The sequence below is a fragment of the Echiichthys vipera genome (genome assembly GCF_963691815.1).
Source record: "Echiichthys vipera genome assembly, chromosome: 3".
NCBI classification, from domain to species: Eukaryota; Metazoa; Chordata; class Actinopteri; order Perciformes; family Trachinidae; genus Echiichthys; species Echiichthys vipera.
The window spans coordinates 6,546,674-6,618,762 of NC_139828.1; the positions used below are offsets into that span (position 1 = coordinate 6,546,674).

General features: G+C 39.7%; 1 protein-coding gene across 2 annotated transcripts; it reads left to right on the forward strand.

Annotated features, from left to right (window-relative positions):
- The first annotated feature begins 2,625 nt into the window (after nucleotides 1–2,625).
- On the forward strand, nucleotides 2,626–59,628 carry atp11b (ATPase phospholipid transporting 11B). Of its 2 annotated transcripts, XM_083911248.1 has the most exons (30): nucleotides 2,626–2,885; nucleotides 10,673–10,789; nucleotides 11,642–11,731; nucleotides 12,861–12,941; nucleotides 13,363–13,470; nucleotides 15,346–15,474; nucleotides 16,332–16,435; nucleotides 18,031–18,078; nucleotides 18,771–18,835; nucleotides 19,634–19,715; nucleotides 19,808–19,958; nucleotides 21,889–22,086; nucleotides 22,376–22,534; nucleotides 22,824–23,011; nucleotides 26,014–26,082; nucleotides 26,216–26,289; nucleotides 26,516–26,619; nucleotides 27,593–27,774; nucleotides 29,705–29,908; nucleotides 31,200–31,353; nucleotides 31,519–31,621; nucleotides 31,748–31,893; nucleotides 32,121–32,180; nucleotides 32,691–32,818; nucleotides 33,822–33,960; nucleotides 35,665–35,730; nucleotides 36,518–36,621; nucleotides 38,172–38,337; nucleotides 48,607–48,770; nucleotides 54,164–59,628. In XM_083911248.1, exons 1-30 carry the CDS (start codon nucleotides 2,859–2,861, stop codon nucleotides 54,243–54,245), a joined length of 3,492 nt encoding a protein of 1,163 aa, XP_083767374.1. In that variant the 5' UTR covers nucleotides 2,626–2,858; the 3' UTR covers nucleotides 54,246–59,628. The 2 variants fall into 2 exon arrangements, with proteins under 2 accessions (XP_083767374.1, XP_083767373.1); XM_083911247.1 differs by lacking the exon at nucleotides 54,164–59,628 and having other exon boundaries at nucleotides 48,607–49,124.
- The last annotated feature ends 12,461 nt before the right edge of the window (nucleotides 59,629–72,089 follow it).

Genomic DNA, 72,089 nt, shown 5'->3' on the forward strand with positions numbered 1-72,089 from the left:
GGCCTGAAGCACTCTTAATCATGAGATAAATGTGTGTTGATGGCATTTGGCTCAGCAGAAGTGTTTTTGTCCGGTTGTTAATTATGTTATCATGATGGAGAGGCCAGTAGAAGTTGAGACACACAAGCACCTTAAGGACCAAAGTGAGTATTGGGAACGATGCAAAAACATGCAAATACATGTCTATGTTTCACTTTTTCCTTCAGGAGCCCAGAGAAGGAGATAAACACTTGACTGCTTGGCAGCTGTGGTTGTTAGCTCCTAATACAGTTGCTGGAATACACTGCTTGCACAGGATCATTACCATTGGCTTCTCTTGCCATCGACAACTTTAACATCACTTGAGTATTTTTCAGTAATTTACAGCGTATTGAATCCATTCAGAAAGCACAGAGTACAGCCAAACCTTCCATATACTTATTTACACATTCAAAAAGCTGAGTACTTCTCATCTTCCCAGCGTGGTATCATCCATATACATTATTGACTGATCGGGATGCACTGCAGCCAAGTCTCAGAGGCGGGAGGGGACAAGAATGGATTGATCACTGGGAGAGAGAAATACAAGGATGACCTCACTTTATGTGAGATGCTTTACAAGAGAGATTCTGGGACAACAGGGGAACTGGAAAGGGATAAAAGCGATGCTTTATCCACCTAAAAATGAAAGACTACCATTCTATTTGTAGTCTGCTTGGTTATGTTTATGATTTTTCATTCTGAAATAGGAGCCACATAATCAATCAAAGAAGATGAGAGAACTTGATTTAGCAAAGGGGCGATGAATTCATGTGAAGAGGAGTTTTTCGGCTCAGGTTCAGTTAGGACTCACTACGGGAGATGAGAAACAAATTCCCTCCGGCTTAAGATATCAGACACATTTGGAGTAAGTAAATCCACTTAATGTCTTCACTCGGTTGGCTTTATGTCAGAGAATACTCAACTACTTTAAAAGTGCCTACTAAGCAATCGAGATATGACTCAGAGCCCTGCTCTATCACCATTTGGTGTAGGCTACAGTACGGAAGTTTGCAATGCAGTGAATACTGCAGTTCAGGAGTGACGCTGCAATATACACCACATCTATAAATGGTGTATGGACAGGGTCATTCAGCGCAGTATGAGGAAGACACACTTTCATATAAAAAAGTGTAATAAAAGTGTATTTTTTGCTCCACAACTATTTCTCATCTTTAGATAGTGGTTAGCACTGTCCCCTCACAGCGAGAAGGTTTCAGGTTTGGATCCCGGCCTTGGCCCTTCTGTGTGGAGTTTCCATGTTCTCCGTGTCTGCGTGGGTTTTCTCCGGGTTGTCCGGTTTCCTCCCACAGTCCAAAGACGTGCAGGTGTTGGGTTCATTGATGACTCTAAATCACCCGTAGGTGTGAATGGTTGTCTGTCTCTGTTCGTCTTTATGTGCCCTGTGATAGACTGGCGTCCTGTCCAGGGTGTACCCCGCCTCACGCCCAATGTCAGCTGGGATCAGCTCCAGCCCCCCAGCGACCCCGACCCCGGGATAAGCGGTTGAAGATGAATGAATGAATGAATGAAAGATGTTCTTATTGTAGCCATGGTCTGATTAACTTGCCAGGAAACCGGTGGCTCCTGGGTCTCCATTAGACATATTATTGGGAATAGTATATATCATCTTAAGTAACTGAGGTCCTGACACAGGGCCCTTCTTCACGACAGGACCTTGAGATACCTCCAGCTCACTGAAGACATTTCCACAGGTGTTATAATGGCGTTAACCATGGCCCTGCTTTTATCCACGTGTCCCAGTAAGTCATGACAATGTGACAGTGAACCAGCCTGAACAATACAAGGACCCTGAAACTGAAGCAGCTACACGGGGCAGGATAAGGTGACAGAACAACATGTGGCCCTTCAGCAAGGCTCTGAACGCCTAACTGCTCAGGACCACCCTCACCAATGCTTGTGAAATTGTTTGTATTTCCTCTGTGTGTGTGTGTGTGTGTGTGTGTGTGTGTGCGTGTGCATGTGTGCGTTTGTGCGTGTGCGTGTGTGTGTGTGTGTGTGATAACAAACAGTGAAAAGCAGTATTCATAGTGTATACATTTATTGTTTACACCTGTGCTTTTCCTCCTGTGTAATGTCACCGTGCCACATCTGTGACAGAAGTGTATAATTATGACTGTGTGTAACTCAAAACACAGGACAAGTTGTCACTTGTTATTCCACAGAGCATGCAAAAAACAAAATGAGCCTGCAAGCTTTGGGCATTTGAATGCTTTGCTCATGTTTATTTTTACTGTTTTAACAATTTTTTTCCTGCTGATTTGTTTTATTTTTACTGTGCACAAAGGCTACTGTTATATTTTGTATTTTGCATCTGTTAGTGGTGCTTTATTATTTATTTATATATATTTTTTGGCTGCTGTAACACATTTTTAATAATAACACTTATTTTGACGTGTCCGTGTATTAAAGTTATAACATTATTCTTATCCATCCACCCATCATTGGTGTGAATGCAGACAGACAGAGGCGTTGAGAGGCCGCTAGAGAGCGACCAGTGTCTGCACAGGGCTGTGTGCAGGCAGCCGGGGGGAGAAGTGATCGTGGCAGAGCAGAGATGTAGTGCAGCTCACTGGGACTCCGTGGCCAGCCGTCTGTCACTTTTACCGGGGATCATTTGTCTGACATCCCCGCGGAATGGGGAAGACCGGATTTATTGTTTTGCACAGTTACACTGAATGAATGTGTCGCGTAATGCGACCGAGAAGAGCTGCCTTTCGGGGGGAATATTTATGTTTCGGGACGTGTTTTGTTGGAGTAGCTAGTCGCTAGCGCCGGGGCTAAAGCGACTGAGCTGGTTCACTTCGTATTTGTTAAGGATGCTCCGGTGGATCCGACAGCAGCTGGTAAACCTGCTCTCCTACCTTTTCTCTCAATGCTAACACTCATTAGCTCACAACAGTAGTCGCCTAATACAACCCGTAGCTCATGGAAAGATGTCTAAACTTTATTTGGATAACATACCTTAGCCATTTAGCTGTCCAAAACATTGCTGTGTCTCGCGGTGATGACGTTAACCAGTTAGCTAACGTTAATTAGCAGATAAGCTAAGTTCAAACATAAACTTCAAACAGCCCGGGGGTTGAGTTTAAATTAAAGTACATTTTTTAAGTTAAATTGAATTTTTCAACCGCAAATGAATCGTTTGCGCTTATAAACAAAACATAACTTCGAGTTAACATTAGCTTAGGTGGCTAACGGTGTAAAACTTGGTCAAAGTTGCTAAGTTACAACGTTGCTACAGTAACCCCGGTTCCATCGAACGTTAACTCTTAACGTTAGCTCTAAACTCACAGTGACTTAATGCACTTGTGTCAACAGAGCAACTTTTAACAGCTGGTTAGACATTAAGTCTCAACTCTCGAGCATAATAACTTACTCTAGCTCACTCTACTCTACTTTAACTGTAATAATGACTTGGAATGTGTTGTTTTTTACTCATTAGTATGAATGAATACGCCGGGTTTTGAGTGATTAGATGTGTTTAGAGAGCATCCTGTATTTGCTGTAATCACCTGTTGTTTGCCTACAAACATGGCGGTGCGGTTACGCCTTCATAGGCAAAGGCATGGCCTCAAGAGTACAGCAGTTAAACGACAATAATGCTCCAAATGCAAATGAGCCCCGCCTGAATCTGATTTGAACCAGAACAGTGAGTGAGTTACAGGGCCATAGTAGATACATTGAGTTTTGAATTATGCTGAAAGAAATAAGGAACGATTTGTGTTTCAGTCATGCTGCAACATGATGGTTATATGATGTGATTTTTGCAGTTATATCTGTTTGCAAAAGTTGAGATAAGAACCTGCAGCATAAATGAGAGTTGTGTGCATAGTATAGACATATATAAGAACTGTTTCTGTGGCCGTGGGATTGGTGGTTGGGTTGCATGTAATGAGATTAGTCACATCGATCGTACTGTTGATGTCACCACAGCCAGTGAGTCTAATCAGTGTCTGGGTGCTGCTGAGCTCCCACGTCTTAGTCCCTGAGCACACCCTGCACGTTGAGTTTGGTTAGAGGGACTCTGGTTCAGCTGCAAGTGTGTCAGGCTGTGCAAAAAAGGGTTAAGAGGTTCATTTTGGCCTCCACTTTTTTAAAGAGCACCACAGTTAGACTCCTAATCTGAGATAGCTCCATCCGTTTGACCCATTCCGTATAATTGACCTGCCTAATTAAAAGTGTAATTAAAATGCAACTAGTCTAATGAAAAAGTTTGTCGGGGCCATTCGTCTGACCTTTATATCAGCTGGAAGGTACCGCAGTGATGTTTATTCCCTCACATATTACTTATCCCTTTCTTTCTGGTGTCAGTGGTCAGGAAGAGGAGGAGGAGGAGGAGGAGAAGGTGGGATAGTCCTAATTGGCAGTGGGTCAGACTTTTAATGTCCGTCTTCTTCCACCAGCACTGCTGACATCATGCTACTAATGCATTTACTTCATGAAAGACTAACTATAATTACAGTGCAGGCAACAGTGGAGAAAACCTGGGAAAAGCCTTTGACATCCTGTTCTGCAACTATGACATGAGGACTTATTGTGCTCTAGTAATTCTCATGGGAAATTGCCGTGTTGACCTATTTATTCCTTATCGTTTTCCAAAGCATGTAAGATCTTATATGGATATACCTCCTAGGCAGCGTTCGGTCCATGCCCACATGATGCGTGTTTCAATGCAAGAAACATCCAAATGGACATTTTCCTTTTCAAAACTTTAGTGATACATTATTATTCTTTGTGCTTTGAGTTTCCCTAAGGCATACAAAGCTTATCTGCAGTATGGTGTGATTCAGCTAATATAGGATCTTGGATATTGCCTCATTGCACTAAGAGAGATGAATTTTCAAAAACAGCCATTGCTTGGTAATGCAGCTGCAAGCAATGACTACTTTCATGAAGTAATTTTGAAAAACATATAAAATGCTCACTTTGACGAATTACCTCAATCAGTTTCTCGTCTGCAATTTTTTTATGCCAGAGTGAAATGAAAAGAAACCTATAGCTGTGTGATGATATAAGCAGTGTAGTTATTTGGATGAATGTTAGTTAGTATTTATTTATAACATTACATATGCTTTGCATCTTAACCAGTTGAGCTCACAGAATGTCTTACACTTCAGCAGGATCATTCAGGATCATTCTCAAACAGCAACCCTGATAATCCACTGTAACAAAGCAGAAAACATTTGGTAATTAACTAGCCTGCTCTTGATACAATGCTTAAGTCCTGTATCATCTGTAGCTCTACTTCAGGCTACCTTTGTGCCACATGTTCGATATCTTTTAGACATGGCTGTCGTGTGCTCTCTTCCTCTTTGTGTTACAGCTCTTTGTGTCTTTACCACTCGCTCTTTATGTGACTCCTTGTCTTCCTCTTTCCATCTCTGATTAGGCATCTGATTAAATGCCTTTTAGTCTATGATACGACTCAGCGCGTCACCTTGGTCGTGATGCATTGGTCTGTCTCCCAGCTATTGTCGGGGGCAATGATTCCCCCAAGGCACTGTGGGACTTGTAGACTGTATGCAGGGAGTAATTACCTGTCGGGCAAAAGTGATTTTACAAGAAAGCCACATTGTTAAAAATGTTGCTGTACTGTCATTCATATTTAACTAATTATTTTTGATTGCTTTCCTGCCAGAAAAAAAATAGAATGACGCCTGTTAGTGGACACACACATTTCAGTTGGTAATGTGTTATATACCATCCATCTTACATTAAACACTTTGGATTTCTTCTTCATATTCAATATCCGCCTCTTTGCACAACCGTATGGTCTTTAACACATCCTCTACTCTGTTACCTCTGTTATTGCCATCTTCTCTTCTGTGATTGATATCCATTTAATTGGGGAAATAAAAAATGTGAAGTGGCTTCTACTTGGATTCACCTTGGTGAAACTGTTGAGCGCCCCTAATGTGTGCCTGTCATACCTATCCATCAGCCAAGTATGACATCAGCTCTGTGCCATTTTCAGGCATTTCTGCTCAATCTGTTATTTCCAATCAGAGGTAGTTCAAAATAATTAAATTGGTTGCCAATTTCACAAAATGGTTGCCTTCGGAAACCTGGCAACTAACACTGGCGAGCCCTACGTGGGAATCAGAATTTGGCTCAAGCTATGGACTGTCTGTTTTTCACTATTTAAAGTCCTTTATTTTGGTTATTTCAATATTTTATACATTCAAGGCATATATTATAAAGCAAACAGTTTCCCTCTTGAGGCTGAATGCAGCATGACTCTTACGGGAAACATACCCATGTAAGGCTCCTTTGCTTGACATAGCTGAGATATTATGGACCATTATTGTCATTTGGTTTGTATGTCATATGCTGCATGTAGAATAACTTAAAGGTCAGGCAGGTGATTCAGGATAGGCCAAAACACGGACAATAAATGGTCCTAAATCTAGATTTCAAAGTATCCATGACTTTACCTGCCTTTAGAAAAGGGACATTTAAAACGTCTGTCTTAGTATAAAAGGTCATTTTGGAGTGAAATAGCTTTACTTGTATGGTTGTTTATTGTTTGGGGTAGAAAGTTGTTGTGATGGACAGATCGGTGTCAGTTGACCAGTCTCGAGTGTTGCTGTGGTTCACCCTAACTTTATCTCTACTGTTGGTGACAGAGACAATATAACATTAAAGCTGCACTGAGGCGTTTCCAGAAATCATTGCATGAGGTGCTTTCCCTAATTTCACAAGGCCACACACAGTTACTGTTGCAGTTACACACCACAGTTTTGCATGAACTCATCTAGCAATCAAGCTAACTAAGATAACAGCAAGGTTCCTTATTGTAATCATTTAATGGTGTATTAACCAATGCAATGTGTCGACTGTCCTAAACTATAAAATTACTGCACAGGTGCAATCGCATGTTGATCAATGCCAATGACTCAACTCATGCCAATGACTCAACTGTGGGGATTGGTGACTCAAAAACTCACTTCCTGGCCTACCCATGTCTGCAACTGCTGGTTCATAGTAACTGTTTATGTGTGATCAGTGTTAACACACAGTGGTACGATTGTGCAGAGTTCTGTTTCCATCATCAGTCAACTCTGGTGGTAGAAAGCAACTCTGAACATAAATGCAAAACTTTATGTGCGGCTGTGACTGATGCAGAATGTTGTAAAAGGTTTTTCATGGTTCACACTAAACTTCACACTGAAATATTACACTTTTGTTCAAAGATCAATACGAAGAAAAGTAACTGGCTGACATTCATTAAGCTTTTTTCTGAAATTTGTACCTGTGACAAGCCATAATTTAGTCACATATTTTTTTTAGGCTGCTATTTTAAGGTGAAGCCTGTGATTCCAACTCAAAACTCTTTGGCAAATTCAGTGAATATCTCATCACAGTCCGCTAGCTGTCCGCTCTGTGTGCGCTGGGGCTGTGCTCAAAACATCAGCGATATATAGTGACACTCCTTACCTTGTACGTGTATCGAGGCAGATGCGACTGTTTCGATACGGCAGCAATTGCTGTGATGGCAGCTTTGAAAAAGTTTCTCAAACAAATATTCATTTAAGCATGTTCATTTGAAAAATGTAAGAATGTGATTTTTGCATTTATTAATAACTCTTGGATTAGAAACGGAATAATTTATTTTGCCTTTAATATCTTATGGGGCTGGATTTCAACTTAAGTTATGTGATCGCTGTTATACACAATAATAAAAAGCATGTTGTAAGAAGTTCTGTTTTAAAGTCATGGCCATCTAGTAAGGATGAGCCCTGGGCGCCTCCCTAGGGAGGTGTTCCAGGCACGTCCAGCTGGGAGGAGGCCTCGGGGAAGACCCAGGACCAGGTGGAGAGATTAGATCTCCACACTGGCCTGGGAACGCCTCAGGATCCCCCAGTTAGAGCTGGTTAATGTGGCCCGGGAAAGGGAAGTTTGGGGTCCCCTGCTAAAGCTGCTGCCCCCGCGACCCGACCCCAGATAAGCGGATGAAGATGAGATGAGATGAGATGAATCTAACATCCTGAAGGAGCACTGACAGGAGGATATTTGTTTGGGTGTTGAGTTCAAATATCAAAAATCTCTCTCCAGCAACGCGGACTCCACCTTTAACACATTTCAGGCTGCTGTTTAACACTACAGGATACACTGAGACGTTTTAACCAGGGATCATTCATTTACTGAAAATTAGTGAGAACTTCAGGTATTCACAGTGAGTTGCAACATACGGCTGTTTGCCATGACTGGGCATGACCAGGCCAGTAAACTGGTTAGACTGGTGTGGTTCAAATATATGTGGTTTTGAGTCCAACTCTCAGGCTCAGTCCGTCAGTTGTTTACCATGTTGACGTAATGGAGGTGTGCTCGTCACTAACCACAGTAAGAGCCTGTTACAGCTCTTCGTCTGACAGCTCACTGTGGCTGTTTCTGTTGTATTAATCCTCCTCACAAAATTTAAAATCGATCTTTCGACCAGATACAGCAGAATATGTCCATATGTGGTTTGTGAGACACATTTGCTATTGACAGCTACTATAACCGTAAGAGGAAAGCACTGTTTTAAACACTTAACCTGTTCAGGTGTAAAAGTGATGTCAAGTGATATTGATATGATATGAAGTATTGTGTGGTCATCCATCCATCCATCCATCTTCAACCACTTGTCCCTGTCGAGGTTGCGGGGGGTGTGGTGCATTTATATATTACACATGCACTAATAATAATAAACATTAGTGTGCATTGGGGCTGTGTATTGCCTACAACTTTACGATATGTATCGCGATACAGAGGGGACGATATGTATCGCAAAACACGTTGATTATGAATAATCAACTGTTCTAGGGCTGCGTATCACCACTAATTCCTTTAATCGATTCGATCTCCGATTCAATCCAACATGATTTGATAGGGATATTTCAGTCACAAAACCTCTTTAGCTTGGATACGAAAGAGAGAATTATTGCTGTAAATTGTACAAGGAGCCCTCTAACCCAGTGTATTATTAAACATATTAAGAAATATCAAGAGTTGACCTAAGTAGTTGCTTTGATGCACTTTTTATTTCACATGAACACACAAAAGTAGTCGACACAATAAAGTGTCTCTACTCTGTAGTGACTCTACAGTCAGTGAGCATTGAGTGGCATTTTCATTCAGAAACCTTGAGCTCATGGTCGTGCCAGTTTTTCCCTCGCCAAAATTTAGCCTAACTTTGGAGACCAAGAAAACATCGATATTGTATCATTTAAATCAAGCAAATCAGAACAACCCCAGTGTGCATGCAGCCTGTTGCATTTGCTCCAGTGTATTTCATAACCAATGTCCTCCTGGGGATCAATGAAGTACTTATGTATTCTGTAAACGATAAGAAAGCAGCAGCAGTCGCAGAGCTTGAGAGAGTGAAACAGAAACGCAGTAATGGTTAACATGTGTCCCTGAACAGAGGTGAATCTGTGTGGAAGTGAGTGACGTGGCCCGGATACATTCCTCCGTGTGTGCGTGTGTGTGTGTGTAAGAGAGAGAGAGTGTGTGTGTGTTGGACCTGCGTCATAGGACATTTGCAAATGTTTGTAAGCACTTGCTTTAACCTTGTTAGAAAAGCGTTCAGGTTGAGTGTGACACACAGGACGGAGCCAGAAAATGATGTTAGATCTAAGCATGAAGATGAAGTGAAAAGGGAATCTCTTTGTTGTGGTCTGCAGATAAATGGATGAAAAATCAACCTCTTTGATACAAATCAGCGCTAAATACATTATATCGTTTGCATTTTTGACATTCAGAAATGTGGTTAAGCTGTGCTGATATTACTACATCTGATTTCAATTTAAACTACATATCCAGTCTTTGTACAAATGTCACAGCTGTCATGTTTCCTTACTATGCAGTCTGTCCAGCAGAGCGTGAGCAACAGTTGGCTGGTACTGAACGTACAGTACTGATCTTTATTTAGTTCTTTCATTTTCATTCATTCTTTATGTACATTTCTAGAAATAGTTGACAATTGTACATTGTATGTTCCAGCTGAAAATTCAGTCTCAAAAATCCCACATCTGTAGTCTGTGAACACTAGTGTAGTAGTATCTGCAAAGACTAACCTGCACCACACAAAATATCGCACCACAGAAACTATGGGGTGGCAGTAGCTCAGTCCATAGGTGAATTGGCTGGGAACTGTAGGGTCGCTGGTTTAAGTCCCTGTGTGGACCATGTATGGAGCGTGGACTGGTGGCTGGAGAGGTGCCAGTTCACCTCCTGGGCACTGCCGAGGTGCTGTTGAGCAAGGCCCCGAACCCCCAATTACTCGGGGCGCCGGTCACTGGCAGCCCCCTCACTCTAACATCTCTCCTTAATTGCATGTATATAGGTCCTGTCTGTGCATGTGTGTGTATTCCGAGCCCTGTGTGTGTAACATGAATAATAATAAGAGTGAAAGAAATTCAGTTTCCCCGATGCGGGATAAATAAAGTAATTCTTCTTCTTCTATACTGTAAATCAAACTATGTTGAATAGACTACAAATGTGGATTTTATTGTGGTGTAGACTTTCAGGGGTTATTTTCTTCTGCCTAATGTCAACTATATAAAATGACTTGGTTTGAAATCAGTTGTTATGTAAGTAACCCGTTTCCCCTGTTTTCCCCACATTTTCCATCCGTCCCTCCCCTCAGGGCTTTGACCCCCCTCATCAGAGCGACACCAGGACAGTTTATGTGGCGAACCGTTTCCCCCAGCATGGCCACTACATACCTCAACGCTTTGCCGACAACAGAATCATCTCCTCCAAGGTACCGAATGTTATTTAATCCAGGATTGGGATTTTCCTCCACGTTGTCACTTCCGGATTTCATGTTTGTCAGTCAGAATGAGGCAATGTTTTGTACTTGATATTACTTATTGTGAACATAATAAAAGGTAAACATATCTGTTCTACTGATTCACATCTTTATTTTAAATATATGAACCATGACATTCTGTCAGCAACTGTGGCTAAAGGAAAAAGTGCCACGTACAGAAACTCATAAAGCGGCTGCTTGAGCAGTGTTAAAAACGTTATCTTGAGCTCTGGTGTAGTGGGAGAGAGATACGGGCTGAAGCATGATTAGCTGATAACAGGATCAACTCGGACAAAACAAACTTTTGTGTTGGTGAGGGGATTAGTTGGCCAGTTTTAAGATTGACTGGACAGAAGGATGATAATCCAAAGAGGCTGCTGCTGCTCACCACCACCAGGGATCAATGTCATGATTAAATGATTGACATTTGGGTTCAGAATTAAATTGATTTGAAGTCCTGCATTTTAAGAGACAGAAACTGCACGAATAAAAACTTTAATACACGCAGGAAGACGAAAGAAATCTTAGTAATTCTTTCTAGGCCGTGCACAGGAAGTGATGGGTTGAAATGTACGAGTGAAGCAACAACTCATTCTTAAACATCAGTCATCTGTAGAACACTTTCACCATTTACAAGAGGACTTTTATGTCAGAATCACACTTTACTGATGCCATGCTACTACTTTTATGTGGAGCTACTAATCTGTAATATTCATAAAGGCAGGAAGTATGAACAAAATGTGAAATAAAGTATCTGTTTCTTAGTCTTCAATCCTAAATGTTGTTGGTTTCTTTCTCTTTCAGTACACAATTTGGAATTTTGTCCCCAAGAATCTGTTTGAGCAGTTCAGAAGGATAGCCAACTTCTATTTCCTCATCATCTTCCTTGTTCAGGTAATAACACTCACAGACGCTCATTCATGTTTGCAGGCAGGTGTTTGTGTATGTGTGTCTGTGTGTGAGTGAGTGAGTGAGTAACAGACTCCAATAGAGAGACAGGTCTGTGTTTATTAAAGCATTACACCCACACATTAAGTAATATGTGTGTGTGTGTGTCTGTACAGCCATCCCCTCGGCGTTAGCCCTTCACTCTGCATCAGTCAGCTTCTCCTGAGGTATTCGGGCCTGTGTAGTGAAGCCAGAGCAATCGACTTGACTGTCTAAAAAGGCTCTCTTTTCACCCACTCAACTTGTCAGTGAAGCTGAAGTCAGCTTAGTCTCAAATCAGTGAGCGGAGGGCCTCTTTTCATCTTGACATTGTGAACATGACATTTTCTAAGATGACCCATTTGATTGTTTTAGACGGCCTTAGATGGATTGCGGGATTCCTTTAACACTGTATCAAACCAAATAAGTCTTGGACTCGTAGTAAGAGTTTCATGTTTGTTGCCTATATTGTAACAAAGTGTGTTGGGTTATTTTTTTCATATAACCACATACCATAGAACCACAAAGTCCCCGGTTCAAGTCCATATCCGCCTCTCTCTCGCTCTCTCCTGTCATTTCCTGTCTCTCTATACTATGAATATGCACCGTACAATAAAGGTGAAACATGGCTAAAAATGTGTTTGAGAATAAATACGTAAAACAGTACTTATAGGTAGTAGAATATATTTTTAAAACATTTGCAGAGCAGGATGCTTGGGCCTCAATTTTTGGTATCACTGGAGTATTGTGGATGATAGGTGTAAACCTGTTTCTAAACAAATGGCTCCTCACTGATATACATGAGGTTGGGTAAGATAAGACCTGTCTGATCCGGTAAGTGTTGCTTTTAAAGCTTTAAATGGCACTTTTTTGTTGTCTTCTGTGTGTGTGTGTGTGTGTGTGTCTGTGTGTAGTTCTGAACTGCGAGTTAACCTTTGAGGGAAGTTGAAGGGTTTCCTGTTTAACACACTACTTCTCTCTGTTGTCTTTCCACTTCACTTGTTTTCTACCCACTTCTACTGAGTCTCCACTATCAGCTGCACTTCCAATATATCGAAATCTGGTCAAACCCGCCCTTTGTATTTTGTCTTTCCAGTTAATGATAGACACTCCGACTTCCCCAGTCACCAGCGGCCTACCTCTCTTCTTTGTGATCACTGTAACTGCCATAAAACAGGTGAGAACACAAGCGCACGATGGCTTCCTCTTTGTTGGGCTGAAAATGGGGAACTAACGTAAACGCAGTGCCATTAAAGGTAGATTAAATGTATTTGACTTGAAGTATCCAACTTGTTTGAACTTAGTTTAGTATTCAGATTCAAATTGATTAAGAAATGAAATCCTGTACATTTTGTTACAATGTTAAATATATAAAAAAGTTACAAAGCTGTAGTCTGTTCAAGATGCTTTGTTTACCAACCAGTAATGAACTTAGCATTGATATGAAAAGGTGTATTTAAAATAACTTAAACAGCTGGTCCCTTCAGTTGATCAGTGACCAGTTGTGCCAACACTGCGTCACCACTGTTGTTCAATAATGCTATGATCTAATCTAATCTAATCTAATCTAATCTATCTAATCCAAATTTCTTCATTAGGGCTACGAGGATTGGCTGAGACACAATGCGGACAACGAGGTGAACGGGGCTCCGGTGTTTGTGGTTCGCAGTGGAAGTCTGGTCCAGACAAGATCCAAGAACATCAGGGTGAGATGGAAAAGCTCGACTCATAAAGAAACTTTATTTTATTCTGCTTCTGAGCTTTACTTTAGTAAGTATAATTTTATAATGGCATTAATACAGGGTAAATTGATAGTTAATTTACCTTTTAGTTAATAGTTGTTTTACTGTTAACAAACAATAAAATGACTAATAATGATTACTTATTAGTAATGTCACAATTTATGTTATTTTGTCATCGGTTAGGTTTAATATAATCTTATTAGTTTATAGATTTAGATTCTACTTTGTATGTGGGGGGCTATTATAAAATTGCAGCCGATGCGTATGAATAATTAGTTAAGGATTAATAAGTTGCCTGTCAAGTAACATTAATTTGGCTCCATTTAATCTTTTATTGGTGATTAATAAAACTGTTATGTATAGCTCTATAAGTGAGGTTAAATGATGCTTTATAAAGTATTCATTAACCAATAACAAGCTATTATAATCATCAGTTGCAGCTTTATAATAGGCATCCAAATAATGTTTAATAAAACATGTAAACTGTTAAAATAACATCAATTGTATAATTACTAATTAATTAAACACATATTATCATTTTATTGTTAATAGTAAAATAACTGTTTGCTTGGTTTAATGAACAATCACTAACTATATAATTTTAAGTGTTATGGGACATTCTGTCTACCAAGCATTATGTGTGTTATTGGGGAAAACATGTACTTACTGGGGGCGGCAGTAGCTCAGTCCATAGGTGAATTGGCTGCCAACCGTAGGGTCGCTGGATCAAGTCCCTGTGTGGACCATGTATGGAGCGTGGACTGGTGGCTGGAGAGGTGCCAGTTCATCTCCTGGGCACTGCCGAGGTGCTGTTGAGCAAGGCACTGAACCCCCAACTACTTGGGGTGCCGATCACTGGCTCGCTCTAAAATCTCTCCTTAATTGTATGTATAGGTTCTGTTTGTGCATGTTAGTATTTCGGGCCTGTGTGTGTGTAACATGAAAAATAATAAGAGTGAAGACATCCAATGTCCCCGTTGGGGAATTCTTCTTCTTCTTAAAAGTTCCTAAAAGGATCGTTTTTTGCAGCTCATAGCCAACAGCTATAAATACCTAAAGCTTGGCTGTTTGATTCCTGGTGCTCGGTGTGTTTCTGTAGAGCTAGTCTGTATAGAAATATAATAACAGATAGTGTTGTCAATGAAAAGGCCGGGGCGTTTATAGTGTTCGACACAAATGCAATGGAAATGTTTTGTGAATGATTTATTTGTTGCAGTAACATGAGTCTCTCGAAATGCCACTGACTGGTTGGAATTATACACCCCATCATTTTAAAGACCTCTGATGAACCCTAATACCCAATTCCTGAGCTTTTTTCACATTTATAGCGCAGAAATGATCACGAAAAGGTCTCGCTGATATCTCTCCTGATGTCAGTGACGAGGTGGCTGCTGCCTGCATATGACTGTAACTCAGAACATTGTACTGTAAACAAATGCTCAGACATCAGGCTTCTCAGAGACACTGCAACGACTGTCTGCAGAACACTGGAGGACGTGTGTCCTTTAGTCACTCAGTAAATGAATCTCTTAAGCTTGTCAAGTACACTTGACTTTGTTTACCCAGTCACAGCCAGAAGACTCGCTGCCTACAGGAGTGAGTTATTTATCTAAAGTCCCACTGAAGCTTAATATGCTGTCTGTGACATCACACATATGTGCACTGTAAATAACTACTTTGAGAAAAATCTGTAACAAAAAGGGAAACATTTACATTTTATGTTGTTTGATTAATAATGTTTTCTACACCTTGTTCCCACTTTGGTCTTGGTCAGAATGAATTGGCCGATGAATTTTATGGCACAAAACTTAAACAGTATTCCCCTGACTGTCCGTCAAGGTGGGGGACATCGTTCGTGTGGCTAAAGATGAGACGTTCCCAGCCGACCTGGCGTTGCTGTCGTCAGATCGTGCAGATGGCACCTGTCACATCACCACAACCAGCCTCGATGGAGAGACCAACCTTAAGGTGCGTGCGTGCGTGTGTGCGTGTGTGTGTGCATGTGTGTGAGTGTGTCCGATTCAGAACTGCTCCACCTTGAAGGTGCCCCTGAGAGTGTAAACAAACAAAAGTTACGTCTTGTAAAAATGTTTCCATTTTGTCCTTGAAGCCTGACAAATGTTGAGGGCACTTCCTTCCTCGTCCTACCCTTGTTGGCGCATCGCTGCAGGCTAGTTAGCTACTTAGCTTATCTAGAATGCGTCAGTCATATCCACATAGCCGATATAAACATGCTCACAGTAGTTGCATGGCCAGTGATCTGATACGAATGGTATTATGACCACATATGAAAGTGGCCAAGATATGATTAGTGTCCACCTTCCTCTAAAAAAAAAAAAAAAAAAAAATCAGATTTGGGCCACATACGCTTGTAATGTGAATGCACCCTAGTTAAAGTTGCTGATCATAGCTCTACGGATAGTTTGAGGCTGTTCACCACTGCACTATGGTTTTGTCATATGAGTACAGATTTTGCAGCAGCTACACTGCAGTGTTGTACTCACACATTCAACGATTGTTCCACCTGGGAGTTAGCTCAAATAGATGAGCAGTTTTGTCTCACATTCACCCTACTGTGACATTCTCCCTCCTTCGTATGGTCAGGATAACAGTAGAGGTGCAGCCTCCTCCCCTGCAGAGCAGCTGCAACCGACAGAACCAGTTGTTTTAGAAATACAGAGGTCTTTGCTTTAACCGTAGGTCTGTGTGTTAATGAGTTTGCTCTGTCTTTATAACTAACCGGAACAAGTACCTTTGTCCACTTTAAAATGATGTGTCCCTTTCGTCCACATTTGACTGTATTTGTGTGTTGCTTATGTTTGTAGACTCATTACTCTGTGGCGGAGACATCAGTGTGTCAGTCGGTGTCCCAACTGGAGGCTCTGCAGGCCGTGGTCGAGTGTCAACAACCGGAAGCCGACCTGTACAGGTAATGAGTCCAGTCACAACACATTTACCAAAGGATCTACCCGCTAAACATTTATTAAAAATTAATATTCTGTCTTTTAAATACTACTTTCAGAAGATTTTACTGTTAATCTTTTAATGCAAGTTTTTTTTTTATGTTGTGTTGATGTCCTTGGTCTGTTTGTTGTGTAATTTGTAAATTTCGTGTGCTTGTGGTGTTTTGTATGTACTGTAATCAGGGCATCATTGAAATGGATAATAATCAATAAATCGTTTAACTCTAAGGGCAACCTCACACTGTCCATTCGTACCGTGCCCAAGCACGCTGCACGGTTAAAGTCTAGTACTTTTGACCAGTGTGAGTACAACTGTACCGCGACCAGGGATGGCACGCTTGCCGGCCGGGGCCCGGTTGAGAGAGGTGGGCTTTGGTAAAGCACGATTGTACATGTACGAGCAAGCGCACATGTACGAGCACGAGCATTAACGGTCTGATTTCTATTTATATATGACTGTTCCCTGCGACAGACATTAAAGAAGAGAAGTGTTTACTGCAAATTTGGTCAGATGAAAGTATTCAAAAACAGTTTGACAAAAAAAAAACTCTGAGGGGTGATGACATATAATCAGAAGCATTCAAGCTGAAGCCCAGATCATTTCAAGTAATTTGAGTGCAAGCGTGTCTGGGCCGCAGGGAAGCGGGCAACTTAAAAGCCAGGGGCTCGGTAGGAATGGACACTGTGAGTGCGCCCTAACACTGTAGGTGTAGATGGTTTTCTGTGATCCCCCAAAGACCCCTGAACGTCTCCAGAGCCCACTTTAAAAGCCATGTGATAGTTCATGGTAGAAATGCCACAGATGTGTTATTAATTGGGTGAAATGGCTTCATCACCTCTTCAACAACTCCTCTTCCTCTTGTCTGTCTCAGCTGGCGGCCTAAGGATCGATACGTTTATTTTTAGATCAGGTAGTTTGTTTCGGTGGCGGTTTTCTCCCTTCCCCCCTCTCTTTGTCTCTTAAGACTCAGTGTGTTTAAATGCACTAATCTGACCGAGCTACTGTCTGTTTTCTGCAGCGATCTGATTTCTATACACAAATTTGATAATCAAGTTATGGGTTTAAGATAAACCTTGTTAGTTTTCTGCTGGAGGAACCTGATTTGTAAACACTTAACCAGATTTCCAATGGGGTTATTACACGTGTGCATGTGCGTGACAAACACTCCAGATGGGGAAAGCATTGCTGTGGCAGCAGGAGGAAATCCTCTAAAGTTCAACTGAAACTAAAATTGACAGGTCTAAATATGTTTCCTCTGCTGAACAGTTGTTGTTTTTTGTTGCTCACATTTAGACATGCTGTCAGTTAAGAAGATGCTCACTCCAGAGCTTATTCTCTAAGTGCTCTGTTAGTCCAAATGCTCCAAAAAAAACCTGTGCAGGCTGCAAAGCCATTAATCTCATACATTAAAAATATGTCAGAGGTTTTGCAGTAATCGTGTTATTAAAGTGCATGTAAAAGCCTTTACATGATTTCTTCCAGTAGCTTGGTTTCTCCTGTGCATATGGATGCACTGTTTCTCTCACACCAGTCAACTAAAATGCCTTTGGTGTTTTCCAGGTTTGTCGGTCGGATTACGGTGACTCAGCATGGAGAGGAGATAGTCAGGTGAGACCACATTCATCCACACTGCTGTGGCTAATAATGAAATTAATTATTATATGTGTGCAAGACAAGGTGGAGACGCTGCTTAACAGACGCTCCCATTATTATAAATACAGGAGCTTCTGATAAGTGTACTGGTACCAGGGTTACACCATCACACAAACAAAAATGGACCAGTAGTTGAGGGTAAAACATGACAGCATGTCTGTTACCCATAGTTGTGCAGGCTTTTAGCAGAGGGTTACAAAATGTTACAAAATTATTAGGGGCTGCCCCCGACCAAGGATTTTCTTTGTTTACGTAGTCGTGATTTAGAGCGATTAGTCGACTTATCGATGCATATATATATACACACACACACACAAATGTTTGTTTTGTTTCCTGCGACCAATTCACAAATTAAATTCTGGTCTGCTAATGATTTTTTGGTCAACCAGTGCTTGGTGGACTATTTTGGGGCAGCCCTAAAAATGACTAACCGCTGTCCTAAAGAGACAGAGATATTTAATCAGCAGCAGGCTGATTTGCCACCAGAAGACAAAAATGAGCAGCTGAATTAAAATAATCTAATTACATATACAGAAGATGTATGCCCCTCATAGACTGTTGAGTTGAGGGCACCTACTGGGTTGTGCTCCTACACTCACATCCGTCGTTCTCTGTATTCACATTGGTTTTCTTTGCCTTTACCTCAGACCGCTTGGTCCTGAGAATCTGCTGCTGCGAGGAGCCAGGTTGAAAAATACCAAAGAGATTTTTGGTGAGTCCGTACAGTTCGCTCCTGCAAAATGAAAAACACCCATCCGAAAGAGAAGCAGCTAAGGGGTAAAACATTTCTTACAACGAGACGTTTCCTGTTGAATTGAGACAGAAAGACGAAATGTAGCTGCTTAAGAACAGAAATGCTTCAAGTGGCTGTTGGAAGCCTGATAGAGGTGACGCAGCTGTGACACGAATAAGCTCAGTCAAGCTCACTGGACGTTATGGGCAGGACAGGCCGCTCATTATCATATGGCCGAGGTCTGATTATGCCAACCTAAGACTTTAAACTGTGGCAACGCCCCCACGCTTCACTAGTGTGCACTTGTATTAGGGCTGAACGGATGTAGCCAAAATCTTCTTTCCAGATAAAGATCATTTCACATCTCCATAATGAAATAGTCTTATAATACAGCATGTTCTCTGGTAACTCATTAAATTAATAGTATATATGAAATAACCACGTTGTATGGCCAATTGTGTATACTCCTGTATGAATTTAATGCATGATATATGAAAATTAAAATTAGTATTTTCACATGTTGTTAAGAACTTAAGTGCGAAATATAAACGGTAAATGTTTCTCATCCGATTTAGTGACTAATTCCATTGAAAGATGATAAATGTTCAAATCAAATTATGACTCAGACCTAAGTCTTTTACTGTTTTTTTAATTGTTTGGCACAGAGACACAGAGCCAATGACCTACTATGGACACAGGGATCATTTTGCCATCTTGTTTTCTCATGACCTCATGCACAAGGCGGTCAGCTGTCTAATGGTCCATATCCTGTTGCAGGTGTGGCGGTTTACACAGGGATGGAGTCCAAGATGGCCCTCAACTATAAGTGCAAGTCCCAGAAACGCTCTGCGGTAGAGAAGTGAGCACTTCTCTCTCGTCTCTCGGCCAAATGTTGCTGTTTTAGGATGTGGTTTCATTTAACATTCAATTCCAAATCTCTCCCTGTGTCAGGTCCATGAATACCTTCCTAATCATCTACCTGGGCATCCTGCTGTTCGAGGCCGTCCTCAGCACCATCCTGAAGTACGCCTGGCAGGCTGAGGACAAATGGGATGAGCCTTTCTATAATCAGAAGACTGAACAAGAGAGAAACAGCAGTCCGGTACGTCTTCTTCGCGTTAGTCATCAGCAGAATGCATTCTTATTGATTTTCCCTTTTGTGAGTCGGGCAGGCTATCAGCCACAGAGATGAGATGAGATGAGATTTTAGTCGACATTCCACTTCTCTCTCTTTCTATTTTCTCCACGCCGAATAATTATGGGCGTTTTCACTCTGCTGCAGTGTAAGGTAATAGAGCAAGTTAGTGAAGATGCATAGATGAGCTCACACTTGAATCTTCATGTTACCACACGCAGAGTCCTAGAAAGGTGCTGCTATGACTTGTTTTCTTTTCTCTCGATTGTGTGACAAGGCTTAAGAGAAAGCGCCTTTCACGTGGACAGTCTGCTGGCCTATCAGCCGACCTGCCAACACCAATCAGTCACAGAGAAAAGCAGCCTCCATGTATTGAGACTAAAAAAATCACAGCACAGTTCACTTGTTTGCTTTCTCCCCGGAGACAAAAAGAGGAATACCAGAAACAAATAGGTGGCTATATTTTTACACCTAGTGTAACAGGTGCTTCAGTTCGCTGGCCCCGTTATGTGTTTATCTCCTTTCTCCAGGGAATTTATCGGCCCTTCAAAATGTCTGAAAAATGTCTACATTTAGGGAGTAAGGAACAAAGATTACAATATCCAAGTGCAAGAAAGAGAAACTGATTTTTATTTATTTTATTCTGTTCAGTAAATTAGTCAAACCTCGATGCCAGGTCTAACTTGTCTTATATAGCTGCTGATCTCAGTCTCCCAGTCTGTGTCCGTCTCTCCTTTCCTGTCACACAAAGTGATTAACTCTAATGAGAATTAATAACCCGGCCTGCTTTGATTTAGAAGGATCAGTGATCAGGCCATCAGTCTGTGTGTGTGGCTTAGATGTGTATTAAGCAACATTTTCTTCTGCAGTCTTGATTTTTTTCCTCCCCTTATATGAGATTACATTAGATTGTCAGGGTTCCCAAGGGCCCTGGATAACCAGGAAAATAGTTGACCAGTTTCCTAGTCCTGGAAAATGTGATAAAAGTCAAATGTCCAGGAAATCTTGTGTCCGATTTTCCTTTTCGTCTGTCAGAGCTCCCCGAAAAACAGATAACATTGTAATCTGAAAGGGCTAAGTTATGTTCAGGATCCTATTAATATTCAAATGCTAAAGTTAGATCATGAACAAGAGTATTTTGAATAGGCTGTTATTTGTAAAAACGTTTTGCGTTGGCGGCTTTTTTAGAGCGGCAAAGAATAAATGATACATTTTTATCCGAGAAATCCGTGAAACTACTTTGAGGTAAATTACGTGGTGTCAGATGGGTGCGTAGACTAGTCACTGATAACCCGTTCCAGCATTTAAGGCTGTATCTGGAGCATGTCCAACACAGGTATGGGTATTGTTGGTGTGCATCAAAACAGCCTGATTAGTATTTAATTATTATTCAATAAGGTTGGTGCAAGATACTTTTTTTTTTTTTTATTTAGCCCTCATTTTTATTTTTTCAAGAAAGAGACAGGATACAAAGTACGAGAGAGAAGATTGCTGAGGTGAGGTGCACAAACCATCATTATAACTTGGTTACACAGCACTACTAAAGTGAAATGTCATCATTTCTAAGCATGTAAGAAATTATTTCATAGATAAGCTATAGCCATAGACTTCAATTCTTTTAAATCAGACTTCCACAGAGAGGAGCATCGTGTGTGGCGTGATCCCTGTGTGTCACATCAGCCAGATCTTCACTGAAAATGCATTTCTGTATTTTTAATGTCAGATGAAACAGGGACATATTAGCTGACATTAAATAACAAAAAATATTATATATATATATATCTCAAACAGATCAGCCCCCCCCCAGCTTCCAAGTTCAGTTGACGTTGGTTCATCTTCCTTTCCTGATTCACTGCTCACTTTGGTCCAAACTGTGTTTCCTCCTCCTTTTAATTAGATCTTGAAGTTCATCTCAGACTTCTTGGCGTTTCTGGTCCTCTATAACTTCATCATCCCCATCTCGCTCTACGTTACTGTGGAGATGCAGAAGTTCCTGGGCTCCTTTTTCATCGGCTGGGATTTAGACCTTTATCACGAGGAGAGCGACCAGAAGGCTCAGGTCAACACCTCCGACCTCAACGAGGAGCTGGGACAGGTACGGAGCAGAAGGGCAGAAGCACATACATATAGCATTGGGGGAAAAATACTATACATACTCACATACACATGTTATGATCTAATAGTGTATTTAATGTAACGTACATTGTATTGCAGTGAATATGCCAGTTTGCAGATGGCATCTAACCTTTAAGTATATAATCAACATAAACATTCATTCTGATAGGATGAAAAGGATCTTGAACTCTGTCTCACCTTTGCTATTAACTTCATAATACTCCGCCTGTGTGTGCCTGTGTGTGCCTGCGTGTGTTCCTGTCTCCCAGGTGGAGTACGTGTTTACAGATAAGACGGGTACGCTAACGGAGAACGAGATGCAGTTCCGCGAGTGTTCAATTAACGGAATCAAGTACCGGGAGGTTAACGGCAAACTGATACCAGAAGGAATGACGGATGATTCCCCTGATGGTTCTACGCCTCAACTGGTAACATACATACACATTAAATTCATTTTCTTTTTGCAGCAGAACACATTGCTCTCACTGCTGATATCAAACAAGCAAACTTAATTAACCTTTAATGTGGGGAAGGCTTTTTGCCTCAGGCCCTTCAACAATAGATCATTCTGCTAAAGCAAGAGGTTGCTCTTTGCAAATGAAGTGACTCTGAATCACATCTCAATAATGTTTGCAAAGTCTTACAGTTTGTTACTTAATAGCACCAGAATCAACAGTGTTTCTTCCTCTCTCATTCCCAACACTGCTCTTTCTCCAGATGGGAGAGGAACTGTTATTTCTCAAGGCGGTGTCGTTGTGTCACACGGTTCAGATCAGCTACGACCAGCCCGACTGCCTGGTTGGGGGAGGAGACCCGTTCTCCCAAGTCAACGGTTTCTCTTCCAATCACATGGAATACTACGCCTCTTCACCGGACGAGAAAGCTTTAGTGGAGGCAACAAAGAGGTAAGGTTACATCACTGAAGTCTTTCTGTTAATTGAGTGCATAGGTTGAAAAACCAGCTGAGCTAGCTGATTCACGCTCATTCATAGGTGCTCCAGCCTTTATCATTGCCGTTTCCCCTCAGCCATCACCACTAAAACACATTTGACACATGGCTCGCATAATTAGGAGCAATTGCGCTCTACGATCAATCGTGAACACAAACATTTAGCAGATGCATTATTGCTTTGGTTGAAATACCGGCACTTGGTACTGCAGTACTTCTGTTGTTTACGAAGCCTGGATTGTGTCTGGTCTACTTTGTAGGGGTGGCACATATTATTTTAACAGATATGAGATTTAGGGACATGACTTTATGCTCTCTTCATCCAGCGGTGACAGTCACTGTTATTTCTATGAGTGAAACCAAGGTCGGGTACACACAAGGGCGTAATTTACGAGGACGGCATGGAGGACATGTCCTCTGCACTTTTTAAGAAGGCATTATTGGACTCCCCTCCACCTCCACGCAGACTTATAACAGCTCGAAAGGTGTCTAGTTTAAACATGTTAAGAGGAGATCCATTTTGAAATCTGGAGCTCTGTAAGGTTTGATAGAGCTAACTTTTTTTTTTTTAATATATATCTCCAGATATAAGAGATAAAATATATTTTTTGCATACATTATTACATATTAACATGGAAAACTATGCATTTTACTCCCAACTTTACACCTTTTTCTTTATTAAACCACCTTTTTGTAATGGCCTGAACTGTGCCAACTTATACCATCAGATATTTCTCTCAGAAATGGAAACTTAAAAAGTATGTGTGAAAAATGAAACTTTGTATTTCAATGCCTCAAGTTTCAGAGTGAATGCATATTTAATATTGGTATTGCTTTGAGGAGCAGGGCACATATCAAGGCACTATTAGTACAAATTTGAACTAAATTCAAGCAATAGGGGGAAAATTACACGAGTGGTTTCGACACATTCACACGAGGCAAGGTGGGTGAACTGTCTTGCCCGAGGACTAAACGACCACGACAACAGTAAGGCAGGGCGGGGACTTTTTCACCTCTGTGGTGAGTCAATATATTGATCAACTTCAGCACTTAATGCGGTATAAATCATTTTCGTTATGACCATCTCTTTCATGAAGAGGACATATCAAAATGATGAAGGAAGTGGTCTTGTTTTGTTGTACCTATCTGAAAACCTAGAGCCCTTTTGAGGATTTGTGCCTGAACTGCCCCCCCCCCCCCCCCCCCCCCTTCAGTGAAAGTTAAGGTTGAGAGAAGGTGTTCAATCTTCCTGTGAATGGTGGTGTTATACAGTACTTACATTTGAACGTGTGGTTTCACCAGATCTCAGGGGTGTGTGATTGTTACAACTCAGGAAATGTGTAAATTCCAGACATGGAAACACAACTTGTGAAAGCTATCAGTAACGTGTGATTTCAAGCGTTTCCAGAGACTGCTCAGGCTACTGTTGGTTCAAGAGAAGAGCTTAGCGGTTAATTAAGCTAAAAAAGCTCTGGTCATAATGTTAACAGCATTTCCTGATCATTGCACTTTACGAATCCTGGCTGTTGACCTGGTGTTAAACTGTACCGCCTCTTCTGACTGTGTCAGCTGCTGAGGGAAATACTTTGAGTATGTGGGGGCTGGACTGCAGGCCAAATATATAGTGGCACTTTCTCGCTCATTCATTGTATTGTCACAGAACTCTAGAGCAGGCAGCAATTTAATGTCTAGGGAGCGTTAGAAAACCCTCAGGCAGCTCTGTGCAAAATGCCTCCGAAGGGGTAAGAAAAAAAAGAGTTTTGTAATCGAAAATGACCAGATTCAGTAATACTTGTATGTTGAAACTTGTATGGTTATGCTGCTGTCTTGGCAAGGACTACCTTGGAAAAGAGATGTTAAATCTCAATGGGAATAGTCCTGGTTAAATAAATGGTAATTAAAAAATGAACAATACCTGTTTGACAAAGGGGCAAGCAACAAATCTCCAATAAAGGATTGACAACTAAGAAATGTGGCTGTGGTGTAGCACCCATCTAAATGATCAGACAAGGCTTCATGATGTGGAGCAGTGAGGGAACGAAAGGACACACAGTTGAAACAATCACCTCAATGAGCTCTTGTAAATGTAAACTCAGTTAATGTTAAAACATCATCTAACTGAAATATGACACCATTGGTCGGATTTAAGAAAACATATGGGGATCACATTTCATGGCACCGTGTTCTGGTGTTCAAAAACTGAACGATTTGCTTGGTTTGACAGAGATTTGATCTCCTTGTTTGGGCTCTTGCTCACCTATTTGTTCAGCTGCATTGCTGAAGGATGCTCCACTTTCTTCCCACAGTATAAAGACATGCCCTAAACTGTAAGCATCATCCTTCCAAGTCCCTGAGGAAGATTAATAACTGGATGAGTGATTGAGGGCCTTATTTTTCCTGCTGTGCTCCTCTCATCATTCGGTTTATTCCTGACCTTGAAATTCATTTTGCCTGTACAGGTGGGAGGAGAGAAACGGAATAAATTAGGCAATGCAAAGCAAGTTGTTGGTGTTATGGCAGAAACTCGTTCTTAGACATTGCGCTGATTATAGACATCTCTGAACCAAGCAGTTTCGTGTCGTTTATTTGGCACAGGTCCGGTGTGTAAAGGCCTTTACTCACTGGCACCGTCCAGACTACAGAACGATTTCCTGACAAAAATTCTCTACCGATTTTGGGCTGTTGTTGCTTCACTGTGATTGGCTCTGCTGTTTCAGACTGCGGAGACCAGTGATGTGACTCGCCCAGACCTTTTGCTCTTTGCGCTACTGAACAAACATAAAGCAACACTAGCAGCTAAGCTTGGAGACGGACACACAGTCTTTGCTCCCAAGGCCTACAACTTGCACTTGTTACAAAAGAGGCCCAATTACCTCCCAAACCTTTACAGTAATTAAAGGTCACAATGTCCATTCTCCAAAGAATTCTACCTTTAACGGATGTCTGTTTTGTCCTCAGGATCGGAGTGGCCTTCACTCGCTGCAGTGGAGATACCATGGAGATCAAAACATTCGGCAAATCAGAGAAGTACGTCAGACCCCGTGGATCTCTTTGACGACAAATACCCGTGCAATAAAAACATGACACCTGGACCGCAGACAGAAAAGCTGTTGTTTAAGCTGAGTGAGGTTCAAACAAGTGTGTCTCTTTGTTCTCTCAGATATAAACTGCTGCACGTGTTAGAGTTTGATGCTGACCGGCGGAGGATGAGCGTCATACTGCAGACTCCCTCAGGTAACACCACCTACAAACTACATAGTATTTAAAGCATTGCACAAATGCAAATTACAAAAGCAAAGAAAACCCCTAAAAATGCAATTGAGAATAAATTAAAATGGTTTGAGAAGGTTTCACAAGGGTATTTTCTGTACAAATGTACAGTTTTTCAATGTGTTTATAATATTTTCATAAGATCTATGGTCAGCTACTTAACTTTCTTCCTACTGTCTTGACTTGTAAGGAGGCCAAGTGCTGTTCACCAAGGGTGCTGAGTCGGCCATCTTGCCTTTCACTACCAGTGGTGAGATAGAAAAGACGAGACTGCACGTTGACGAGTTCGCCTTGGTGAGAATTTTTTTCATTTGTTGTCTCTGTAGGTTTTAACGCTCTATCTCATCTAACACTATTAATGCAATGTTACACGTGTTCAGTGAGTAGTGGTCAGCAAACTCACATCACATTTCCTGCAGAGTCCAAGGAAATATGCTAATATGTCTCCTACATTTGATCAACATACATCTTATTCTTTTAGATTAAATATATTTCATTGTGTGGTGAGTCACAAACTACCTGTGACAGTCTTTCGACTTATAAAAATAGTAATATTCATCTCTTCCCCCAAACGAAGGAGGGTAGACGAGCAGAGGACAGGTTGAGTAAACTTAATATACCACACTTGCGTCAGAGCATCTGTTCACAGAAGAAATGCTCTTCAACCTTTATAATTAAACCTTCAAACATCTGAGTCTGAAATGCATCTCGGTCCATATGTTCAGAATTGCGTGTCTCTGTGTGCGTAGGCCTGGCATTTCCCAGCATTGAAGTGATTACTTTTGGCTCTGTTACACTGTGTTCCCATTAGACTGTAAATTCTTCACCACAACAGACACAAACACATAAACACACACACACACACACACACACACACACACACACACACACACTTATCCGGCCCCCACGTCATGTCATCGGACGTCAGTACCCAGGAGTCGGTGCTCTGGACTGGGTTGATTTGTGGTCGTCTGCCCCTCAGGCTGGTTCCTTGATCTAAAGCCAAGCTTTGATATATATATTTTCTCTCTCTCATGTTGCATTCCCTCTTTTCTTCTCCTATCCTCATCTTCTTGATTTACTCACGTTAACCACTCCACACAAACTTGTTCTTTCATTTTTACATTTACCGTTACAAATCATAACATCGTTCTCTTCCTTTCTTCATGTTCTTCTATTATGTCTTCATATATTTTTATCATGTTATGTCTCACATCTCTTGTTTTTTTTAATCTACCCATCACCCACCGTCCTCTTCCCACTGCAGAAAGGTTTACGAACCTTGGTTGTAGCGTGTCGCCACTTCAGCCCAGAGGAGTACATTGATGTGGACAGGCATCTGAACGCCGCCCGCACCGCGCTGCAGCAGAGGGAGGAGAGACTGCAGGAGGCCTTCAGCTACATCGAGAGAGACCTGCAGCTGCTGGGAGCAACGGGGGTTGAGGACAAGTATGGAGATGACCAAATACATTTTAATATATTAACGTTGTCCCCCCTGAAAGCCAGTGCTCATCCTCTTAAGCATATGTCCGGGATGTATAAGTCATGCACGTCCAGAAGAAATCTTTGCAGATTATGAACGGAAAGCAGTCGCACAGTGTGTTGTTGGATGCGTTTAGGTTACCCTCGCTGCTCGGATCTAATAAAGTTGTTTATGTACAATGTATATTAATGGATTCAGATTCAAGAGTTGCTGGGTGCAGTATGACTACAGGCTTTAACGGCACAATTACAATGATATCCAACGTACAGTATGATGTGAAATTATGTCACACACGTGTTTTTCTATCATGCGTTTGCCGCTAGCAGTGAGTAAATAACGTATAGTTACTGTTTGGATAGAACATATGTTTTGTTTCTGCATGGTTAGCTTAAAAAACAATCTGTTCAATGTGGCTCCTGTGCATTTAAAGCCACGCTAGCGCCATGGCTCAACACTCAGAATGAAATATCTCGACCTCTATTGCACGGATAATCATTAATTTGGTAGACATTCATGATCACCATTGGAATAGCATTCTGACTTTAGTGATCTCCTAGCTTTCCCACTACTGACACCAGCAGGTTGACTTTTTTTGTGAAATGCCGTAACAGCTATCGGAAGGATTGTCATAAAATTAAGTGCAGATTTCCAGACTTTTCCAGTGCCATTTTCAGTTCATTTGTCCAATACTAATTACTGTAAATCCGTTAAGCCAGACTGAAGGTGGAGGTAGAGATACATGTCATGATATATGTCAGGAGGATATAATGACAGTGTCAGCAAATGTGAAAAAAACAACATATTTTTCACAGAAAGTTACCGACTTCAGCTTTAAACCACCTCGCAGAGCCGCTAGCTTGGCTGTTTACTGAAATGTTCTGTCACTAGAAAGTCGTCTTTTGGATACACTCAATAAAGATGGTCAAGAAGTCAAGAATAGATTAACCATCCAATCTCAAGATTATGTCACAGGACTGTGTGAATTAAAAATAGTTTAACATCAGAGAAAAAACAGGTCATTATAAAACAGTAAGAAACCCCGTGATAAACGGAGTGAGCGGGAGAATCTGAGAGAGAGAGAGAGAGACGTCACCCTCTGAGCCTCCCTGGAAATGAATGTTGATATGCGTTTGCATCCACTCACCATCTGCTCCTCACATAAGCCTTCTCCCTCTTCGTTTATCTCTCTCTCCTTTCTACTGCTCTGTTTCTGTATCTGGAATGAATTCCCCCGCAGACACACATGGTCACAATCAAAGGATTTCCTCTGTTATGGAAGACAGAACTAGCATTTCTCTCTGTTCGGAGCCCAGTATGAATAATATTAAGCCGACAGGCTCGGTAAAATTAGATCGTAATCATGGTCTATTAACCTCTTTGGGAATATTATCTGTGGTCAGAATAAATATTCTTTAAAAATGTAGTGCTGCTCAATTTCAGAGCCAGTTTTCTCTCTCCTCCTCCTCCTCCTCCTCCTCCTCCTCCTCCTCTTCCTCTTCTCATCAGACATAATTAACAAGAGTCTGTTCACACTATGAATACCTATTTCTCTTATCATAATGTATGTGATTTGTTTTGTTTTGAAGCAGGCTTTTGTGTGTACTTCCTTTACAGTATCCGTCTGAGCTTTAAGACATGAAGAGTTCTTTCCAATCCCTGAATATGTGTATTGAATTACTAACAAGCCCCTTTGGCTTGACCACATTAACCGCAGGAAGAAAAGACCAGGTTTAAATGCCAGCTAGCTTCATCACCTCACCCACAACAAGTCTAAAATCAAACGGTCTTGAGGTATACGTTACCTGGGGCCACAGGGATTACTGGCAGCCTTGTGTATAACAGTACATGTAACACGAGTACGTCGTTTATGTTCTTTCCATCCCTCGGCTTTCTTAGACTCCAAGACAAAGTCCAGGAGACCATCGAGGCTCTGCGGCTGGCGGGGATCAAAGTATGGGTGCTGACAGGGGACAAACATGAGACGGCGGTCAGCGTCAGCCTGTCCTGTGGCCACTTCCACAGAACCATGAACATCCTGGAGCTTCTGCAGCAACGCTCTGATAACGAGTGTGCCGAGCAGCTCCGCAGACTGGCCAGGAGGTGAGTGTGTTTGTGATCCACATTTGACAGTAAAATATAGAATATACTGCAGAACATACAGTGTCATTTTAAAATGCAACTTGAAGCCTTGTATCCTGATAACATCGGAGCTTGAGAATGAGAGTTTGGATTTAACTTGAGACCATTCATTTGACGGACGTCCCGTTGTTGCTGTCTGTCCACTTTTATTAAGACCAGTTTCTAGTTTGGGAAAGAAAATGAAGAAGGATGACTTAGCTTTGGTAAATGTATTAAAGGTCAGGAGGAAGAGCCATTACTCTAGTGATTGAAGTGGTGTTTGTTTGTTCATATGCTTGTTTCCACTAAAGTTTAGCTCTGAAACAGGACTTTAATATGTAGATTCCAATATTCCACATAGATTGCACCAACAGAAAAAGCCAGAGCTCAAAGGTGCTTTTAAAGCTGCTCTAGGTGAAAAGCAATAAAAATAAAAAAACACCAGAATTTGAAGTAGAGTGAGACGTCTTCTTGCACCCTCCACCCTCTCTGTCCTGAGCCAATAGGAACGCTCTCTTTATTAAATGACCTGTGAGTGACCAAAGCTATATTTTCTAAAGCCTGAAAACAACAAAGAGAAGGTGCAGGAGTCTAGTTACCTCTCAGACAATTTAATTTACAATATGATGAAAGATGATTTTGATTTGCCCACCAATGCCAAAAATAAACTGCCCACCCCAGGTTAAAATAATACATCTTCAATTCAAACTTTCTGTATAAACTTAGAAGCTGTTCTGGTATTAAACAAAACATTTGTGTAGCAAGAGCTGGCGATTAGTAGAGTTGATTCCTCCGATGCTGCCTAAAATGCTGGTATCGGTATCAGCGAGTATGCAAGTCTATGCACCAATCTGATACCACATAGTTTAACCCCGAAAATAACTACTTTAAAGTGCTTTATTCATGTTGTGACAGTTAGACTAGATCATAACAGACAGTTCTATGGTATTCATTCTCTGTATGTTTTTCTTCATTACAGAGGTTTTAATTGGAGCCAAGAAAGCAATCACATCACATCTATACTGTCTATACTGCATTAGCTGTTAACAAATAATACATATTTTCATTAACACACGGGTATCGCATTGGTACTCTGCATCTGCTGATACGTAAAGTCAGGTATCAGAATCGGTTTCGTGAAGGAAAAAATAGTATCGTAACATCTCCAGTGACACAGTAAAATCTTATTCTAATGATTCTTTGTTTCTGTTCATATCCATCTCCTTTCATGATTCATTTTCTTTTTTTCTCTGTCACTCCCGTTTTCTCCCAGGATAAAGGAGGACCACGTCATACAGCACGGGTTGGTCGTGGATGGGGCGAGTCTGTCTTTAGCATTGAGGGAACACGAGAAGCTCTTTATGGAAGTGTGTAAAAACTGTTCAGCTGTGCTCTGCTGCCGCATGGCCCCGCTGCAGAAGGCTAAGGTACCAGTCCTCTGCCATATACACACACACACACACACACACACACACACACACACACACACACACACACACACACACACACACACACACACACACACACACACACCACCCATCAAAGTACATTACCCTCATGTCCAGATGTCACTGTCACCTTGTTCTCTCCAGGTGGTGCGTCTTATAAAAACCTCCCCAGAGAAACCCATCACCCTAGCTATTGGGGATGGAGCCAATGATGTCAGTATGATACAGGAAGCTCATGTGGGCATAGGTAAAGACACAGACACACAGACACACACACACACACACACACACACACACACACACACACAGTATGGTCTCTTAAATTATATTCTGCAGTGTGCCCTCCAATGTTTGTGAGTGCATGTGTCTCCAGGTATCATGGGTAAGGAGGGTCGTCAGGCCGTGAGAAACAGTGACTATGCAATTGCCAGGTTTAAGTTCCTGGCTAAACTCCTGCTGGTCCACGGTCACTTCTACTACATTCGAATAGCTACGCTTGTACAGTACTTTTTCTACAAAGTAAGTAATTTCATCTGCATGTGCTTTTATGAAAAGCTGTGATAATCCAGTGATTTGAAAAAGGGCTGTATAAATAAATGTATAAAGCGCGTTTCAGAACACTGGACTCACTCATCTGAATTTGAATGCATTCCTTGAACAGAATAAGTCTCGACGACGCTGTTCGTTCATGTCTCCCTTCACTGCAATGTTTTTAATGTTGTGCTCCTTCACTCTGTCTTTTCTAGAATGTGTGTTTTATCACGCCCCAGTTTTTATACCAGTTCTTCTGTCTGTTTTCACAACAAGTAAGTCTCTTTATCTCTCCATCTCTCCACGCTCTCACATGTCTCTGAAGATTTGTTTGTGGTTGTTGTGTCTCTCATTGACTTCATAGAATGCTTCTTAACTTCACAGAAGTTTTCTTTCCACAAATCATCTCCGGATAAAGCAGTTTGATTCATGTTGACCTATATTAAATAAATAATGTGAATTTTCAGAGATTCAGTCATGACTTTTGCTAGTTTTCGTCACATGTTAACAGTTTGTCTCACATTTTGCATTTAAACTCTTCAAATATTTATGCAGCACAGCTTTGGAACTCATGTCAAATGATTTATCTGATTAACTATTATTGGAATTAAGTCTGCTGACAAAGCTTTAGTCTGTTATTAAGGTTATCGCTTTGGTCCTAGCCCTGAGAGATCATTTCTTCCTGTGTATCTGACACTGATCAAGCCCTCCGCCTGTTTCATTTAAGTTAGGTTACATGACCTGCTCATGTCAGTTTCAAATGCTGTCTTCTCTGTCCATCCCAGACTCTGTATGACAGTGTTTATCTGACACTGTACAACATCTGCTTCACCTCGCTGCCCATCCTGGTGTACAGTCTGTTTGAGCAGCTGGTCCATCCACACGTGCTGCAGAATAAACCTGCCCTGTACAGGTACGTTTGCATGTGATCTGTAGGTGCACATTATAGATAAGCATGAACTGTGATCATCTTTGTCTACAATAAATTCATAATCACGTCGCAGTTACTTATTTTATGACGTAGCGTCTCTGTGTCATCACTCGTACGCCGTTCACATCCAGTCTGACAGAGTTTCCGGTCTTTTCGCGGTAGTTTTCCTGGGTGATTGCCACCGAAGTGCAAGTAGAATTAATTTATACACTTCTGAGAATCTACAAGTGGAATTTCGTATTTGTTTATCGGCAGTGACGCGTCTAATTAGTACATGAAAGTGACTTTGATAAGAGAAAGCAGTAACAATGTTTGGGTGATACTCAGGTTGATGTATTCACTCAAAATTAATATTTTGAAAATTAAATTAAGAAAATTGTACAGTATATTTTTGGTTTGAAGCATGTCATTTTATTTTGAAGGACTGAAGTAGAGTCCAGGGTGTGTTGACAGCATTGATGTTAACTTGGACGATCAGCAGCTCACTGTTTACAGCGAGAGCAGACTGTCCGAGAGGGGCCGAGAGTAGCACACGGCTAATTAACGGGTGTTATCGTTAACCTTGTGCCAACTCCTGTAAAGTCAAAGCTAAAGTAAACAGTTAAAGCCATATTGGGTTAGAAAGGGAAGAAGTTAGACTTTAGTTTTACACCATTAAATTAACTGTAAACATTACACAATCATTTATTTTTGTAGATTAAGCAGAAATTTTGATAGGACGTTGGTGCGACTGGTGACACAATCACTACCTATACATCTACATGCACAATTGTGACCTGCTGTGAGACGGCCAACATGAATTTTATGTGACATTTTAAGTAAAATCAATCAAAAAATGGTTTGAGTTTATATTTAGTATTATTTGGTCCATTATTCATGAAATGATTTTCAATGAAATGAACTTATTCATGAAACTGAGGCATGACTGCGTTGATCTAGTGCTTCCTCTAATAAATAAAATAAAAAAACTGTTTGTATCCTACAGGGACATCAGCAAGAACTCCCTATTGTCTTTCCGAACGTTCTTGTACTGGACTCTGTTGGGCTTCTGCCACGCCTTTGTCTTCTTCTTCGGATCCTACATACTGATGGGAGAGGACACCACACTTATGGGCAATGGACAGGTGTGTGACGGGCTGTGTGTGTGTGTGATTTACTGCGTGTTTATACTACAGAGAAAAGAAAGAACTTGTCCCGCTGAGCAGATTTTCCAAACCATTAGGAAAACGTTGCTTTAGGGAATGACTGGTATGTTCTAAAGAAATGTGTGTGTGAGTGTGTGTGTGTATGTTATGATGAGTTATTGTTATTGATGGGGCTGACTGCCTGCTGGTCTGTCTTCATTCACTCCTTCCCTTTATATCAACTGTCTCATCCTCATTCTGTCTTTTTGTTTGACGGTCTTAACACACTGTCGTTTTGTCTCCGTTACTGAGCTAGCATGTGTGTTGATGAGTAAGTTTTTAGCGATTCTACCTTTTCTTTTAATCACATTTTCTGTGTCTCTGGTTCTTACAGTTTCTTTTTATCTTTGTCTCTCGCGTTTGTAGTCTGGTATTATAGAAAAGGCGCTCACTCCTCTTGCTCTTTCTCTCGCTTGTCCTTCTCTTGTATCTTTTGTTGATTTCTCTTTTTTCCCTTCTGCCTTCACGCTGTGCATGTCTTCAGATCTTGCGAGCTAACAGGCAGCTGGTAAGAGTCTGCTCTACAGTTGAATGCATGTGTGCTCGGGGAGTTGATGATCTGGATGATTCCTTAACGTGTTTTTGTCTTGCTAATGATGATGAAGAAATAGATGAATTTTAACACATATGCTCCACAGTGTAGTAAACAGTACATGTTGACAGATTTAGTTTTGAACATTGAAATGAGCAGATATAAAACATGCTCATTGAACTCGGATGCCGGTAAATTCGTTTATAGTGGGTTCAGTTGTCAATTCCACTCTTTTGTCGTGTCTCTTGCTCAAATACAGTATCGTAACACTCGCTTTTTATTTTTCAAAACACATTTACACACTTTAAAAGGCCACAGAAAATGTAAATCCACACATACTGTACTTTTATCATCACCCGTGAACATATAGCACTGTAGTCTCAAACGTATGCTCATCTCGTGCAGTTACATACAGTAGGTTGGTCTCGTAGGCCAACAGATGCAGAGAGAATTCATTTCTCTTCCTGCTGCATCCACCTACTCATCCTTTGATTGTGACAAATCTGGACAAGGTGCAAGTTAATCAAAAGTGTTTCCAGTGCCGTCACCAGAGGATACATCATAAAAAGGACACGCCGTCTTACCAACGTGTGGGTCCAACAGAGCAGATTTTCTCCTTTGGCAAAAACAAATAATGTTTATTTATTTTTTGACACCAAATCGATATAAATAAACTAGAACCTGAATATTCCTGTAAGGGGCCTGGACTTATTGTCGACTCCCCAGAGTGTTTCCATTTATACATCTCAGTCCTCTCACTATTAGTTTTCTGAGTGTTCAGACTCCAGCAGGGCCGTGAATTGGCTGGCGACAAAACAATGCCCCCCACAGATCTCAGCCCGCAAGTAAAGTGCTTCTCTTATCAAGCGGTGGAGCTACACACACAGTCAGAGGGCAAGGTATCATCAAAGGCATCGCAATATCACTTAACTTGTTACCTGAGGTCGATGCCTTGCAGACATTTTCTCTCCGGGCTGAAGCACAACCTATAGATCTTAACGCAGTGTTATATTGTTTGAAACTGGGTCTGTGCATGTGAAAAAAGTCAGTTTTTCTCTGTTTTATTATCATCATAGTGTAGAGCTGTTGACAGTTTTGTGTCTGTGTTGTAGATGTTTGGGAACTGGACATTTGGAACGCTGGTCTTTACTGTCATGGTCATCACAGTCACATTAAAGGTAAATTACACCCAATCTTGTGCTCTCACAGCATCTGTCAGTGTTGTATTAGCCAGTATTTTAAGATTTCACATTAACGTTTTATCCCACAAACCTTTTACTGTATTTTTCATGACTTTTAACGTAAAACTTTGATTTCTTTCATATCTTTTTTTTTTTACTATAGTAACATGCTTTTTGTTATATTCTGCTGTAAATACGTACATGATTTTTCCTATGTAATGACCATGTAATGTCGTAGCGTAGAGAGTGTTTGGTTTCGTATAGTAGCTTTTTCAGGAAACTGAATGTTAGTTACCTGCTCAGCACAAAATAGCACATTATCCAAATCAGCCAAAGGAAATTGAATGGCTGGTGAAAAAATGTCAAGCACGTAGCAAGGTACAGACTCCCATATTATACTCTGCATTAAGTCCCCCAAATGTAAAAGGTTATTTAATGTTGGGCTTGTTTGCAAACATGTTTTCCATGGTCACAAATGTCTGAATGCAGCTTTCAGATGAAGGTAACTGTGTGCATTCGCTGAGAGCCGTGTGGCGTGTTTGGGTCCACAGGGACACACTTGTATTACTGCATGTTGTGGAGTATGAAGGTGATGTCAGTGGCCATTACCAGGAAATGATTTGTCCCAGGGTCAAGGTCTTTTTCACAGCACAGAGGCAGATTGCTGTGGTTTATTGATGCCCGACCTGGCCCTGTTTCAGTGTTTTACACCAAGATTTCTTTTCCATCCCCTCCTATTACATGTGTACGTGTGTTGTGTGTGTGTGTGTGTGTGTAACAACAGCTTGCTTTAGAGACTCATTTCTGGACGTGGATGAACCATTTTGTGACGTGGGGTTCAATCGCCTTCTACTTCATCTTCTCTCTCTTCTATGGAGGCATCATCTGGTAAGAACAGGTTCTTAGGAAGTTCGTGTTGAACCTTGTTTTCGTACAAGAAGCTGCTTTTAAACTCAATCTACCATGTAAACCTATCATAACACCTCTTAAATAATCCCATTATTGGGAAATACATACCGCAGAATAAATTGCAGCGGCTGAACACTTTGTATGTTTTCCAAAAGTTAAATTAAAAAAATTAAAACTTAAAGTGTTAAATCCTCACATTGACATTTTTCCTCATCCTTTCATGTTAATAATACTTTACTACTTTGATAGTTAATGATGGAAATGAGTTCCATATGACTTAAAGTCATTGGACGGAGAAGTTAATATACAAATATTTACCATATTTAAAGATAAACAAATAAGAATATTCTTTATATTATACTCTGAAAGCTCTTTACAGCAGACTGTGATAGCTGTGGCAGGTTTACTCACTATGGCTCATTTTTAACAGCAATATTAAGTCATGCACCTCTATGGAAACGGCACATCCGTGGCTAGACGTAGGGATACCTCAAACATTCTTTTGTGCAGTATAACCCAATCATAATGACATAAATCACAATAATAAGACAAAATGCAAGTTGAATATATTTGATATTTTATCTTCGAATTGGATTGAAATTGAATCTATGGGCAATTCAATCAATTCAAAAATGTATATACATACAATATATATTGAACTATTTATATTTTTACAACATCTCTTGACATCTTTTCTCTGCTCTGTGTAAACAGCCTGCAATTATGTCAAAGTTTCACTGAATTTTGTCACATGACTGTCTCAGACCAGTTAATCATGGCTTCCCAGTTGCGCTGAGGTGTCTTCATAGGAGAAGTTAGTCCCAATGGCTTATTTTTTGCTGATATTTTAGAGACATTTAGACAAACAGACATGTAGAATACAATGATTTTATGGGTTACTTTTCACGGAAGCATTCCTCACACATGATGGATGATGCAAAGGGGCGTCGGAAGGCAAAAAACCTGACAATGATGTCTGTTTTTACAGTTTCTGGCTTTGATAAATTGCTTAAGTTTGACAGTTTCTCAAAAGAAAGTTTTGTGGTTCAGAATTAAATACATTTTAAGTTATGGTAGTGTTCATTTATGGTCATGTCTGGATTGAACAGGCTGGTCCACACCAGATTCACTGAGCTCGTCTCTTGGCAGATAATCACTGAGGTTTTGTCAGAATCAGATGTGATCATCTGTGGGTGTGTTTAATTGATCAGATCAGTCTTAACCTCTAAACTCATCGGCTGGCCGGAGCCATCCTGATAATATTGGGCTGTAATTGATGTGTGCAATCTGTACAGGTCGTTAAATTCAGTTCAGTGGGGAATAATTAAATAATCCTGTGGGGAATAATTAAATAATTTTTTAGAGGACTCTGACAGCCAGGGAAATTTATATTGAACAGCGCAAAGTGAGACGAGCCAGGCTGCTTGTTGATGCTTTCCACCACTGATGAGAAGCATAAAGAACTGGTTATTTTTCTGCTCTTCCTCCTCTGTCGTACATAACCATTGTGTCCCTTCCACTCCCTGCAGGCCGTTCCTCCACACCCAGGACATGTACTTTGTATTCGTACAGCTGCTGTCCAGCGGCTCAGCCTGGTTCGCCATCATCATCATCATCATAACTTGCCTCTTTCCCGATGTGGTGAAGAAGGTCTTCTATCGACATCTGCAGCCCACCAGCACACAGAAGAGTCAGGTAACACGGGGCGGAGGGTCAGAGAGTAGAGGAGGAGACTTGTACAGGTTGTTTTATGGGAAGTTTTGTAAAGAAGTCCAGGCGTTCCTCTAAAGTGGATTATACTTGGTACAAAATGCAGGTTCTATTTCGAATCAGCCGGGATTTAATGAAGCTCATCGAGCATTTTATCTTTTTTATTTCCCACAGGTTTCCTTTTATTTCATTGGTCTGAGTCCTGAGGTGCAGTGTAGCCTCTCTTGGTCACAGCAGTTCTCAACTTTTCCATTTTTTAGTGAAACTTTCATTTCTCCTGGTCGTCCACTCTGATGTAGCTACTCTGGGAATGTCTTTGATTATCTCTGCACTCAATAGTAGTTTAGTTCAGTAGTCTTTGATGTATGAGGAGCATCTATTTACAGACTGTAACGTGCAGATAGAAAGAGAGATGGAGAGATGGAGCCCTGGGGCTTTTTCCATTGTGGTCCTCTTCTGCAGTACATGGTGGCAGATTGAATAAGGAAGTGTCAAAGCAAGAATGACATTAAACTTCAAGAACACAGACCATAAAACATCAGGCATTTATTTACCTACAAATTATATAAGAACTATCTCTTGAAATCAGATTTAAAGCTCTTTTCAGCTTGGTTCATGTAAGGCAGCTTTGTTCCATTGTAAGTAAGTATTTTTCCTCAACTTGTTTTCAGTCTTATTGGAATAAAGTTGGTTGTAGTGTTGTCGTGGGAGTGGCTGTTTTTCACTTGATTAAAATATTCAGATACGCAGGGAGGTGCAGATGTTTGGGATGTACCATCTTAATTTGCATCACCTTTTTTTCCCCAAGAAGGGAGAAGGCTTATGTTCTTTAAATGATTTGCATCAAGGTGTGTGCAGGGGGAAAACTTTACAGCAACTTTTATCGGCTTATTTTGTTCAGTCTGTAATTTGTTTTTAAGAGCCTGCACATTTCTACACGGACGCTTTGCTGTGGTTTAGTGACCGAAGCAAAGAAAGAAGTCAGAGAGAGACTATAAGATCAAGTGTGGACGATGAACTTTCTACAAATATTCATAAATAAATCTATTATGAGGCAGTGGAATTTAAAAAAGTATTAAACTAAATCAATGGGACCAATTGTTACCTCAGTTATAAGATAATCTTACGAATGACTTGACGCAGCCCGTGCTAAAAATCAAAAGTTTAGTGACCGAAGACAAGATTACCTTCTTTTTTGTCCTGATTTTAAAAGACTGAGCTTTTCAGTGTTTTCAAATCACAATTAGAGAAAGAGAGTATACGATCCAATGTGGACAATGAACTTTCTACAAATATTCATAAAGAAATCTACTATGAGGCAGTGGAATTTTCAATGGGACCAATTGTTACCACAGTTATAAGATAATCATACAAATGACTCTGCGCAGCCCGTGCTAAAGATCAAAAGAATAACCTTTTTATAAATAATGAAGTGGCACAGATAAGGTCAGACACGTTCCAGACGCTTCTGTGTGTGGTGTTAGAATTAATACATATTCCTACTTGTAGTACAGAAAGGAAAAACGATATTTCCTGTAATGTGACAAGAGCCTCTGGGGAGAAAATCAAGTAAAATGTCAAGCTAACGCGGAGAGGAAATGTTCTCTGCGTCACATTGTTTAAGCAGTTCATTATTTCCCCAGCCTCTGTGGTTCCAAGTTACCCTCTTCTGTTACGGGAACAGCATGGTGTTGGGTTGCACACAGAAACACAGCATGACCCTTTTTTGACCCAAACCACACACGTAAACAAACACACAGCACGCATGGTCACCTCTCAGCAGACCCACGCTGTTATTGTATTGATACGTCCAGCTGGAGACTGTGTATCTTTTAGTTTATCCTTTCCTCCTTTCTCTGAACTGCCTTTTCCAATCCTCTGTGGTGTTTGTTGTCTCTGCTCTAACATTTGTCCCCTTTTGTCTTTGCGTGTGTGTGTGTGCGATTCTGAAAGGGGTACAGTATCAATTGTGTGTTTTAAATGTGTGTATGTGCTCTTGATCTCTAACCTCTCCGTGTGTTCCTCCTCCTGTCCTCTGTGTGTGTTCTCCCGGTGTAGATGTATTCCAACCGCGTGGCGATAGGTGATGACTTCATCGCTCTGCAGCCTCTGTCCAGAGCCAAGAGCCAGCTGGGCAAAATTAGGTAGAGGAAATGAGACTGAGTCAGACCTGGGATAAAAATGCATCTAAACATCAATTCAAAGTATCCCAGGAGCGCTTTGTTCAAGAGCAATATTTCTATATTAGTAGTTTTTTTGGGATGCATCTGTGTGTTTGTGAATAGACTCCTTGCTCCCTCACTTTCCCTGCTGAGATGCTGCTCCTTCTGAATTTAATTTCACTTTTATTAGTTTATTTAAGCACCTCTCTTCACATCTGAATGAGGTTTTTTGGAGGAAAGTGTCCGCTTACAGCTAAAAATCTTTAATGATAATAATGACGCGTATTTCATATGTATTTCAAATATTGTAGCACTTTTGGAGACAACCACAGGGATTTTTTTTGCAACATTTAATTAAATTCTTAAATTTTCCTTTTCAACAGCCAAAATATATCAGGGCAGGCACTTGCTGTGTCACGTAGGCGGGGCAGACTCTGTCTTTGTAGCGCGTGGTGACTGCCAGCTTCACTGTGTACATATTGGTTGTTGCCAAGTGATAATGCTGTTGGTTTTGCAGGATTTGGTGTAGGCTGTATGAACTGGTTCTGAATTAATTCATTAACTGGATTGTTTAAACTACAGGATCACAGATGCACATTGATTTGATCGTTTGTTTGTTTTTATACGTGAAATCTAAACACCCACAAGGTCGCTCTGCTGCTGCACGTTTCCTATTGTACAGTAATAAAAAAAAAAAGAATAAACCAACCTCGTTAAAATAGAGTTGAGCCGTTAGACATGCACACGGCTTCAGTGGTCCGTGTAGCAGCTTCACTTGGATATGATGGATGCACTCTGCTGTGGGCGAGCTGCAGCAGACGTGTTGTGCCATGTATCTAAGATGTTCAAATGTATACAGTCTGTGACTTAATGAAGGTATTAGATGTTTATGCTTCTTTACATTACGTGTTCACATTACTTTTCTTCATCACCTCCACTAAACTAAACTCCACATCACAGTTAAGTGGTGTTCTTTTTCATATACTTATTATGCAAATCTAATTCACCATTGTGGTCAAAAAAATACTTATGTCCAATAGTATTAATTAAAGTTCTTAAATGTTTCGAAACATTTACTTGTAGGTTATTGATGCAGAAGTTAAGATGCTTAACAAAATCAGGTGTTAAAATCAAATGTGCAGCATAACATGGATAATCTCTAAAAAGTAGAAACATTGCTCTACGAAACAAGCGCTCCTGATTGAGGCGATATTGAAATGTTTTTTATCTCTCAGGTCTGGACTTTGTTTAGTCCCACTGAGGCCTGTTCCCAACACTGGCAGTGCACTGACCACAGAGACGTGTGCTGTTAATGTTGGGACAGTTGTCTGTGACTGCATGCCCCTGACAAGCCAATCAGCATTCTCCGTGATTGGGATGGGGAGGAGGGGGGAGGGGGGTAAACATATTTTGGGGCTTTGTGGGGTGGAAGATAATGCAAAAGAATGTGACATCAAGCATTTCAGCTGCTGCATGTGTTGCATTGAAGTGAGAGGCTGACATATATTGTGCTTTGAGACGTCCATCACTCCTGCCTGCTCCAGCATGTCATTACTCCCCCCGATGCATGACCACACAGATGAATGAGTGAGGGAATGAATGACTTAATTGCCTCCGTTTTCACTCTCCCATCAGCACTCATTAAAGTGTGAAATCAATGTTACGAGGATTATCTGGGGTCCTGACGGATTATGTGACGTCCTGCGTCTGCGTTAGTCCCAAATCAGAGCAACGGGTCAGACTCGCCTCCTGACCCTCAGCTTGTGGTGCTGTCATTCAACCACAGTCTGGCATGCCAAACCCATGTTAAAGTGACACATCATACAGTAGCATGGTGCAGCCCATCAAACCACCCCTTTTATCTATAGCATGATACGTCCTCTTGACATATGCCCGGCCAAACACCCTCAAACTGGATTCGCCCTACTCACCTCAGAATTCGTTCCTCCTGCATGGTTTCTGCAGACCCACACCACAGGACCGATGGCCCTATGCAGCTGCATGACAGACTCTTGAACTGATCTGGCCTGCCTTGTACAGCAGCATGATGCTGTCCTGAAGCATGACAGACTGCTGTGTTATTATCACTCCATGACTTAAAGATATTGTGCTGGCAGATGTCACTTGAAACCGCCTGCTAGGGAAATGCTAACTATAGTGTGAGCTGTCTTCAGTGACGGGAAAAGCCCAAAACAGTTATTGATCTTGGACAGTTCTGTCTTGACCGATTATAATAAAATATATATATACATATATATAGGTCTACCGGTAAATTATATGACTGTTTGTGAGCAAGTGCTCTCCTTCATTTTCAAGAAAGACTCCTGTTAATGTCCTGGGAAATGATTTCCTATAAAGAGTGGGAACCCTGCATTTGTTGACTTCATAAAGGTAGAGTTACTTGCAGAAGTTTAAGTGAGATGTGTCTAAAAAAAACAACTGGCAACTGAGTGTAAACTCCACGTCACTAACAATATAGGTAACGCAGGTCCCATCCCACAAACTCAATGAGCAGCTCAGACTGACTGATCATAAGTGTTGCATGCATTATGGCGAGGGAGCGCACTGAGCACATTATGCAAAAGAGATCCCATTTCCTCAGTTTGAGTAAATTGTTTGTTGAATTGGCTGAACACAAACAAGATGCTCTTACTGGATTCAAAACCAAAGCGTGTATTCATATTTATGTTCTGCTTGAAAGAATTCCAGTTTCTATCAGTCTTTTCTTTTCCTTAATTCGATCAGAGGGAGGTAATGGCAAAGAGAGCCCAGAGGACTCTCCTGGGTTTCTGTTGTTTTCCCTCCTCTGTAGCTCTGATAGCTTCAGCAGCAGGTTAATTGGGTTGGATACTAATAGATTTGCTGCTATCTGCACTAGAAGGAGTCGTTTCCCTGTAGACATCTTTCTTATGCCTGCGGCTTCTTTCTGTGTTCCCTTGTCTCCGCGTTTGTGAGAAATTAAAGCCCTCCTCCAGTGACCTCATCACCCCCACTCAAATTTTCTGAGAGCCCTCCTCTCGAGCTGTGATTTATGATTATCTCACGGCGCCAACTAAAATGAAGTCCCACATCTGTAGCCGGGGAATAAGAGCCGGGATGCACATCGGTGTCTTGTTTCTAACAGCGAGGAGGCGGCAGTTCTTATTTACATTTGAAGCCAGAAATTTACTCTCAACTCTGTTTCTATGTTGAGTATTCTTGTCACTGGTGCAGGGCTTTAAAAGGGGGGACTTTATATGCTGTATGTACAGGTATACGTGTATTGAAGTGCATTGTAGAGTGAGGGTTGGAGATTTTAATGAACGGCCCCCTCTACAGTGCAGCCTGGACTGAATCCCTTACTGACTGACTGCTTTCTTACTAACTGACTAAATAAACTGCTGGTTGGTAAATAAGCAGCACTGGAACACATATCCACTGTATCTGCAGTCTTAGAAATGAAAAATAAAATGTAAAAATAAATGCCAAAGGTATGAGAAATAATTTTAAAATCTTACCCAAATGAAGACCATGCTAATACTTTTCTGTGAAGACCACATCTGTAGTGCATTATGAGCGCGCTTATGGCATTATATCATGACTACACTGGTGAACACACATAATGTCTTGTGATGCAACATATCAGCAGTCTTAAAACGTTATTGATGTGACTTATGATTCATAACTCAAGTGTCTTATAGATGCTTTTAACTTGATATAAACTGATGAGGCTTATAATAAATATAAAAAGTAAGTTAGTGTTTATCAGCTGCAGGAAGGACTCATAGTGTGCTGTAATAGGTCAAGCAGTATCATAAGTTATCATTGCACGTGTTAAATAAATAGAAGGAAATATTGATGCATTAAAAAAGAATCTGTGCTGCATCTTTAGTGATTAATATGAGAATCACAAGTTCATCATTACAGCAGACGGAGTTCTTACTACAGCTGATTGTTGAGGTCTTTATGGGTGTTCATAATTATTATTATTATTATTTTTATGGCTTAGATTTATGTAGCGTCTTTCTCAGTGCACAAGGCGCTTTACAGAGTCCAGGTTCCATTCATTCACACAGACATACATGGTGGTGGTAAACTACGTAGTAGTCACAACTGCCCTGGGGCAGACTGACAGAAGGTTGGCAGCCAATCAGTGCCTACAGCCCCTCCGACCACCTCCACAACCATACGACAGTCATACACATTCACACGAGGCAAGGTGGGTGAAGTGTCCTGCCCAAGGACACAACGTCCATGACACAAGTAGGGCAGGGCGGGGATCGAATCGCTGACCCTTCGGACATTGGCCGACTCGCTCTACCAACTGAGCCACAGTCGCTCCCGGGGCTTATAATATGTTATAAGCCCCGTCAGTCATCCTAACCCAACTCAACAAGAGCAGGAAAAAGACACTGAAATTATTATAATTATTATAAGTTACATCTATAATGTTTCATGACTGTTAATATAGTGCATTAGAATTCATTGTGGGTTAATGAGTTTAGTCATAAAGCATTATAATTCACTATGAATGTCACCATTACACACCATAGATGTGGTCTACATAGAAAGTGTTGCGCCCCCCCCCCCCGAAAAAATAAATAACATCGTAATACATTCAATCACATTTATTTTGAGATACTAGTGCCTTTTCAAAGCGTGTTCTTGTTTTCAGAAATGCCCTGAATTGGTCAAATACAAGCCAGAATGAGTCCAGTGGATATTTTTTGCAGTGTGATGTGTTAGATAAGAGGCTTGCTTTACTGGTTATGTTGCTGTGTCAATGTCTGACCTACCAACAGTCTACCTGACTGACTGATGAGCTGTTTGTCTAGCTGGTGGGGCTCACTGTCGGCATCTTGTGTCCTTCAGATGGAAGAGGGTGAGGGTTCAGTCGGCTCAGAATATGACCCTGTTAAAGCCCAGCGGAGCCCAGGGGAGGACAATTGGCACCTGCTAGCTGCTTATCCTCCCCCTGCTGCCCCCGGCCCAGACCCCTGCTCCCCTAGGTAGTACCATACTTCTCTCCCATTGTCCCCCCTCGTACTGTCACTGCCCCAGCATTGTGGTTTCGCCTGAGGAACCGACCAACCGACCCTCTGCACCCTCCCTAATAGCTGCAGTCACCCACATGTGTCCTTATATTTTAAATGTACATCCTGCACCTTCACTCATTCACCTGTGGCTGTATGACACAGCTCCTCCTCCTGCTATTATTCCATATGTGGAATGACTATTCCTGTATGTCTCTGTCGGTCTCACCTGCTGTGTGAATGGCCCCCATCCTCTCCCACACACCCCTTCCATGAGTAACCTCACCCTTCCCTTCGCAGATATGACTAACCCCGTCCTCCCTCACCCAACCATGATTGTCCCCCATCCTTTTCTACTACGGTCTCAAATCAGCCCTCCCTGTTGTTGATCAGATCTGGGATCAGAGTTTAGAGAGAGAGAATGCTGTTGGCATGGTTACTTTGTCTTTGCTGTGTATTTGTCCAACCATTTAATCCATCATAATAATACTCCATATTGAAGCCCGAGTGATTATCATTGTCTGCTTGTAAGTATTTTGATATCCCACACGACCCCTTTTCCGTTTCAAGTGTGATTTTTAAGTACAAGTTTCCAGTTCTTTTCTCTTTTGTTCTATAATTTAAGACTTTCAGTGTTTTGTTTCCTTTATGGACAGTTTGCTTTGTAAGCACCCAAGAAAATTACAATTTCTCATGCAGAAAACACAGATCTTTCCAAAGAGAAGCTGCTCTCTTTTAGTAGTTGTGTACAGCAACATTATGTTGTGCTAAATCAAAGGACAGCAAACATGAACTTAGGCTGAACTCTGCAGCTAATATAGTAAATCAGCCAGGGGGTGATGTCACCCTTATAGCTGCCACTGAGGCCTTGGCCATTTTACGACAAAACCTTCAATTCAGGAACGGTTTTCTTGGAAAACCTCAGTTTACAAGAGAACTATTAATCATAAGGTTCGGTCTGGTTTTACTCAAGGCATCATATAACTGCTGCTGCTGCTTCTCCAGACCTAAAAAAAAAAAATGACCAAACAGCTCCTCAGAAATAGACGTACTTCTTGTTCATCTCTCTCGTAAACAGCATTGAAGAACAAGTTTTATTGCAACATGACTGCCACTGAAGACGGCAGTATCTCAACTCCGCCTGCCACTGCTTCTGATTTACAGTGTCAGCTCTGTGATGACTGATGCCACCTCACAGATCGATTCAATTGGTAGATTAATGCAAGCTTAATCAGTCACCGTAGAGTTAATGGAAAAACTGACAGTACTTATCACCCATTTGGTCTAACACCAAGGACACAACACTGAGAGATAAACACTGTCCTAGGTTACATTTCCATCCTCGGCTGCAGCTGGGACTTGGCTCCTGCCGCTGACTTCACTGTGGTTTGGACTGTCTGTGTGTTGGGAATCATCAGATACCACAGCTTTTCTCTTTGCTTCAGCGGTGACCGTCTTGTTAACTTACAAGAACAAATCGGTTTGACTTTTTCCAAACGAGGATGAGCAAAACCCCGGCATTTATTATCCAGGGGGCATCTGACATTGCCAGAAAAAAATCACATTGTTCCGTCTGTGTGTTTCGCTGTTGCCAGCTAAGAAGCAGAGGTTTGGTTTCATGCCAACAGTGTCTCCGATTTCTGCTGCAGAGAGATGCAACAAATACAAAGCACTGTGGAATACAGTGGACACACATTCAGCTACACAATAGGCCACGTTTGGGCCTAGTAAAATACCTTGACTTGCTGATTGTAGAGCATCACAACCATCTTAGTGTTTACTTACAGTAGTTCCCCGTATGCTTAAAGAAACTGGTGGTTTTAAAACTTAAGTCGAGAGGTTGCTGTTCCCCAGAGTTAAGGTTTTAATCTTTAGAAACGTCTCCTCAAAAAGTACAAATTGAATCTGATTTAAGGACTTAATCTGTAATTATGTTTTCCTGTTATGCTGTTAGAAAAGGAAAGTACAGGAAGCAGACTACATGAGTGTAACCTCACACTCTTGTCTTCGTTTCCCCTTTGTCTCTCTGCACTTTCTCCCTCGCTCTCTCGCTCTGTGACTCTCTCTCTCTCGCTCTCTCTCTCTCTCTCTCTCTCTCTCTCGCTCGCTCGCTCTTGCTCTCTGTCTCTCTGTCTCTCTCTGTCTCTCTCTCTCTGTCTCTCTCTCTCTCTCTCTCTCTCTCTCTCTCTCTCTCTCTCTCTCTCTCTCTCCCTGTCTCTCTCTCTCTCTCTCTCTCTCTCTCTCCCTGTCTCTCTCTGTCTCTCCTTCTCTCTCTCTCTCTCTCTCTCTCTCTCTCTCTCTCTCTCTCTCTCTCTCTCCCTGTCTCTCTCTGTCTCTCCTTCTCTCTCTTTCTCTCTCTCTCGGGTGCTGACTCAGTTTAATAGAGCCACCTGACCCTGCAAGTTTCTAGCCAGCAACTTCATTCAGCTTTGTCTACGAATGCTTCTGTGGCTCATTGAAAAGTAAAATATATTTTTAGTCAGTGAGACAGTGAGAAAAAGTTGGGATAGATTCACATTCATATGATGTGATAATCCCTAGAAACCTGGATTGAAGCCGCTGAAGGAAACCTCTGCCATGGAAAAAGAAACGATCCTGACCTCAAGTTTAACTACGTTGGAAATGTTCAGTCTTAATAGTCCGTCTGGTGTGACCTAATCAGCTTCACCACCACCTAAAAATATACTGCGAATCATTTTGATCTAAGATTTTGAGCTTTTTTTTTCTGTTTTCTCAAATATTTCCTTGTTTACGAGTTTTATGATTTATGGATTAACGTGCAACATTTCAGCCCCTTGTGTTGCATGTTTCAAGTGTTTTCCCCGTACATCATTCACCCTGTGACAGCACGCAGTATGTCCTCCATCATTCTGTCAGAAGTGTCACAGTGAACCTTTGTAGTGTTGGTATTAATTTCTTCTCTTTTTTCTTCTTTCTCCACTCACTTCTCCTTCTTTTGCCTTTTTTTCCTTTCTGTCCTCTTTACTTTTCTGTCATTGATCTTACTCTCTATGCCACTTTACATCACCCTGTCCTGCTCTTTCTCCTCACCCCTCACACCCTCTTTCTCCTCCCTCCAGTCTCTATCAACCCCCCAGGCGCAGGCCCTCAGCTGTGTGGAGTCCCTGTGCTGCTACCAACATGGGCAGAGCGGCTGTACCCGCCTGGCCCGCCTCCTGGAGCAAATGACCGGGCAGTGCCAGGCCAGCACCAACCATTGCCAGACATCCAGTCGCAGCAACAGGTGGGGAGGACGAAGACCAGAAACAATCATAATGAATCCCGATGAACTCGCACCACCTCTTGGTGTGAAAAATTTGGCCTGCAGTTCTGACTGTTTTAGCCCATAATGTGGCTGCGACTCTACTGTAAGTCTTTCTCGTTCACATCCTTTGCAGGTCGAGCACACAGCGGTGGGGGAGCAGGGTTTGAGGCGGTCAAAGAGACTGGTTTAGGGGTGCAGATTAGCATAGTTTGTGGACGGCAACCGAACGAGGAGTTAGAGGCTGAATATGTGTGGATCATCATGGACTGCATTATTATGAGTTTCTTATTTACATCAAAGTCCATATGAGGAGTCTGGACAGTTTGATCTAATCCCCCACAGCGGTTTACTATCTAACTAAATATGTCAGTACACCGTGTAACCAAAATCATAGAGACATGGATAGCTCGTGTTGGCCATGCCTCCTTCCACATAGCATGTACTGCGATGGATGTTTGGCAGTCTAGTCAGGGAGAATTTGGATTCTTGTATTTTTGTTAAGCCCCCTAACAGTGAAGACCTGCTGTGACATACAGGCATCCAACAGGTCTCAATATTACACTATGTAACCTCTGTTGTCTGTGTAGCCTCTACATTAGGGCGGGTCTGTCTCTTAGCCCATGTGTCTACGTGCTAATCATCTATGTATGCTATGATCTGTTGTTGTGTCTGTCCCGTCTGCTTCCTCTGTTCTTTTTCAATACTCCCTCTAAATCAAAGGTTTTCAAGGAGAACTGCCTAAATCTGTAACGCACTTTAACAGATGACACTAACGTCTATATGTCAGATATTAAGTTGACTTGTTAGCTTTAGATTGACTCGTATATGTAGTTGAGATGAGGCCAGATAATAGCTAGCTGGGTGAACGGTGTTCGATCAGATCACGGATCGTGGTGACTTAGCTTTCAAGATGCATTTAGCAATTTAGCATTTTGTTGGCCCTAAATGGCAAAGAAGGGTAAAATTAATGAAACATGATGTCAGTTTAGTGCACAAAGTGAGCTCTCAGTAAGTGCAGATAAAGATGTTATTCTCTGCTGCAGCACCACTTTGTGATAGAACATCCAAAACTTTATTTATTTATTTATTTATGTTCATAAACTGTTTTTGCCTTGTGCCAGCTTTAAAGATGAGTAAGCTGAGTTCACAGTTTGCTGGGCTGCAGCTTCAGTGGTATTGTGTCTTCCTGCCTGAATCCCAGTGACACAGTGAGGTCATTGATTAATTGACCCGATCGGCCCTTTTCTGCTGAGCAATCAATAATCCCCAAAAACAGCTTGGGACTCTCAGTATTGATTCCATCAGTAATGAAGATGTAGCATTCTTGTTCTCTGTGTGTAAGGCTTTTGCAGCGGAACTTGCACAGAGGCATGTTTGTTTGTGTGTGTGTGTGTGTATGTGTGTGTGTGTGTGTGTGTGTGTGTGTGAAGGTAATGACAGCTTGCAGGTCAAACAAAGGGATGCACTGCTCCTCCCTGCAGCCCATCCGGACAGCAACCTGCACATCCTCTGTGCTCGAGTAGGGGACTGTGTCATCCCAGCCAGTCAGGCCTGGGAGATACAGCAGGCGTATAAGCAAAGTCATAGTTGAGATGTAAATTTGTGACCGGCTTTAGCAACATCTCTGTGTAACGTATTATATTTTAAACCAGGCCTCGGTGCAAATATGATCTTTGGGATCATCTAAGGATTTCTAACTTGATTCAGCCAGTCAGAAACACAACAGGGGTCCTAAATTTTAATATTCATGCCCTTCATTATCCCTCAGATAGAGGCGGGTGGGGTATGCTCCGTGAAATAATCTATTTCCATTGTTGTCAGGGTCACTTCAGTGAAAGAAAGGAGAGCATTCCCATCACTCCGTGGTTTAAATTGCCACTAAATGCGTGATTCAATTTAGATGAATTCCTTCCTGTGGGAACGATTGATTTGTTTTCTGACCTTGGCATGAAGCAACCTATTGAATTCTTCCAACTGAGGAGCAGCAGCCGCCAATTTGTACTCACAGATAAATATAAACAATGGACACAGCTAACACGCTCTGCTTAGGTGTGCTTCACGCTGTTAAGTTCAGAAAGTGACACAATCGACGGATAGAATCGGGGCTGAATATGAAGGTTTTTATACCTCGTCTCCTTCCCTCGCTATCAACTCTCCTTTCTTATTCCTTCACGCCCCTCCCCACCTCCTCTCTGGTCCTCCCCTCGCTCTTCTTTACCTTCTGTCTTTGAGGAAACGAAGCATAAAACCATAAAGAATGAATGAAAGACTAGTGAGACCCAGCCCACATTTGGCCTTAAAGCTAGGATACTGCCATAATGTATATCCACCCAGTCCTATATAACATACTTAATGACTGGAAGAGTCCTATAGTAAGCATATTTACAAACGTATATAACACATGAAGTATTTATCTGTTATATTATATTATATTGAAAAGCCCAACTGTAGCTTGCTGCTTGACTTGGCCTGTTGTTGCAGTGTTGAATGCTGGCCACTGCTGAATCATGGCAAATGTCAGGTGTCAGAAATGTTGTTTTTTTTTCCATAATAAAGGAGATACATGCCCGTGTGAAGCTGTCAAATCCCAGCAGCTGCGTCTCCATCCAAATGTCAAACGAATTGAACGCAGGGGAAATAAATGTGACAACAGAAAGTCCAGATAACAAAGACAAAACATCCAGGTAGTTGGACGTACAGAAATGCACTTGGTTGTGTTTGAATACAATTACAGTAGCAGGCACATACCTGTACGTAAAAACCACTTGAGAGCTGCTGAACCATGTTAAATGATAACTTCCTGTCCGTTGAACCTTGAAAACATCTTAATCATAATATGAAAAAATAAACTCCTTGGATGGAAACTCAGCTGCTGTCTGACATCCCTCACTCCTCATCATCCTCCTTCTCCTACAACAAGGGGACCCTAAACCAGAGAGGCTGCTGGGAAATGTAGTTTTTTTTGCCACTACTCTCTGTATCTATAAGACGTTTTCTACTGGATCCTGAAGCCTTATATGTGCTTCTGAGAAGAGGCCAACTTTGGGGGCGTGCTCGTTTTATAACCGGGGGTGTTCCAGATGGGTGGAGTTTACCTGCGCCACTGTTTTGAATAAGTCATGCCTCCACCTGTCTTGTCCACCACGGGCTACAAAACCAGAATGCCCAGACTGTCTTGTTGCATGGGGGCTGCTGTTGCCTTTGGTACTTTGTATACAATGTAAACCTGTATGTATTTGTGCCCCCTCACACACTCCTCCCCCTGTCTTTTTTGTTTCTGCCCTCTCTTGTCTGCCTGTGTCCTTGTCCTTCTGTGTCTGAAATCTGCATAATGTTGTTCAGCCTGTAGACATTAATTATTCATGTGCTGCTAACGCCCCCCCACAAGCTTCGTCTTGTCAGGAATCTGCCTGTTCTGTTCTTTTCTTGGGTTCATGTTCCCACCGGCTTCTCCCAAAAGTGTTAACATCCTCTTTGTTCTGCCGTGACCCGGCGAGTAAAGATGGTTTTAGCGCTGCGATTATTATTATTTTTTCTGTTTCGACCCCAGCCCTGGAAGACAGACGAGCTGGTGATGTAAGCACGTGGGGGTGCCTCCAGTCAAACCACCATTTGAGTCATCAGCCTATTTAAAGTCCCTGGGTGGCCCTGTTTCCCTGTTTCCCTGTTTACCAGGTCTTAAAACGGTTGTCTTCATCTCAGAGGTCGGCGTTAAATCAAAGGTCACGAGAATCATTCAGAGTCGAGCAGCCCACATTTAGAAATCAAAACGTATCTGACGATGTGGACGGACAGGTGCGGTCTCCCTCTCGTCCTGAAACCTTCAGCTGCAGAATTATTCAGGCTGTTCTTGTGCGCTCACGTGAGGTTCAGGTGTCTGTTGGGTCTCTCTGCTCCTCCCTGCTGGTGCTGTAAGGTAGACGCTCTGATCCTTGACCCCGGTTCTTCTTTGATGTGAGTCAGCATGCTGGTGGCATCGGTTTGTTGTGACCTTTAGATTCAAACGGTGACGAGCTGTGACTTTCATCGTGTATTCGTGTTTTCATCGTGGCCGTTTGGTTGGAACGTGTTTTGATTGGTCGAGAAACGTGAAGACATTTGTTATACAATTCCAAAGTAGATCCAGTTTGCTAAGCTAATAATACAGAGGGACTGTGTCACGTCTCTAAATAAAAGTATCTCATAGATTTTATACTATATGCATATATGTTTAATATTGCTAAAGATAGATGATGCCTATTTTTCTAGTTAAACAGTGAAGATATATATAAACAAGACTACACTTAGGGTTGTGTTTCACTGCAGAAATTCAAAGTCCTGGTTATCTTGAGTGGATAAATGAGGCAAGAATGTGGTTGATGCGTGTTTATCATGATTTATTTCTCTTTATGACGATTGTGGTGATTTTTATCCATGAGTTGAGTAGCTCAAGTCTCACCTCCTCACTCCTTTGTCCTGAAAGCAAACCAGAGACAGTTTGGGAAAGAATTCGTATTAAAGACATTTCATCTGTGTATGAAGCACCGAGCATTTGCAGCAAAGAACCTTTATCATCACTTTTGAAGCGTGAGGTCGGAGACGTACCGTATCTCGGGGCCAATGAGCTGTCTCTGAACAGCTTTATCAAATCTAAACCCTGAGGCCGCATCAGCCCCAGACCTTTGCATCATTTGCATTTAAAAGCTCAGCAAGGACACGGATCTACAATGACTCCGCACTGCAGATGGTTTTCGAGCAAATTGGAGATTAAGCAGATGTACTAATATTTAATTTCCATCGTGTCTTCTATTTGATCCAGATCAGGGTCTCAGCAGGCCCTAAAGTTGCAAAGTTAAAAACCTTATTTTCATCTTTAAATTGGCTGTATCGTGCACTGTAGTCATTGTGCCTGCTTTACTAAACACAGATGGACTTAAATGCTCCTCAAGACTTATTTCCCTTTTCTTTTTTAGTGTCCTGTCCTCCTCAAACCAGGAAGTAGAGCAGGGCAGTGCAGAGATCTTTCATGTTAAACAATCAAAACTGTTCTAACTTTGGAAAACTAATACTGTGTTCTTGTAGGGCCCCACCACTGATTAAAAGAAACACTCTCTTTTAATTAGTTTCTCTGAAGCTGGCCTGACCGACCTGGATCAGTGTGAGTTAATGAGGCGAGACTTTAGAAACTCATCACTAACACCATCACATCCATTACTAACTCTTCACTCTTCCATCCCTCACTCTTCTCTGCTTCTTCCATGCTGGGTGTGTAGAAGGTAGACCCAAACCTCTGGACAACAGTGTTTTAGCTCCCACACACACACACACACACAGACACACACACACACACTCCGTCAGTCTCCTAACCCTTAGTCACTGCTGCCTGTTTTCAGGTCTTGGAGCGACACAGAGAATTTCTACTCCAACGATCGCAGCATCCTGACGCTGTCGCCCATCGAGGCCACCCACTGCTGACTCCCAGGGCCGCCGACTGTAACGCGCAGAGCTTCTACTCCGCTACGAGAGCATAATCACAACCCCGACCCCACCCCCCGCCACCATTTCATGAACCTCCTTCTGTCTAAGCTCGATGCATACTCAGCTGGATGCAACGCGGACGCATCATGTGAAACCAAAGGACTCGGCTCGGTGTAGCAGGCTGCTTTCTCCTCCAGAGTGAATGGATTCTCAGTGGAAACCTTCAGAAGCACTTCAGATGGGAGCGGCAACATGGAAGGAAATAAAACTTGAAGTGTGGAGCGATTCAGCATGGCATGAAGCAGACATCTGTTTGGAGGAAGATCCAGTCAGCATCTGAGCAGCAGCAGCAGCAATTATCAGATTCCTGCTGCTTACAGAGTCTGAAATCACCTATTTAGTTTGCTTTTAAAGTCAAAGAAGACGTGTCAGCTCTCTGAGATCAGCCCAGGTACATGAACTCAGCAGCACAGTTACCAAACTTGCAACTGGCATTAAAATGACCTTGTAAGTCTTATATTAACTTACATATTTGTTGGCACGGAATGAAGATTCCTCACAGACAATCTGGACTTTTTGCTGATTAATGTCAGGCAGCAGCTGCTTGAAGCATCGCATGCCGCATGAGTACTGTAACCAATTTGGTTTGGTCATGCTGATGAGCCTCAACACAGGACCGAGGTAGCTTCCGCACACCAGGATCGACCATGTAGCACCAGGACGGGAGCTCCGCACTTAAAGAACATCTCAGAGGTGTCCCCAGCAGCTAAAGCCCTACTTCATCATATTTCATAAGCTTCCTCTTTGAGCTGTGTGCTCCGCTGCACCTTCTTTTCTCATTCAGGTGGAAAGGGATAAAGCTGGACTAGCCTACCTAGTCCTGTAGTTCTGTTAACTTCTAGACGTGTGTCCTTTGCACCCACAGTACCTCCTCAATAGGAAGGCGCTTCTCTACCATGGAACCAAAGACCAAAGGACTCAGACTGGAGTTTAGAAGAGAGAGTGTTTATTTTTGTGCCTGATTTGTACAGAAGCTTCTATCGTTGTTGAGAAGACTATTATTGTTGTTCGTGCTGCTTTCTCGTTGGACTCGTTCAGACCTGTGTCGCCCCGGCGCGTCGCTCTGAAGGAGGCCGGATGGGGTCTGTTTAAAAAGCCATACATTTCCAAGAGGTGATATCATTGATAGATTATTGAAGGTACTGCAGATGTAGAAGCTGTTTGAGCCTGTTGTTGTTGTTGTTGTTGTTGTTGTTGCTTTGTGTTTGGAAACTTGTTTCCCTTGAATGCCTTTTTCTCACTCAGCCCTGGTTGGCAAAAGCATCTCGGCAATAAAGACCATGATGCTCGGGGAGTATGTTGAGGTAGCTTATAGTCAGAATCCCTTTCAGTCGCTTAAAAATATTACCCGAGTATCCGACGAGATAATGGCACCGCTTTTATGTGGGTGAGACAAAAATGACTTTAATGGCGAGATGCTTTTCCAAATCGCGGCTGATGAACGTCGACCCAGACAGCAGAATGTTTATCTTAAGGGGGATAGTTATATATAAATGTAATTCCGCTTTTTCAGAGATGGAAAGGAAAGCAGAGCGTTTGCACAAGTCACATATCAAAATCACATTTTTCATATCTCAAGACATTGCTCGTCTGTCACCATTGAAATCATCTGCATTGTGTTTTTGCTGTTATGTTGCTCTATCGTGTGTGTGCGTGTGTGTGCGCGTGTGTGTAAATAGTGTGTTTCTTGTGCGGCAGCCATGTTGGTTGAAGGAAGTGCGCAGCCGTGTCTCAATCTCTGTGAACCATCTCAGTGGCCACACGCTGCCGCAGGTCAAATGTGTCTCTTTGATGCTTGGTTTGAACCTTTTCTTTAAAAAAAGGAGAAATGAGGAACATTTGTGACGGTTCTTATTCGTAGGAGAACTCCGTTGACTCTAGAAGTGTATCCTAGAAACGTTTCAAGACAACCGTTTTAAACTTGACATCAACAACCGCTGGTAAACGCCTCCGCTCACGCAGGGGACGTATGTCGGGGTGTCACGCTCTCCATTTGAAATAGAAAACCGTCAGATATGAGCTTTCGATTTCAACGCTCAAAATGAAAAGTGGCATCGACGATTCTCCACTCAACCCACACCACTGTTGGACCGTTAGCTTACCAGTAGCGTACAGCTGCACTTTTCAAGACGCCGTGGCCATGGGAAACTTATGGTGCATTCAGGTACACACTGAGGAACTAAAGCGGTTGTAGAGTAAACGTCTTCCATCTAGTTGCTCTTACAGCAGAAATACATGGGCTGTATATGCGGTTGTGACACAGAGTCCAATTTATCCAAATGAAGCTGCCTCATTCTACTCAGCTCTTTTTTTACACGGCTCGTCTATTTTCTTTTCTCTGTGCACAGCTACGCAACTACAGAGTGTGTAAAAGTGTGTAAAGATAAACACCTAAGGCAGCGAACAAAGCTCCCAAACCTGCAGAAGCAACTGCATTAAAACTCTGGCACACAGCGAAGGCGGCTGCAGCCACACGCCACCAATGGAGTCTGTGTTGCAGGTTAAAAAAAAAAAGTGATGTTTCCCACCCAGTGTTGAAAAAAAATCCTAAAACGTTATTGTCTAAATCGACAAAAGCCAAATTGAATCGTGGATTTGGAGAACCTTGACACCCCGAGGACATACAGAGTCATAGGACGTTTCCGTTGCCATGGTTACTGTTTAAAGAAATCAGAGAGTCAGTAATGTTTTTGTCGCTTCATTGAATATTCTCGATGTTTGTTTTCTACGAGGGACGTGCTGTTTGACGCATACGTGGGCCTGTTCTACCCTTCCTGTTCATGCAGGTGCAACTGACATTCAAAGTGTCTATTTATTATTGCGGTACTTTTTTTTTTTCTGTGTTTGTGTTTTGAACTTTTCTCGCGAGTCAATATAAAATGTGTGTCCTGTACGTGCGGCAACTCCCCCCCAAGATGTTTTACTTGATCTCAGATTTGTAATCAGGAGCATGAACTCATCTGTTGTTGTTGTTTGACCTGGAAGAAAAAGGAAACTTCCACATAGATTACTCCACCTTACATCCGAACAGATTTACACGTGGCTTCTTCTTTATTTATGTCATTTGAGTTCATATCTGTTACTGAAGTGTCTGCCTGGATACACCCATGATACCTGTGATCTGTTCCTGGATTAGAAAGTCAATCTTAATGCTGTTTCAAAGAGGCACTTCACCTCTTTTACACACAAAGGCCAGATAACAGAGCACTATTCAGCCTGTGAAAATAGTTGCGTGATGTCGTCTCGTGGCTCACGTGGAGCTTTCCGAAGTCTGACAAATCAGACAAAGGAGGTCTTGAGACGGGGGCGTGGAGTATGAAAGATGAAGGCAGGAGCAGCTGCTAAGATGCCGTAAATATCCAGTATTCTTGGAGACTCGTACTAGGGACTTAAACTGTGGATGTCTCGGCTTCTGCTGCGTTCATTTTGACCATTATTTTTGTATCAAAGTACAAAACTAAATCCAGGAGTAATCCTTAAATACCTTCTGTAAAAAAAAGGCCAAACTTGATGCAGCAGAGGTGTAGATATCCCGGCTTAAACGGGGGATCTTGCGGCTTTTGTGAGGCCCTCCTCGCTGGTGTTTGTCTTCAAAGTCTCGAGCCTCGGCGAAGATAACTCTGCTGACGTCAGTGTTATTTTTTTTCAAACTCCGCAAAGCTCCTCCAGAGCCTCGCCGGCAGATGTGCGACTGTTTTCACATGGTGATTCCACTGAAGGTCAGTGACAATATTGAATCCTCACTCAGCCCTAAAGGTGTGATGTGTTAGAGTCAGACAATGAGAAAGTGTAACCCAGGGAGAAAAAAGCAAGAGCCTGCGTGCGTGCGCGTGCGTGCTTGCGTGTGTGTGTCCTTGTGCGTGTGAGCTGACCACCTCTTTGGTATCAGCAATAATCTCCAGATCCAGAAACACCTGCAGAGTGAGTGCAGTCCTGATGCCCCCTTGTGCTCATCTACAGAGAGTTCAAAATTAAAAAGATAAGATATCCTGAGAGAAATGGTCACAACTGAATATATAACATTTAGGCGTGTCCTATTTACTGTACAACAATATACAAATATACGGCCAGGAGCAGTCACATGACAAAAAGGCAACTGTAATTCAAATATAAACAGTACACACACACACTACAGTACAATACAGTAACAAGTGAGTAATAAGCAACACAAATGCAGTAAAATGATCTGCAATACGACAGTTATTAGTATAATAAACTGAATATAGCACCATTTAATAAAAACAAGCTGAGTTTTGAAAACCTGTAGAACTGTTTCCTGATTTCCTAGTTTTATATTTATAACTTTAGAACCCTTTGTGTCTCTGTATTTACCTTTCTTATGTAACGGCACTTGTATCCAGACTGTGTATCCAGGTAGAGATTTCTTCTTCTTCTTTTCACATATCAAATGTAATCGGAGCCCAGGGTGGCACCAGAGCGATATCTTATCTTCTGTGGGTTGTGAAGATAACGTGTTGTGTTTTTGACTTAGTCACAACTAAGACGTGATTCTCCAAAACCATCCCAGCACTGACGTCGTCTAAGCGTCGTCACAGGAGAGCGGCAGGGTTCGGATACGAGGCCTCGGGTATTTTTAGGAGCAGGAGATTATTACTCAGCCACATGATTAAAAATTAATATTTTATTCAGCCCAAACTAACAGATGATCACGTCATCCATCAGAAAACACCCTCCAAGTTTAATTGGATAACCTATTAAGAAGTTAAATTGTGTCTAAAGATGTGGTTTTTCCTGCTTCTGGAAATATTATCTATATATTCAATATGTGTAAAGACCAAAGGAAAACGTCAATCTGTTACTTTTTTTAAATTTTTATACACCTGAGTAACATCCTCATCCAGAGAGCAGATCCTGAACTCGTCACTTGACAGATTCATGCTCATTGTTTCCTGAAATCTCACCAGGGATCAAACTAAATCAACTAAATCCTCAACGTTTTGCACAGAAAAACACAGAAATGCCGTCGGTGCAGAGATGGTTTTGGAAAACTCAGTTTGCAGCCTTGAATCAAATTAAGGTTTCTTTAAATCAGCTTAAAAAAGAGGGAATCTAAATTAAAACATCAACCAGTCACTTTCCCGCTGCAGAATATCCCCTGACTCAGCATCAGCGGGTGCGATCCCGGATGTTGGGCGGATTGTTGAAATCATTTTTATTCTCTGCTCTTTAGTGAATATCGCTGCACCATCACTCTTCTGTTGACTGATGTATGTGGCTGTCTGTCCTCCCTCCTCCTCCTCCCGTCTGTAAATCTGTCTTATAGCTGATGTTTATGAAGATGCCGTTCTATTTACGAAATAAAGACATTTTTAAGAAACACCTGTGGAGCGAAACTGGGTTCATTTGAGTTCTCAAAGTATAATTTGTCATTGAAAATATCAAAGTAAGTTGTAAAAATGTCATGAAAAAGTCTTTGTATACTTTACATGTCATCAAAAATGTCATAAGTTATAGTATAGCATGTGATTCGAGGTATAAAAACATCATGTTTGACTTGTTATATTTGTGATGACATAACATATATTATAATTATACTATGACTTTTTTGTTTTTTGAAAAAAGTCAGTCATAGTTTAGTGAGTCCAAAACAAACGTCACAGTGGAAAAAAGTCAAAATCTAATGTGTCCAAAATTTGCTTGAATCAGTGACAGGATAGTGTTTCTAAAGCAGTCACGGCAAAATTTATTAGTAAAAATGCGTCCAAGAAAAAAAAAAGTCAGTGTAATTTGTTGAAAACGTCCAAAAAGGTCAAATTATGTCTCAAAAATGCTTAAATCAGTCGTAGGATAGCGTTTCTAAAGCAGTCACAGCAAAATTTATTGGTAAAAATCAGGAAAAGTCAGAAAAATGTGTCCAAAAAATTAGGCAAAAGGTCAGAAAAGTTTCAAAAAGGTCCAAAAAAGGTCAAAATATTTTTAGTTTCTAAAGCAGTCACGGGAAAATTTATTGGAAAAAAATCTGGAAAAATGCGTCCAAAAAAAAAAAAAAGTCTTGAAAAAAAAAAGTTTGAAAACGTCCAAAAAGGTCAAATTATGTCTCAAAAATGCTGAAATCAGTCGTAGGATAGCGTTTCTAAAGCAGTTATGGTGTAATTTATTGTTAAAAATCAGGAAAATGTGTCCAAAAAATTGGGCAAAAAGTCAGAAAAGTTTCAAAAAGGTCCAAAAAAAGTCAAAATATTTTTAGTTTCTAAAGCAGTCACGGCAAAATTTATTGGAAAAAAATCTGGAAAAATTTGTCCAAAAAAAAAAAAAGTCAGTGTAATTTGTTGAAAACGTCCAAAAAGGTCAAATTATGTCTCAAAAATGCTTAAATCAGTCGTAGGATAGCGTTTCTAAAGCAGTCACAGCAAAATTTATTGGGAAAAATCAGGAAAAGTCAGAAAAATGTGTCCAAAAAATTGGGCAAAAGGTCAGAAAAGTTTCAAAAAGGTCCAAAAAAAGTCAAAATATTTTTAGTTTCTAAAGCAGTCACGGCAAAATTTATTGGGAAAAATCTGGAAAAATGCGTCCAAAAAAAAAAAAAGTCAGTGTAATTTGTTGAAAACGTCAAAAAAAGGTCAAATTATGTCTCAAAAATGCTTAAATCAGTCGTAGGATAGCGTTTCTAAAGCAGTTATGGTGTAATTTATTGTTAAAAATCAGGAAAAGTCAGAAAAATGTGTCCAAAAAAAGTAAGAAAAGTGTTGAAAACGTCCAAAAAGGTCAATTTATGTCTCAAAAATGCTTAAATCAGTCGTAGGATAACGTTTCTAAAGTAGTTATGGTAAAATTTATTGGGAAAAATCAGGAAAAGTCAGAAAAATATGTCGAAAAAGTTAGAAAAGTTTTGGAAAAAGTCCAAAAAAAGTCAAAATATAACATGTCTCAAAAATGCTGAAATCAGTCGTAGGATAGTGTCTTTAAGGCAGTTATGGTGTAATTTATTGTTAAAAATCAGGAAAAGTCAAAGAAAAATAAGCCAAAAAAAGTAAGAAAAGTGTTGAAAAAGTCCAAAAAAAGTCAAAATATGTCTCAAAATTTGCTGAAATCAGTGACAGGAAAGTGTTTCTAAAGCAGTCACGGCAAAATTTATTGGAAATAAAATAAGAAAAAATGTGTCCAAAAAAGAAGCCAAACGAAAAAAAAAGTCAGTGTAATTTGTTGAAAACGTCAAAAAGGTCAATTTATGTCTCAAAAATGCTTAAATCAGTCGTAAGATAGCGTCTCTAAAGCAGTTATGGCAAAATTTAATGGTAAAAATCAGGAAAAGTCAGAAAAATGTGTCCAAAAAATTGGGCAAAAAGTCAGAAAAGTTTTGGAAAAAGTCCAAAAAAAGTCAAAATATAATATGTCTCAAAAATGCTTAAATCAGCAACAGGATAGCGTTTCTAAAGCAGTCACGGCAAAATTTATTGGAAAAAATCTGGAAAAATCAGGAAAAATGTGTCCAAAAAAAAAAAAAAAAGTCAGTGTAATTTGTTGAAAATGTCCAAAAAGGTCAAATCATGTCTCAAAAATGCTGAAATCAGTCGTAGGTTGGTGTTTCTAAAGCAGTTATGGCAAAATTTATTGGTAAAAATCAGGAAAAGTCAGAAAAATGTGTCCAAAAAATTGGGCAAAAAGTCAGAAAAGTTTCAAAAAGGTCCAAAAAAAGTCAAAATATTTTTAGTTTCTAAAGCAGTCACGGCAAAATTTATTGGAAAAAAATCAGGAAAAATGCGTCAAAAAAAAAAAAAAGTCAGTGTAATTTGTTGAAAACGTCCAAAAAGGTCAAATTATGTCTCAAAAATGCTTAAATCAGTCGTAGGTTGGTGTTTCTAAAGCAGTTATGGTGAAATTTATTGTTAAAAATCAGGAAAAGTCAAAGAAAAATAAGCCAAAAAAAGTCAGAAAAGTGTTGAAAAAGTCAAAAAAAAGTCAAAATATGTCTCAAAATTTGCTTAAATCAGCAACAGGAAAGTGTTTCTAAAGCAGTCACAGCAAAATTTATTGGTAAAAATCAGGAAAAGTCAGAAAAATGTGTCCAAAAAAGAAGCCAAAAGGTCAGAAAAGTTTCAAAAACGTCCAAAAAAAGTAGTAGGTTAGCGTTTCTAAAGCAATCACAGCAAAATTTATTGGAAAAAATCAGGAAAATGTGTCCCAAAAAAAAAAAAAAATCAGTGTAATTTGTTGAAAACGTCCAAAAAGGTCAATTTATGTCTCAAAAATGCTTAAATCAGTTGTAGGATAGTGTTTCTTAAGCAGTTATGGCAAAATTTATTGTTAAAATACAGGAAATGTCAGAAAAATGTGTCCAAAAATTAGGCAAAAAGTCAGAAAAGTTTCAAAAAGGTCCAAAAAAAGTCAAAATATTTTTAGTTTCTAAAGCAGTCACGGCAAAATTTATTGGTAAAAAATCAGGAAAATGTGTCCCAAAAAAAAAAAAAGTCAGTGTAATTTGTTGAAAACGTCTAAAAAGGTCAATTTTTGTCTCAAAAATGCTTAAATCAGTCGTAGGTTGGTGTTTCTTAAGCAGTTACGGCAAAATTTATTAGGAAAAAATCAGGAAAAGTCAGAAAAATGTGTCCAAAAAATTGGGCAAAAAGTCAGAAAAGTTTCAAAAAGGTCCAAAAAAAGTCAAAATATTTTTAGTTTCTAAAGCAGTCACGGCAAAATTTATTGGGAAAAAATCTGGAAAAAATTGTCCAAAAAAAAAAAAAAGTCAGTGTAATTGGTTGAAAACGTCCAAAAAGGTCAATTTATGTCTCAAAAATGCTTAAATCAGTCGTAGGATAGTGTCTCTAAAGCAGTTATGGCAAAATTTATTGTTAAAAATCAGGAAAAGTCAAAGAAAAATAAGCCAAAAAAAGTCAGAAAAGTGTTGAAAAAGTCCAAAAAAAGTCAAAATATGTCTCAAAATTTGCTTAAATCAGCAACAGGAAAGTGTTTCTAAAGCAATCACAGCAAAATTTATTGGTAAAAATCAGGAAAAGTCAGAAAAATGTGTCCAAAAAAGAAGCCAAAAGTTCAGAAAAGTTTCAAAAACGTCCAAAAAAAGTCGTAGGTTAGCGTTTCTAAAGCAGTCACAGCAAAATTTATGGGAAAAAATCAGGAAAATGTGTCCCAAAAAAAAAAAAAAGTCAGTGTAATTTGTTGAAAACGTCTAAAAAGGTCAATTTATGTCTCAAAATGCTTAAATCGGTCGTAGGATAACGTTTCTTAAGCAGTTATGGCAAAATTTATTAGGAAAAAATCAGGAAAAGTCAGAAAAATGTGTCCAAAAAAGAAGCCAAAAGGTCAGAAAAGTTTCAAAAAGGTCCAAAAAAAGTCAAAATATTTTTAGTTTCTAAAGCAGTCACGGCAAAATTTATTGGTAAAAAATCAGGTAAATGCGTCCAAAAAAAAGAAAAGTCAGTGTAATTTGTTGAAAACGTCCAAAAAGGTCAAATTATGTCTCAAAAATGCTTAAATCAGTCGTAGGTTGGTGTTTCTAAAACAGTTATGGCAAAATTTATTGGTAAAAATCAGGAAAAGTCAGAAAAATGTGTCCAAAAAATTAGGCAAAAAGTCAGAAAAGTTTTGGAAAAAGTCCAAAAAAAGTCAAAATATAACATGACCCAAAAATGCTTAAATCAGTGACAGGATAGTGTTTCTAAAGCAGTCACAGCAAAATTTACTGGGAAAAATGAGGAAAAATGCGTCCAAAAAAGAAGCCAAACAAAAAAAAAAGTCAGTGTAATTTGTTGAAAACGTCCAAAAAGGTCAATTTATGCCTCAAAAATGCTTAAATCAGTCGAAGGTTGGTGTTTCTAAAGCAGTTATGGTAAAATTTATTGTTAAAAATCAGGAAAAATCAGAAAAATAAGCCAAAAAAAGTCAGAAAAGTGTTGAAAAAGTCCAAAAAAAGTCAAAATATGTCTCAAAAATGCTTAAATCAGTCGTAGGATAGCGTTTCTAAAACAGTCACAGCAAAATTTATTGGTAAAAATCAGGAAAAGTCAGAAAAATGTGTCCAAAAAAGAAGCCAAAAGGTCAGAAAAGTTTCAAAAACGTCCAAAAAAAGTAGTAGGTTAGCGTTTCTAAAGCAATCACAGCAAAATTTATTGGAAAAAATCAGGAAAATGTGTCCCAAAAAAAAAAAAATCAGTGTAATTTGTTGAAAACGTCAAAAAAGGTCAATTTATGTCTCAAAAATGCTTAAATCAGTTGTAGGATAGTGTTTCTTAAGCAGTTATGGCAAAATTTATTGTTAAAATACAGGAAATGTCAGAAAAATGTGTCCAAAAAATTAGGCAAAAAGTCAGAAAAGTTTCAAAAAGGTCCAAAAAAAGTCAAAATATTTTTAGTTTCTAAAGCAGTCACGGCAAAATTTATTGGAAAAAAAATCTGGAAAAATGCGTCCAAAAAAAAAAAAAAGTCAGTGTAATTTGTTGAAAACGTCAAAAAGGTCAAATTATGTCTCAAAAATGCTTAAATCAGTCGTAAGATAGCGTTTCTAAAGCAGTTATGGCAAAATTTATTGGGAAAAAATCTGGAAAAAATTGTCCAAAAAAAAAAAAAAGTCAGTGTAATTGGTTGAAAACGTCCAAAAAGGTCAATTTATGTCTCAAAAATGCTTAAATCAGTCGTAGGTTGGTGTTTCTAAAGCAGTTATGGTGAAATTTATTGTTAAAAATCAGGAAAAGTCAAAGAAAAATAAGCCAAAAAAAGTCAGAAAAGTGTTGAAAAAGTCCAAAAAAAGTCAAAATATGTCTCAAAATTTGCTTAAATCAGCAACAGGAAAGTGTTTCTAAAGCAATCACAGCAAAATTTATTGGTAAAAATCAGGAAAAGTCAGAAAAATGTGTCCAAAAAAGAAGCCAAAAGTTCAGAAAAGTTTCAAAAACGTCCAAAAAAAGTCGTAGGTTAGTGTTTCTAAAGCAGTCACAGCAAAATTTATGGGAAAAAATCAGGAAAATGTGTCCCAAAAAAAAAAAAAAAATCAGTGTAATTTGTTGAAAACGTCTAAAAAGGTCAATTTTTGTCTCAAAAATGCTTAAATCAGTCGTAGGTTGGTGTTTCTTAAGCAGTTACGGCAAAATTTATTAGGAAAAAATCAGGAAAAGTCAGAAAAATGTGTCCAAAAAATTGGGCAAAAAGTCAGAAAAGTTTTGGAAAAAGTCCAAAAAAAGTCAAAATATAACATGACCCAAAAATGCTTAAATCAGTGACAGGATAGTGTTTCTAAAGCAGTCACAGCAAAATTTACTGGGAAAAATGAGGAAAAATGCGTCCAAAAAAGAAGCCAAACAAAAAAAAAAGTCAGTGTAATTTGTTGAAAACGTCCAAAAAGGTCAATTTATGTCTCAAAAATGCTTAAATCAGTCGAAGGTTGGTGTTTCTAAAGCAGTTATGGTAAAATTTATTGTTAAAAATCAGGAAAAATCAGGAAAATGTGTCCAAAAAATTAGGCAAAAGGTCAGAAAAGTTTCAAAAAGGTCCAAAAAAAGTCAAAATATTTTTAGTTTCTAAAGCAGTCACGGCAAAATTTATTGGGAAAAAATCTGGAAAAAATTGTCCAAAAAAAAAAAAAAGTCAGTGTAATTGGTTGAAAACGTCCAAAAAGGTCAATTTATGTCTCAAAAATGCTTAAATCAGTCGAAGGTTGGTGTTTCTAAAGCAGTTATGGTGTAATTTATTGTTAAAAATCAGGAAAAGTCAGAAAAATGTGTCCAAAAAATTAGGCAAAAGGTCAGAAAAGTTTCAAAAAGGTCCAAAAAAAGTCAAAATATTTTTAGTTTCTAAAGCAGTCACGGCAAAATTTATTGGGAAAAAATCTGGAAAAAATTGTCCAAAAAAAAAAAAAAGTCAGTGTAATTGGTTGAAAACGTCCAAAAAGGTCAATTTATGTCTCAAAAATGCTTAAATCAGTCGTAGGATAGTGTCTCTAAAGCAGTTATGGCAAAATTTATTGTTAAAAATCAGGAAAAGTCAAAGAAAAATAAGCCAAAAAAAGTCAGAAAAGTGTTGAAAAAGTCCAAAAAAAGTCAAAATATGTCTCAAAATTTGCTTAAATCAGCAACAGGAAAGTGTTTCTAAAGCAATCACAGCAAAATTTATTGGTAAAAATCAGGAAAAGTCAGAAAAATGTGTCCAAAAAAGAAGCCAAAAGTTCAGAAAAGTTTCAAAAACGTCCAAAAAAAGTCGTAGGTTAGCGTTTCTAAAGCAGTCACAGCAAAATTTATGGGAAAAAATCAGGAAAATGTGTCCCAAAAAAAAAAAAAAGTCAGTGTAATTTGTTGAAAACGTCTAAAAAGGTCAATTTATGTCTCAAAATGCTTAAATCGGTCGTAGGATAACGTTTCTTAAGCAGTTATGGCAAAATTTATTAGGAAAAAATCAGGAAAAGTCAGAAAAATGTGTCCAAAAAAGAAGCCAAAAGGTCAGAAAAGTTTCAAAAAGGTCCAAAAAAAGTCAAAATATTTTTAGTTTCTAAAGCAGTCACGGCAAAATTTATTGGTAAAAAATCAGGTAAATGCGTCCAAAAAAAAGAAAAGTCAGTGTAATTTGTTGAAAACGTCCAAAAAGGTCAAATTATGTCTCAAAAATGCTTAAATCAGTCGTAGGTTGGTGTTTCTAAAACAGTTATGGCAAAATTTATTGGTAAAAATCAGGAAAAGTCAGAAAAATGTGTCCAAAAAATTAGGCAAAAAGTCAGAAAAGTTTTGGAAAAAGTCCAAAAAAAGTCAAAATATAACATGACCCAAAAATGCTTAAATCAGTGACAGGATAGTGTTTCTAAAGCAGTCACAGCAAAATTTACTGGGAAAAATGAGGAAAAATGCGTCCAAAAAAGAAGCCAAACAAAAAAAAAAGTCAGTGTAATTTGTTGAAAACGTCCAAAAAGGTCAATTTATGCCTCAAAAATGCTTAAATCAGTCGAAGGTTGGTGTTTCTAAAGCAGTTATGGTAAAATTTATTGTTAAAAATCAGGAAAAATCAGAAAAATAAGCCAAAAAAAGTCAGAAAAGTGTTGAAAAAGTCCAAAAAAAGTCAAAATATGTCTCAAAAATGCTTAAATCAGTCGTAGGATAGCGTTTCTAAAACAGTCACAGCAAAATTTATTGGTAAAAATCAGGAAAAGTCAGAAAAATGTGTCCAAAAAAGAAGCCAAAAGGTCAGAAAAGTTTCAAAAACGTCCAAAAAAAGTAGTAGGTTAGCGTTTCTAAAGCAATCACAGCAAAATTTATTGGAAAAAATCAGGAAAATGTGTCCCAAAAAAAAAAAAATCAGTGTAATTTGTTGAAAACGTCAAAAAAGGTCAATTTATGTCTCAAAAATGCTTAAATCAGTTGTAGGATAGTGTTTCTTAAGCAGTTATGGCAAAATTTATTGTTAAAAATCAGGAAAAATCAGAAAAATAAGCCAAAAAAAGTCAGAAAAGTGTTGAAAAAGTCCAAAAAAAGTCAAAATATGTCTCAAAAATGCTTAAATCAGTCGTAGGATAGCGTTTCTAAAGCAATCACAGCAAAATTTATTGGAAAAAATCAGGAAAATGTGTCCCAAAAAAAAAAAAATCAGTGTAATTTGTTGAAAACGTCAAAAAAGGTCAATTTATGTCTCAAAAATGCTTAAATCAGTTGTAGGATAGTGTTTCTTAAGCAGTTATGGCAAAATTTATTGTTAAAATACAGGAAATGTCAGAAAAATGTGTCCAAAAAATTAGGCAAAAAGTCAGAAAAGTTTCAAAAAGGTCCAAAAAAAGTCAAAATATTTTTAGTTTCTAAAGCAGTCACGGCAAAATTTATTGGAAAAAAAATCTGGAAAAATGCGTCCAAAAAAAAAAAAAAGTCAGTGTAATTTGTTGAAAACGTCAAAAAGGTCAAATTATGTCTCAAAAATGCTTAAATCAGTCGTAAGATAGCGTTTCTAAAGCAGTTATGGCAAAATTTATTGGGAAAAAATCTGGAAAAAATTGTCCAAAAAAAAAAAAAAGTCAGTGTAATTGGTTGAAAACGTCCAAAAAGGTCAATTTATGTCTCAAAAATGCTTAAATCAGTCGTAGGTTGGTGTTTCTAAAGCAGTTATGGTGAAATTTATTGTTAAAAATCAGGAAAAGTCAAAGAAAAATAAGCCAAAAAAAGTCAGAAAAGTGTTGAAAAAGTCCAAAAAAAGTCAAAATATGTCTCAAAATTTGCTTAAATCAGCAACAGGAAAGTGTTTCTAAAGCAATCACAGCAAAATTTATTGGTAAAAATCAGGAAAAGTCAGAAAAATGTGTCCAAAAAAGAAGCCAAAAGTTCAGAAAAGTTTCAAAAACGTCCAAAAAAAGTCGTAGGTTAGCGTTTCTAAAGCAGTCACAGCAAAATTTATGGGAAAAAATCAGGAAAATGTGTCCCAAAAAAAAAAAAATCAGTGTAATTTGTTGAAAACGTCTAAAAAGGTCAATTTTTGTCTCAAAAATGCTTAAATCAGTCGTAGGTTGGTGTTTCTTAAGCAGTTACGGCAAAATTTATTAGGAAAAAATCAGGAAAAGTCAGAAAAATGTGTCCAAAAAATTGGGCAAAAAGTCAGAAAAGTTTTGGAAAAAGTCCAAAAAAAGTCAAAATATAACATGACCCAAAAATGCTTAAATCAGTGACAGGATAGTGTTTCTAAAGCAGTCACAGCAAAATTTACTGGGAAAAATGAGGAAAAATGCGTCCAAAAAAGAAGCCAAACAAAAAAAAAAGTCAGTGTAATTTGTTGAAAACGTCCAAAAAGGTCAATTTATGTCTCAAAAATGCTTAAATCAGTCGAAGGTTGGTGTTTCTAAAGCAGTTATGGTAAAATTTATTGTTAAAAATCAGGCAAAGTCAGAAAAATGTGTCCAAAAAATTAGGCAAAAGGTCAGAAAAGTTTCAAAAAGGTCCAAAAAAAGTCAAAATATTTTTAGTTTCTAAAGCAGTCACGGCAAAATTTATTGGGAAAAAATCTGGAAAAAATTGTCCAAAAAAAAAAAAAAGTCAGTGTAATTGGTTGAAAACGTCCAAAAAGGTCAATTTATGTCTCAAAAATGCTTAAATCAGTCGAAGGTTGGTGTTTCTAAAGCAGTTATGGTGTAATTTATTGTTAAAAATCAGGAAAAGTCAGAAAAATGTGTCCAAAAAATTAGGCAAAAGGTCAGAAAAGTTTCAAAAAGGTCCAAAAAAAGTCAAAATATTTTTAGTTTCTAAAGCAGTCACGGCAAAATTTATTGGGAAAAAATCTGGAAAAAATTGTCCAAAAAAAAAAAAAAGTCAGTGTAATTGGTTGAAAACGTCCAAAAAGGTCAATTTATGTCTCAAAAATGCTTAAATCAGTCGAAGGTTGGTGTTTCTAAAGCAGTTATGGTGTAATTTATTGTTAAAAATCAGGAAAAGTCAGAAAAATGTGTCCAAAAAATTAGGCAAAAGGTCAGAAAAGTTTCAAAAAGGTCCAAAAAAAGTCAAAATATTTTTAGTTTCTAAAGCAGTCACGGCAAAATTTATTGGGAAAAAATCTGGAAAAAATTGTCCAAAAAAAAAAAAAAGTCAGTGTAATTGGTTGAAAACGTCCAAAAAGGTCAATTTATGTCTCAAAAATGCTTAAATCAGTCGTAGGATAGTGTCTCTAAAGCAGTTATGGCAAAATTTATTGTTAAAAATCAGGAAAAGTCAAAGAAAAATAAGCCAAAAAAAGTCAGAAAAGTGTTGAAAAAGTCCAAAAAAAGTCAAAATATGTCTCAAAATTTGCTTAAATCAGCAACAGGAAAGTGTTTCTAAAGCAATCACAGCAAAATTTATTGGTAAAAATCAGGAAAAGTCAGAAAAATGTGTCCAAAAAAGAAGCCAAAAGTTCAGAAAAGTTTCAAAAACGTCCAAAAAAAGTCGTAGGTTAGCGTTTCTAAAGCAGTCACAGCAAAATTTATGGGAAAAAATCAGGAAAATGTGTCCCAAAAAAAAAAAAAAGTCAGTGTAATTTGTTGAAAACGTCTAAAAAGGTCAATTTATGTCTCAAAATGCTTAAATCGGTCGTAGGATAACGTTTCTTAAGCAGTTATGGCAAAATTTATTAGGAAAAAATCAGGAAAAGTCAGAAAAATGTGTCCAAAAAAGAAGCCAAAAGGTCAGAAAAGTTTCAAAAAGGTCCAAAAAAAGTCAAAATATTTTTAGTTTCTAAAGCAGTCACGGCAAAATTTATTGGTAAAAAATCAGGTAAATGCGTCCAAAAAAAAGAAAAGTCAGTGTAATTTGTTGAAAACGTCCAAAAAGGTCAAATTATGTCTCAAAAATGCTTAAATCAGTCGTAGGTTGGTGTTTCTAAAACAGTTATGGCAAAATTTATTGGTAAAAATCAGGAAAAGTCAGAAAAATGTGTCCAAAAAATTAGGCAAAAAGTCAGAAAAGTTTTGGAAAAAGTCCAAAAAAAGTCAAAATATAACATGACCCAAAAATGCTTAAATCAGTGACAGGATAGTGTTTCTAAAGCAGTCACAGCAAAATTTACTGGGAAAAATGAGGAAAAATGCGTCCAAAAAAGAAGCCAAACAAAAAAAAAAGTCAGTGTAATTTGTTGAAAACGTCCAAAAAGGTCAATTTATGCCTCAAAAATGCTTAAATCAGTCGAAGGTTGGTGTTTCTAAAGCAGTTATGGTAAAATTTATTGTTAAAAATCAGGAAAAATCAGAAAAATAAGCCAAAAAAAGTCAGAAAAGTGTTGAAAAAGTCCAAAAAAAGTCAAAATATGTCTCAAAAATGCTTAAATCAGTCGTAGGATAGCGTTTCTAAAACAGTCACAGCAAAATTTATTGGTAAAAATCAGGAAAAGTCAGAAAAATGTGTCCAAAAAAGAAGCCAAAAGGTCAGAAAAGTTTCAAAAACGTCCAAAAAAAGTAGTAGGTTAGCGTTTCTAAAGCAATCACAGCAAAATTTATTGGAAAAAATCAGGAAAATGTGTCCCAAAAAAAAAAAAATCAGTGTAATTTGTTGAAAACGTCAAAAAAGGTCAATTTATGTCTCAAAAATGCTTAAATCAGTTGTAGGATAGTGTTTCTTAAGCAGTTATGGCAAAATTTATTGTTAAAATACAGGAAATGTCAGAAAAATGTGTCCAAAAAATTAGGCAAAAAGTCAGAAAAGTTTCAAAAAGGTCCAAAAAAAGTCAAAATATTTTTAGTTTCTAAAGCAGTCACGGCAAAATTTATTGGAAAAAAAATCTGGAAAAATGCGTCCAAAAAAAAAAAAAAGTCAGTGTAATTTGTTGAAAACGTCAAAAAGGTCAAATTATGTCTCAAAAATGCTTAAATCAGTCGTAAGATAGCGTTTCTAAAGCAGTTATGGCAAAATTTATTGGGAAAAAATCTGGAAAAAATTGTCCAAAAAAAAAAAAAAGTCAGTGTAATTGGTTGAAAACGTCCAAAAAGGTCAATTTATGTCTCAAAAATGCTTAAATCAGTCGTAGGTTGGTGTTTCTAAAGCAGTTATGGTGAAATTTATTGTTAAAAATCAGGAAAAGTCAAAGAAAAATAAGCCAAAAAAAGTCAGAAAAGTGTTGAAAAAGTCCAAAAAAAGTCAAAATATGTCTCAAAATTTGCTTAAATCAGCAACAGGAAAGTGTTTCTAAAGCAATCACAGCAAAATTTATTGGTAAAAATCAGGAAAAGTCAGAAAAATGTGTCCAAAAAAGAAGCCAAAAGTTCAGAAAAGTTTCAAAAACGTCCAAAAAAAGTCGTAGGTTAGTGTTTCTAAAGCAGTCACAGCAAAATTTATGGGAAAAAATCAGGAAAATGTGTCCCAAAAAAAAAAAAAAAATCAGTGTAAT

What these genes read in the sequence shown, in the direction of transcription:
- atp11b (XM_083911247.1), top strand. Translation starts at nt 2,859, where the DNA reads ATGCTCCGGTGGATCCGACAGCAGCTG. An exon ending in CATGGAGAGGAGATAGTCAG is followed by an intron (nt 18,079 to 18,770) that starts GTGAGACCACAT and finishes CCTTTACCTCAG; the next exon opens with ACCGCTTGGTCCTGAGAATC. An exon ending in ACGTTGACGAGTTCGCCTTG is followed by an intron (nt 26,620 to 27,592) that starts GTGAGAATTTTT and finishes TTCCCACTGCAG; the next exon opens with AAAGGTTTACGAACCTTGGT.